At 38.8% G+C, this 72,089-nt stretch overlaps 1 protein-coding gene and 1 long non-coding RNA gene across 2 annotated transcripts; both read right to left on the bottom strand.

The window, feature by feature from the left end:
• Positions 1 to 45,819: 45,819 nt before the first annotated feature.
• On the bottom strand, positions 45,820 to 49,437 carry LOC110939355. The gene is made up of 3 exons (XR_002592197.1): positions 49,283 to 49,437; positions 46,185 to 46,842; positions 45,820 to 46,078 (listed from the first exon to the last, which is right to left on the bottom strand). It is a non-coding gene; the product is annotated as an uncharacterized LOC110939355 (long non-coding RNA).
• Positions 49,438 to 54,219: 4,782 nt separating this feature from the next.
• Positions 54,220 to 65,755, bottom strand: LOC110930243. Its single transcript, XM_035988454.1, has 3 exons — positions 65,578 to 65,755; positions 65,090 to 65,512; positions 54,220 to 54,833 (listed from the first exon to the last, which is right to left on the bottom strand). The coding sequence occupies exons 1-3, from the start codon at positions 65,753 to 65,755 to the stop codon at positions 54,220 to 54,222; spliced, it is 1,215 nt and encodes a 404-aa protein (XP_035844347.1).
• Between the last annotated feature and the right edge of the window lie 6,334 nt (positions 65,756 to 72,089).

Here is a 72,089-nt window from a genome sequence, read left to right as displayed (position 1 = left end):
CTCGTAAAGCTTCCCAGACAGATTTCGATGACCCATCATGGTTAAGTAATGCAAAAATGTCATTTCTAATTGCCGACTGGATCAAAGCAATCATTCTCTGTTCAGCTGCAAATTCAGATTTGTCATCTTTGGATAACTTCTTGAATGGAAGATCTTCTCCCTTATCATCCTTTGGTCTTTCATAACAAAACTCCAGACAGAACCAGCTCTTATGTGCGTATGCTTTTGCCCAGTTGAGAAACCATTCTTTCCACCAAGTATAATCCTCAATGCTTTCTAGAGTTGGTGGCTTTTACTGTGTTCCATAGAAATTATCATGCTTGATGTTCTCATTGATTTCTTTTGTGATGGTTTTTGGTGTAACGATTGTAATCTCGGAAGATTCGGATGTGAACGCGTTGAAAAACGTATTGTAGAATTCTTCAGCCATGGTTTGAAATTCTTGAATAACCTAAAGAAAAACAAACAAACACTATCAGAATCAAACAATATCAAATATCCCAAAACAGACTGACACTCGGTTGACGTGAAATGATCTTGACACAAAAAAAATCCTCTTTCAAGCGAAATATGGATTCAAGCGAAACCACAAGTTGAAGCGGAATCACTTTTGGAGCGAAATCAAGTCTTGAAGTGAAATCAGAATCAATCTTCAAGCGAAATACTGATTTGAAGCGAAATCTGAATGATTGTTCAAGCGAGATAGCTGTTTCGAGTGGAATCACATGCTAATTCCAAGCGAAATATGTTTGAAGCGGAATCAGATGAATCTTTTCAAGCGAGATAGCAGATTCAAGCGGAATCAGTTGAGTTTTTCAAGCGGAATATCAAGTTGTGCGTTCAAGCAGAATCAAGTCTTTGGCCTGTTTTTGTAATTTTTAAGTTGAATTTTAATTTGATTTTTTCAAGGCTTTGTTAAAACACTGTTTTGCATATACTGTGAAAAATTCAATCCATTTTGACCGTGAAATCTTGTCCAATTTGAAAAAGAAGGTGTAGAAGACAGAAAACTTATGCAATCGAGCTGAACTCTTCTTCCTGTGCTCTGATACCACTTGTAGGATCGCTGTACGACCTGACTGAGTCAATCAGAAGAGTTATTTATCCGAATCAAAGGCGGAATTAGTGAAACGGACACTGGATGTAATTATAATGTCTCTATTATTGATATAATAGTGATTTACAACCTGGAGACAATTCGGCAGAGCTTCGCTACTCAGATCCGAAAGTTACAAATGAATAACCAAGTACCCCTATATATACTATGCTGATTTCGCTTGAAATGGATAGGGCAGTTCTAAGCAGAATCACTTGTTTCTGATTTCGCTTGAAATGGTCCTTGTTCATTTCAAGCGGAATCACTACCATTTCCACTAAATTCAGTTTCTCGCAACCCGAGCACTGGTTATCCTATCCTATCCTATTACACGACTCGATACAAGACGAAGTCAATAGACATAGTGCACTAACATTTCTTCAGGCTCGAGTCTGGACCTCGAAGCTCCGGTTCGTGCATAGTGGCCATGGCAGCAGGCATTTCACTTTGTCTGGAAACCTTTGGTCAGTTTATACCCCCCTTGTGTTTGTTTACCCTTGGTCAGTGAATGTTAATTGTGAGCTTTGTGGGTTTTGTTCATATATATTAACTGTTTGGTATACATCGATTGTGTTGGAATGGCTAGGACATGTTTGGCGTTTATGAAAACTGAATATATAAACTGATGATTATAGCCGCTAATCCGTTTTGTGTGGGCTGTCTAGTGTGTAGAATTGGTGTTTGTACTGCACATTTTCATTGAGAACATGATTGAAGATTCGAGAAAGATAATAGTGATAGTTAGGACATTTCACTAGGCATGTGCAAACTGTTTTGGGTGTTGAAGGAAACTTGTCATGAAATGAAATTGATACATGAAGGTTGTTGTTCGATTATTGCTAATTGTCCTAAACTCTCGGTGGTTTTTAAATAAGAAAATAAAAGTGCATTTTGTTTGTTCAAAGGTTTAGAAGTTGACTGTTAATGGAAACCTTGTTGACTGTCATTATGGTTAGAAATGATGATTCATGTTTGCAAATAGGGTATATGCACTTTTGCTAATATATGATGTTATAATGATGACATGATTTGTTTGTATAAACTGTTCATATGGTGACTGCTTTGGCATGAATGAGTTTTATTGAATGAAGTTTGAAGATGAGCCTAGGAATTAATGTTCATGAGATTGATAAAATAGTGATAGGGTCATAACGTTTAGGAAGAGTATGCTAGTTGAATATGAAAACCCTAATGATGAACTATTTGAAGATACCATGAATATTTGAATAATGTTGTTTTGATCCAATTTGGTGGTGTACGGTAGAATAAAACATGTTAATGAAATTTGATTGGATAGTACGTGCTTATGAAACCTAATTGGATAGTACCATTTGGAGAATTCTAGAAGCATCTGCATAACTGCGAGTCGAGACCTTATGGTTGCGACTCGAGACCATTGATTGACAACTCGAAACCAGACAACACACTCCAGGAGTCGAGACCAGCTTGGTTACGACTCGAGATCCCCTGATCTCGACTCGAGGCCTGACTCGAGACCTCTACGGTTGCGAATCAAATGTTCACAACTCGAGACTAGTTGATTGCGACTTAGAATCCAGTGGTTGCAACTCGAGACCTCATAGTCTCGAGTCGATACTATCTGGTTTCGACTGGGCTGCTTGACTCCGTTATTGGGCCGCACTATGTGATAAACCTGTTTCGGACTGTGTGTTATTTTCCACAAACCCTAAAATTTTCATAACAATCAGAATCAGGATTAGGGCCCCTAAAACTCAGAGGGGGCAATCCCCATTCAATATTATCTTCATAAAACGTTGTCAAAATTAAAATTTACGAAGAGGTCGACTCAGCAAGCCTACACCCACATGTGGCTACCCTATAGTGAAAATGTGTCCCTTACGGACCATAAGGGATTAGGTTTACGGTCCGTAAGCCTGTCAAATTTCGTGTTTAAATAGCAGGCATTGGCACTTGATTTCTGGCGTTTATTCGACGAAGAAATTCGTTAAATACTTCGAGTTATAGCGAAAACAACCTCAAAACATTAATTAGTAAGGGGTTGCTGCTACGATACAGGGTATTAACTCGATCGCTGCTACGATTCAATGTCCGATTGATTTAAACTATCCGACATGATGTTTAAGTGCTATCCTTTGTCATTAGTCGTGATTCCGACAGGATGTTTGAGTGCCACCCAAACTCGGGGTAGACTCTGTCATTCGTTGTTAATCCGATGGATGTTTAAGTGATTACACTTTGTCATTCGTTGTGAGGGTTTTAATCTCGTGAGTTATCGTAAATGCTGTAGTAGTTATTTACCTAGTTCGTGTGCACTAGGTTACAAGACTAATCAATAGACTAAGCTCTACCTGTATAAATCTGCAATATATCAAAGGCTTATCTGTAGACTTTGCTCGTATGAGTCTGCATGCTTATAATGTGAGTCATTCTCTTTTTATCAACTGTTTTACAATACTCCAAATTATTTTCCAAAAGTTATAAATACATGGGTTAAGTTTATGTAATGACCAAATTACAAGCCGGTATGTGGGGTATTGTGCACATTACTGTCTTTATCACTTTAGGTGGGCAAGCCTAAAAAGTAGATTAACGTCACTATTGGGTAACGGGACTCAATAGTGGTATGACCACAGTCACAGAAACAGGTCGAGTGACAAATACTATGGGTAATTGGTTGATAAAAACATTGTAATCTCCCTTAATACTGTAAATTATAACAACGTGTCATTTTATTTAAAATGAATGATTCACTCAGTATTTCCCGCTGACAAAACCTTTTTAAAACACGTTTCAAGTAATTACAGTAGATTAGAGTATGAATTGGATCCGGCACTGAAGGACTTCAAGAAGTGGTTTATTTTATTAATTAAATCAAATTAAGAAATATTATTTTTATTAAAAGCTACCTTTGTAAAGATGGAATTTTATTCCATCTATTTAAATAAAATCCGGTGTTTCGAAACTCTGATATTTTTCCTAACTCACGGTCCTGATGAAATTTCCGCTGCAATGTTTTTAAATTTAAACCACCGGTACCACTGGGCTGCTCGCGGCTCCCGATTCCGTCCAGGATGGGGTCGGGGGCCGTGACAGTAAAGGTGGTATCAGAGCTAAGCCACTGCTTTAAGCCTATAAGTGTTGTGATAATAATACTTAACCTTAAATAAAAGAGTTAGGAGATTGCTATTAACTGGTAGCACATCTGATAGCATTTAGACTTGAACATAAGAAAAGATGCCTTAGTATAAGCTAAGCCACTTATTTAAGCAATTAGATGATACCTAAGTTTAAGCGGAGAATTAGGAACTTAATATTATCTGGTAACACTCAGAATAATATTTAGACTTGAACTTAAGAATTTTTACTTAATATAAGCTTCAAGATAAAATCTTATATAAGTATAATGTAATGAATATTGGTACGCCATAAAGAACGACGATTAGCAGGCAATAGCATTTAATTGCTATTTATTCTTGTTTATTACTTGGTCTAGAATAAAGATATATTATGAAAATACAAATTTCCTTAATTCTGGATAAAAACCCTAATAAAAGAGGCACTTTTAAAATCTTGAAAAGATACTATTTATGGGAAATAGAAAAATTTTCTCCGGCAAAACTAGGTATAGAGTAGCAGACTCTCCAGCTTGTCCGGATATACTGAGATTACCTCTCTGGCGCGAACCGGATAAGTCGAGGTACATAATATGTTAAACAAGTGACAAGATTTCTCTAAATAATATCATGACCAGATATCTGATTTATGAATCTGTTAAATACATTGACCTTATAGAGGGTATGTATATTACAGCATGTGAAATATATGATATATATATCTATAAGGAATTCCAAAAGCCAAATAGGAATAAAGCACAAGCATATGTGTCTAGATTTCTTTATTAGGAATCTGTTTTCCGATATCAAACATTATTCCGTTTGATCATTTGTCTCGTAACTCATACGACAAAATGATACTGGAAACCCATTAAGTTGGGACACCACTAAAAATATAAGAATTTCCAAATTGCGTTACCATAAACTATTAACGCAAGTAAGAAGCATGTAAACTCGTGCTAATGCACAAGAAAACACATGAAACTTAAATTATACAGATATCAAAGTATATCACACACGACTTCCAAGGCAAGACCTTTGGAAAATAAAAATTGGGCACAACAACACCAATACTAATTCCGTCAGTAGAAGAACTACTAATTAAAAAGAAACACTTTTGCCACGCAATCCTACAAATGATCTAAATCTCACTGAGGTACGTTGGAACAATATTTCACAAACATCAGTGCATAGTCTAATCAGAGTCATAATTATTAGCACTGCAAAAGAAGTCACATACCTTCGCAAATCCCCTATTTCATTTTATTCGACATTTCCTGGTAATGTCACTTAACAACAGTTATCACACAAAATTCCAGATAAGAAGTTCTTATATTCCTTTCGTTGCAATTCTGACTTCTGCCTATAATGAGTTGACTTTCGTGTTTCTACTTCCCCTAATGGTCATCATACCATGAGGATTTCTTTCATAATATCGAATATTGATCTGTTTCATTTCTTGGTAAATCCACACATGCACTATTCATTGCGCATATGATTCATTTGAGTTATGAAAAACCATAGGAGGGCTTCATTCCAATTTGTATTTTTCTCAAAAGTTCAAATCTCATTTCGCTATACTCGATCTTTGCATTGTAAACCACGTTTTTACAAAGCAATGACTTTTTAATATCGAATCAATGAATTTCTCGAAAAACTCGATTTTCTTTTGAAGGGTATACATGGTTTCTGTTGTAATCATATCCGAACTTTCTTATTAAAACTCATTTTATTCAAACCCAGTTAACTTTAACTTGCTCGCAATACGTATTCAATTCAAAGTCCCATATGAATTTTTTCAGGCCGTCATATTTAATTCCAACAAGCACTTTAATTCTCTTGAACTATAACATGCTTGTTCAGTCTTCGACTTCACTAAATTATTTCCTTGATCACGATCACATTGTAGTGACATTTTCACAAAATCTGAAGCTTACGCTAATCTCAAATTTAGTTATTTAATTATTTATATTAAATCCGCTTTGTTGATTTATTCTATACAAGCAATATTAAAACAATCATGTGCTCAGATAATGATACACAAATTTATTTCATATTTCAGTATATCTCTTAATAATCCTTACAACATCAATCGAGCCTTTCATAATATTTATTTGCTTTATCATCATTAATCGATAAACATTATAAATATAAATTTTATTGATTATATATGAAAACTTATACAAATTACCTTATTTACAAATATAGTATTCCTATTTTCTTGTTAAACCATTAAGGGAAAAGAAATTATATTTTACGTATAAAATTTTGTTTGAGATATACTCCTATTTAAGTTATGTTTAGTTATTTATTATTGGCAATTAATATTAGTTTTATTATTAGTAATAATATATTAATAGTAATAATGTTAGTATTATTTTAAAAGTACTAGGGTTATTATCAGGGACATGTATTGAATATCCTAGCCTTAGTTAGGCATGGACTGGCCACCTATGCTTAAACAAGGCAGCACTAACCAATATCCAACCATGATAATAACTATTTAATGTATATAAATTAAGTCATCATACTTATTTAGTAAATTTTAATTATATACATACATATATATATATATATATATATATAGGGGATGGTTCAAATGAAAACCACTTTTAACGCGAAAACTCGAAAACTAACTAAAAAAAGCCTAAAAAACACACAAAAAATTTTTTTTTTTTTTTTTCAATTTTTTTAATAAAAATCGCTAGTTTTTATATATAAAAAAAAACCTTTTTTCAAAAAAAAAAAAAAAAAAAAAATTTGTGTAGTGCACATGTGTAATAATACACATGTGTAGTACACAGACACATGTGCAGTATTACACATGTGCACTACACAAAAAAAATTTTTTTTTTTTTTTTTTTGAAATTTTTTTTTTTAATAAAAAAACCTGCGAAAATTTGATTGAAAAAAAAAATTTTTAAAAAAAAAATTTTTTTGCATGTTTTTTTGGCTTTTTTTAATTAGTTTTCGAGTTTTCGCGTTAACTAGTGGTTTTCATTTGAACCTTCCCCTATATATATATATATATATATATATATATATATATATATATATATATATATATATATATATATATATATATATATATATATATATACTTTGTACTGCCAAAAGAAAACATATTTTCATAAAACAATATAAGAATTAGAAAGACGAATAAAATTATATAAATAAGTATGTATCACATATTTTGTGGTAACTATGTATCATAACACTCTGGCAAGAAAATAATCATATAAGAATAATATAGTAGTCATTAATTACATCGAGTTAGGAGAACATTGTAATATATAAAGAATAATCCCCGTTTCACTTATTTACAACATTTATAAATACATTCATAACGTTATATGATTTCTAAATGAAAAAAAAAAGTAATCACATAGGATCAACCTATTAAGTGTTATATATTTACAAAATATTTTACAAATATTTTTGTACAATAAATATTTTTACCCCTTTTATTTTACACTTTTATTTAACGTTATAAATAATAGTGGTTCTTTTACAAAATCATAATAATACTAAAATATTTTGTAAATATAAAAACTTCATTATTGTAGTATTTTGTAATCTATATTTCATAGTAAATATAAGTTATTTTACATAAGTATAGTAAAAATACTAAAATAATATTTATTTGAAAGTGGTAACTATTTATATATAATAAAAATGTGAAACAAATAATATATATTACATTTGCCTTAGTAATGTAATATAGTTGGTCATGCCAAAATAACTTGTTCTTATTATATTTCATCTCTATGACATAGTATGAAAAATATAGTCACTAATAATATACTATCACATTATTTCACAATTTAAAAACAACTTGGAACTCTAAACAATGATACACTAACTCTATTGTCCTTTGGTATATCTTTGCAATTCACTCATCTCAGCACATTAATTTCTCATATCATAAATTTAATATTTGACAAATCATTTTTCATACTCTTATTTCATTTGAACCTGTCGATTCTAAATCTTCCTCAGTTGCCAATCAAATTAAGCTTTCTTCTGACAAAGAATTTTATTGATTCTAAAAGTCCTTCACATTCATTTTAAGTATCTATTGATCATATATCTTTTGGCTTGAACCTAGTCACTTTGGAAATTACATCATTTCTTCTCATTCGTTTTGACATTGATTCCTTGAACTAATTCAGTTGAACCATTAAATCCTACTTATTGTACAACTCAAAATCACAAAATTTGATATTTTAATTCTGTGTCATCTCTTTTAAAATTACTTTATTTAACTAAAAGTCTAAAAGAAATATCGTAATCCAAATCTCGAGGACGAGATTTAAAACAAGGTGGGGAGGATGTAACATACCAATTTTTATCATGTAAATTATAAGTTTGGTTAAATTTATTAACCACTAGTAAATAGTAACTAGTTTATTTTTAATATAGATATTCAACCCAAATAGTTTTAAACACTATTTTATATATAGTTGGTTGAAATATTATTCTAATTAATTGGTCTGTATATGGGTGACCTTTCTAGATAAAATAAAAGTATATAAACTTATATTATTAGACGGGTAGATTATGGGTAAGTTGAAAATTAGAAATACGAAGTACCTAGTCGGACCCATGAACCGTTTAAATAATTAAATTATAGAAATACATTATATTTGAAGCTACTCCATTTTTTAATAAAACTTGGTTTAAAATGTAGACAAAAATATTCTCGTTCTAAAGACAAATTTATTACTTTATACAACGTCATATTTTAGAAGTTATACGTGCCAAATAAGTGAAGCAGGTGAATTAATTATAATAATAAAACTTAAATTTCATTTCAACTAGAGTTAATTACATAGTTAGTCCCTGTGGTTTACACAAAGTAACATACTTAGGTACTAATAGTTTAAAATCACATTCTAGGGTATTAACTTTTCGTTTTGTAACGTTTGGAGGTATTAACGCTATTTGTAGGTTTAAAATCACATTCTATTAGTACCTAAGTATGTTATTTTGTGCAAACCACAGAGACTAACTATGTTAATACCCTAGAAGTTAATACCTCCAAATGTTACAAAATAAAAAGTTAATACTCTAAAATGTGATTTTAAACTATTAGTACCTAAGTATGTTAGTTTGTGCAAACCACAGGGACTAACTATGTAATTAACTCTTTCAACTATTAAAATTGTTTATGTATGTCGCTAACATTAGAAGAATCAAAATATAATATAGAATAATAAAAATAAACTAATAATAACTAATTCTAGAAAGTTGGTCATGGCATGCACAAATTCAAAATGTATGCCTGACACCACTACGTGTCTCAGCTTAATTTCACATACGCGTCATTATTTTCACTTTGCCTTCCCTACGAAGTTTCGTTCTCTATATATATATATGAAGTGGTGCTCACAAAATTTATCTACAGCTCTCTCTCTCTCTCTCGCCATCCTCTCTTTCATTTTATTTTATTTTTCACCTAAATAATAATAAGGCCCTGGCCCGTTTTAAGTATTTTAACTCCCGATCACCGCTACCCTTTCCGATTGATCTGAGTCCCATAACGCATGTCAGGGCTCTGCCCGACTAAGTTTGTTGGGATTCTATCTCTGGATTTCGGGACAAGGTTGAATTAGGGGTATTATACTTACCACGAGTGCAGTATATTTTTAATAGTCCAAAAGTTATACCCAAAATTTATACCAGGAGTCCTTCTAGTTGAACCCTAAAGTTACACAGTGGGTCCATTCCTTTTTCTCACCATTTTATTCTCTTTTGTGACTTATCCAAAATTATTGTTTATTATATATTATTCTATTTTGTAAACAACTCTCAATCAAAATTCATATCTATTATTTTATTTTATTTACCCAATAGGAAACCCTGGTTGAGACACCCAAGTAATTTTGCACAAACCCTAAAATTTTCATAACAACCAGAATCAGGATTAGGGCCCCTAAAACTCAGAGGGGGCAATCCCCATTCGATATTATCTTCATAAAACGTTGTCAAAATTAAAATTTACGAAGAGGTCGACTCAGCAAGCCTACACCCACACGTGGCTACCCTATAGTGAAAATGTGTCCCTTACGGACCGTAAGGGATTAGGTTTACGGTCCGTAAGCCTGCCAAATTTCGTGTATAAATAGCAGGCATTGGCACTTGATTTCTGGCGTTTATTCGACGAAGAAATTCGTTAAAAACTTCGAGTTATAGCGAAAACAACCTCAAAACATTAATTAGTAAGGGGTTGCTGCTACGATACAGGGTATTAACTCGATCGCTGCTACGATTCAATGTCCGATCGATTTAAACTATCCGACAGGATGTTTAAGTGCTATCCTTTGTCATTAGTCGTGATTCCGACAGGATGTTTGAGTGCCACCCAAACTCGGGGTAGACTCTGTCATTTGTTGTTAATCCGATGGATGTTTAAGTGATTACACTTTGTCATTCGTTGTGAGGGTTTTAATCTCGTGAGTTGTCGTAAATGCTGTAGTAGTTATTTACCTAGTTCGTGTGCACTAGGTTACAAGATTAATCAATAGACTAAGCTCTGCCTGTATAAATCTGCAATATATCAAAGGCTTATCTGTAGACTTTGCTCGTATGAGTCTGCATGCTTATAATGTGAGTCATTCTCTTTTTATCAACTGTTTTACAATACTCCAAATTATTTTCCAAAAGTTATAAATACAGGGGTTAAGTTTATGTAATCACCAAATTACAAGCCGGTATGTGGGGTATTGTGCACATTACTGTCTTTATCACTTTAGGTGGGCGAGCCTAAAAAGTAGATTAACGTCACTATTGGGTAACGGGACTCAATAGTGGTATGACCACAGTCACAGAAAAAGGTCGAGTGACAAATACTATGGGTAATTGGTTGATAAAAGCATTGTAATCTCCCTTAATACTGTAAATTATAACAACGTGTTATTTTATTTAAAATGAATGATTCACTCAGTATTTCCCGCTGACAAAACCTTTTTAAAACACGTTTCAGGTAATTACTGTAGATTAGAGTATGAATTGGATCCGGCACTGAAGGACTTCAAGAAGTGGTTTATTTTATTAATTAAATCAAATTAAGAAATATTATTTTTATTAAAAGCTACCTTTGTAAAGATGGAATTTTATTCCATCTATTTAAATAAAATCCGGTGTTTCGAAACTCTGATATTTTTCCTAACTCACGGTCCTGATGAAATTTCCGCTGCAATGTTTTTAAATTTAAACCACCGGTACCACTGGGCTGCTCGCGGCTCCCGATTCCGTCCAGGATGGGGTCGGGGGCCGTGACATAAGGTTAGCCTGAATAGTTCGATAGCATAACGATAAGTGACTCGTAAAACGAAAGCAAGTGTCAATGGGTCGAATGGCAGTTTGGTCGGATGGTAATCCGATCGGACGGCCAGTCGTGCGGATGATAATCCGATCGGACGGTAGTCCGGTCGGATGACTATTCGAGTGGATTGTTTCTTCCTATGAGAAGGATGTGTTTGTGTATGATGGTTTGTCTTTTGAAGTTTTTGTTGTAGCGTTCTAAAAACATTGAAGTATCTCTACCCCTCAGGTCGGTCGATCGGACGGTAGTCCGATCAAACGGCAATCCGATAGGTCGGCACTTCAGTGAGAACAAGTTCACAGCGGGTTGTCACTCGATCGGACAGTAGTCCGGTCGGGTGGGCATCCTTAGTGCATTGAACATGTTTGAAAATTGATTAAGTGTTAAAGTCAAGACTCGCATGATCCGAAGAGTAATCCGGTTGGATGGTAGTCCAGTCGGATTGCAATTCGTTCAATACTCAAACTTTAAATAAGGTTGGTTAAGTGTAGGACCCAAAGTGTCAGCCGTTTGAACGGCCAGTCGCTCGGATTTCTGTCCGGTCGGACAATAGTACGGTCGGATAGCACCCCGTACTGGTCATTCCGCTCGTCTTTCACTTGGTCGTTTTGATTGTTTGTAGTTTTATCGAGATGTTTTGATAACGTGCTAACCAACAGAACTTCGTCCTTAGCCTTTGTGACTTGGCCGAACAGGAATCACCCAAGCTTGGTCGGTCCTTTGGTTCTAGACGATTGTTCTTGGTTAACCCGAAATTGGTAGCCTCGTAGATAGAATCCAAATCTTGTACCAACATAGCCACAAGAACGATTAGAGGTTAGAACGAGATCTGATTCTATCGGTTTGAGTGCATTGAGTGTAAAAGAGTTGAAAGAAAGTTGGAAAACCCTCTCTCAATCCCTTTCACCATGAATATGTTTAGATCTATGAAAGATCTTTGTTTATTTATGTGGAAGCCAGTTAGATTCAAGTTGTTCTTGAAAGATTGAAGTCAAAACATGAAGTTCTTCAAGAACATCATGATGACGTCATCCTAGAACACCTCAAATCGGGTCATTTCACGGTTAAAAGTTAAGATTTGAAAGATAGAAAGGCGTAGGAGTGCGTGTAGATCAAGAAAGTACAAGATTTAGGACGAGACCTTACCGGAATTGAGAGAAATTGAGCAAAAGGTGAGGAACACGAGCAGGTCGGACGTCACTTGCCAAAAGTGGAAAGAATGAAAGTGTCATGGGTATTTATAGGATTCCAAAAGTGGAAAGGCTAGGTCGATCGGATGACACCACACCGGGATGACAAGTCTGTCGGATGGCACATCGACTGGATGGCAGCTCAGTCGGATGGCAATCCGGCCGGCTGGCATCTGGTTCAAGTGCGCGGTGCGACGATTTTTGATATTTCGATTGCGATTGCGAGCGTTGCGATGTAGTCAAACTACTTTTAATCCCAACCCCTCATATCTCGCACTATCTCTTCTCCACTAATTATCATACTATATAAACATACAATCGTCCTTATTTCGTATTCGTTTTGCGATTGCGATTCGATTACGTTTCGATTGATTTTAACATAAATAAATATGCACAAGTAACACATAAGGCACACACACACGTATAATAATTACCAAAATGCGTAGTTCGAGTTGCGAGCGCGATGTTGATTAGATTAGATTGATTAGCGTTTAGCTGACTTTATCACATTGTTACTTCCTATTATTCACAGTCGTAAAGTGGTTCGTAGTGATAAACATACCTCGATTACTGTGATTTTAATTAATTACTCCACATAATACAACTAATGTAACCTAAAAATAGACTATCTATAGTCAAAGAAGTCAAAACCGGTATTGAGCAAGGAGAGACAGATTGCAATTAGCAATCTTTTCTCCCTTTGACTTCAATCTTGACTTTGACTTTGACTTTCGAAACACGGGGTGTTACAGCCTCCCCTAGTTGAGGGAATTTCGTCCCAAAATTAGGCCGAAGCCGTAACAAACAACAGCGGATACTTTGTCTTCATGTCGCTTTCGAGTTCCCAAGTGAACTCTGTGCCTCGTTTTCCTTCCCATCGGACTTTCACAATAGGAATGCACGAGCGTCTGAGCTGCTTGGTTTGGCGATACATGATTTCGACAGGCTTCTCCACGAAGTGTAGTGTTTCGTTTATTTGGAGGTCATTGAGAGGCACGATTAAATCATGCTCAGCCAGGCACTTTCGGAGGTTTGACACATGGAAAGTCGGGTGGACGTTACTAAGTTCCTCCGGTAGTTCGAGTCTGTAGGCGACTTTTCCAATCCTTTCCAGAATCTTAAAAGGTCCAACATATCGAGGCACTAGTTTTCCTTTCTTGCCGAATCTGACCACACCCTTCCAAGGTGATACCTTTAGGTGTACGTAGTCGCCAACGTCAAATTCAAGGGGCTTTCAACAAGTTGTCTCGAATTTGGAGGACTTTGTCAGTCGTTTCTTACAATAGCTCAGGACCGGTTAATTGCGAGTGACCGATCTCCTGCCATACAATAGGCGATCGACATCTTCTTCCATATAAAGCCTCGAATGGAGCCATTTGGATGCTGGTATGATAACTGTTGTTATACGAGAATTCGACTAATGGCATGTATTTGTTCCAATTACCACCGAAGTCTATGACACACGAACGTAGCATGTCTTCAAGAGTACGAATCGTTCTCTCCGTCTAGCCGTCGGTTTGAGGATGGAATGCGGTACTCAGATTAAGCGTAGTACCGAGAGCAGCTTAAAATGTTTCCCATGATTACAAATGATCTCGTCGGTGTAGATTCGGGCTAATCGTTCCACCTTGTAGTCTTCCCGTATTGGCAAAAAGTGGGCTGATTTGGTTAAACGATCAACAACAACTCATATGCTGTCGTGGCCTGATGACGTGTGCGGAAGCTTTTTTATGAAGTCCATAGCTATACTCTCCCATTTCCACATAGGGATTGGGGGTTGCTAAAGCAAGCCAGAGGGTCTTTGATGTTCAGTTTTGACCCTTGCACAAGTCAGGCACTTCCCAACGTAGAGAGCGATATCCCTTTTCATACCTGGCCACCAGTACTTGTAGCGAAGATCCTGGTACATTTTATTGGCACCGGGATGAATAGAATACTGGGATTTGTGGGCTTCGTCCATCAAAATCTTTCGCAAATCGGTCCGCTTAGGGATCCAAATTCGGTCCAGAAAGTGGAATATCCCATTCGACTTATTTACCAGTTGAGCTCCATCGTGGTAGATTCGTTCCTTCTTCAAAGTGCGTTCATTAAAGCAGGCATGCTGGGCTTCGCGAATGAGGGTTTCGAGATCGTATTGGGCTTTGGTATCAAGAATGCTGAGCAAATAGCTCCGTCAACTGAGAGCGTCGGCAAAGACATTTGCTTTGCCTGGGTGATAACGAATCTCACAGTCGTAGTCGTTGAGAAGTTCTACCCATCAGCATTAACGCATATTAAGTTCTTTCTCATCAAATCTTATGTTGTAGACTCCTATGATCGGTGAAGATTGTATAATTGGTACCATATAGGTAGTGTCGCCAAATCTTTAACCCAAAAACAACTACGCCTAACTCGAGATCATGGGTTGTATAGTTCTTCTCGTGGATTTTGAGCTGACGAGATGCGTAAGCTATAACCTTGTCTCGTTGCATAAGAACACAACCAAGATCAAGGTTGGAAGCATCACAATAGACAATGAAACCGTCATTTCCGTCGGGCAATGTGAGAACAGGAGCATTGCAGAGCATGTGTTTGAGGGTTTGGAAAGTAGACTCTTGTTCGATTCCCCAAACAAAAGACCTATCTTTATGCGTAAGAGCGGTAAGCGGCACATCGATCTTAGAGAATCCTTCGATGAATCGTCGATAGTAGCCCGCTAGTCCGAGAAAAGAACGGACTTCAGACGGGTTCTTAGGTGTAATCCGGCTCTTAACTGCTTCAATCTTCCAGGGGTCGACGTGAATACCTTGACTATTTACTATGTGACCCAGAAATTGAACCTCCCCCAGCCAAAATTCACACTTGGAGAACTTAGCATAGAGTCGATTCCCCTGGAGTAGTTCGAGAACCAAACGTAGATGTTGCGCGTGTTCAGCTCTTGACTTGGAATAGATCAAGACATCGTCGATGAATACGATGACGAAACGGTCGAGATATGGTTTACACACGCGATTCATCAGATCCATGAAAATTGCGGGTGCATTGGTTAAACCAAAAGGCATAACAACGAACTCGTAGTGGCCGTAACGAGTGCGAAAAGCGGTTTTGGGTATATCCTCCTATTGAATGCGTAGCTGGTGGTAGCATGAGCGGAGTTCGATCTTCGAGAAACACGTAGCACCTTGTAGCTGATCAAACAAATCGTCAATGCGAGGTAGGGGATAGCGATTCTTGATGGTTAGCTTATTCAATTCCCGATAGTCGATGCACATCCTGAACGACCCATCCTTCTTTTTAACGAAGAGGACTGGCGCGCCCCAAGAAGAGGTACTTGGGCGAATGAAGCCTTTCTCAAGTAATTCCTGAAGCTGGTTCGAGAGTTCACGCATTTCGGACGGTGCGAGTCGGTAAGGAGCTTTGGCAATAGGGTTCGCTCCAGGAATGTGATCGATTCGAAAGTCGATATCACGACTTGGCGGGAGTCCAGGAAGATCATCAGGGAACACCTGAGGAAATTCACGGACCACATGAACATCTTTGACTTCTATCTTCCTTTTCTTTTCCTTCTCCGCTACTACAATGTTAGCCAAGAAAGCTCCGTATTCCTTGTGGAGATACTTGCTAGCTTGGACGCATGACATGAGTTTGAGACCTTTCGAAGCAGTTTTGCCATAGACACATAATAAATCACCATTTGCGAGCGAGAATCGAATCATCTTGTCGAAGCATACAACTTCAGCATGGTTCTCGTGAAGAAAGTGCATGCCTACTATGACGTCGAAACTTCCGAGTTGCATCGGAATAAGGTCGATTGGGAAGATGTGATTGTTGAGCTCAAGAGTACAATCATGAAGAACAGAATTTACGGCGACAGTTCTTCCAGTAGCGACTTCAACATCGAATGTCGAGGGGAGATAAGAGCGCTTATGACTAAGGAGCTTCTCGAATTCAAATGATACAAAGCAATTATCGGCTCCAGTATCAAACAAACATGAAGCATAAATACCATTCACAAGGAACGTATCGTTAACCACGTTGTTGTCGGCCTGGGCTTGGCAAAATTGATGTTGAAGGTTCTGGCGCGCGCTGCTTACTGTTGCTGCTGTTGCTGCGGTTGTTGATGAGGCTGCTGCTGTTGGGGCACTTGTTTCACAACCCTGTTCGGGCACATGTTCGCAAAGTGGTTGGGGTTACCACATGCGAAGTAGACTCGGGCGTTGCCCGCGGGTGCCTGAGCCGCGTGTTGGCCTTGCGGGGCTGGGAGTAAAGCTTGATGAGCAGTGGCAGGAGCTGCGATGTTGTGGGGACCAGTACGGAAGTTGACAGTGAAGTGGCCGTACATGTTGCAGTGGGCGCAGAAACGACAGGAAAGACCCACCGGATGATGATAAGAGCATGTTGGGCAAACCCGGTGGGGGCCTGTATATGCACGCTTTGCTGGCGGTGCATAAGTGGTTGGAGCTGGACGGTGATGTTGCTGCTGCTGGGCCGGTACGGCCTGGAGAGGAGCAGCAGTGGTAGTGACAGCACAGTTCTTGTTGCTGGAGCTGCTGCTGTTGTTCTTCTTCTTTCGGCGTGAGGACTTTGACGGTTGAGCGGCGGCGGTTTCGGCAGTTGGAGCAACGGTGGTAGCTTGATGCAGGTGCTTCGAAGTTTTATCCCAGACACCGGCCTTGACCCGCTTATCGTTGATTTCAGCGGCCAGTAAGTAGGTTTCTTCAATCGTCTTAGTCTTAGCCGCTTGCATGAAATCTACAACACAGTCAGGCAGGGCTCAGATATATTTTTTGATCGCCATGTCAGAAGTCTTCACTAGATCCGGGCAGATGATACTGAGCTGCTTGAATCGAACAGTTAAAGCAGTGTTTTCACCATCCTTCTGCTTTATGTGCCAGAATTCATCTTCTAACTTCTGGCGTTCATGAGGAGGGCATAATTCTTCCAGCAAGACCTCCTTGAGTTCGTCCCATGACAGATCGTAGGCTGCATCGTTCCCTCGTTTGTTTCTCTCGGCCGTCCACCAGTCTAGTGCGCGGGACTAGAAAACGCCCATAGCATTGAGAGTGCGAAGATCGTCAGTCCAACCGCTCTGTCGTAGAGTTACCTCAACGGAATCAAACCATTGGAACAACGCTGTAGGGCCTTCCTCGCCAGTGAATTCCTTTGGCCCACAAGCCTTGAACTGCTTGAAACTGAAGGCAGCCTTGGCGGTAGCTTTAGGAGCTTTGGTTCTCGACTCCTCAGATGATTTGCTGACGTTCTCGTAGACAACACTCACAGCTTTTGCTACTTGTTTAGCGATGATAGCAGCAAGACGTCTGTCTCTCTTTTCTTGGCAAGAAAGTGGGTGACGGGATCCTGCTGACGGTCCAGTTGACGTTGTCTGCAATAGACATTGTCATAGGTCTCAGACACGTCATAACCGAATCTCGCCTCACACGTCTAGTACTTACTAAAGCTCTGGAACACGTTCAAACAGATATCATCAAGTAATCACAAATTCACATAGAGTCACGTAGGCACATAAGCACATAATCACATAAGCACATACGCATATAAGCACATAAGCACATACGCATTTAGTTACCAGATGCAGTCAGAATACAGAAACTTATCATTCAAAGCTCGCGATTGTTCGAATATAGCGATCGCGTTTAGCACAGCGATTAGTATTGCATAAACGTATGGTATAGCGAACATCATAGCGTACAACGTTTCCTTATGGTAGTAACGATTTGTCAACGTTTTGAGATAGAAGAGTAATGCGAGCCATATGTGTCGATCGTAGTGAAAGCAAAATCGAATAAGTCTCAAAATTTTAAACATGTAATCAGCTAAACACATATAAACACATAAAATCAACGAGTCATCAGAGTCAGCAGTTGCGGGCTCAGAATCGAAACACATAAAAAATGAGAAGTAGATCGTCTGCGGCTATTAGACATTGACTGCCCAAAGCGATTCGACTATTCTCAAGGACTTGGCGTACACATTATGACTTTCGGGAGTGGGCCTCTGCCTCGATTCTCGGGCATCCAGCGCACATCCCTCTAGTCATACTGTGAGTTCAGGTCGTTGGAGTCCGTCGAGACTTTGGTGAGAGTTTTGTAAAACCATGGACAAGCCGTCAAGGTTAGGGTTTCACCCCTGGCTTGACAACTTCCCTTTGATTCTAATAAAACAGAGAAGATTATTCATCAAAATATGGCTTTCACTCCTGGTTTGGTATAATTCTGCCCGTTGATAAGTAAAATGCGGGTTGACCAAGCAGATTTTAGTCAAGAGTTTGCGGTTTTCACACCTAATCTCGACTTAATTGCTTGTCTTCATGTGAAAATTCGAGTGCAGTGATAGTGTAGTATAGGTGAGAATGGCGAAAAACAGCTGTAGACTCATACATAACCCCTTTTGGGACATGCACGAGTCGGTCTATTGGGTCCTAACTATAGACTAGGTCTCTAAGACATCGACCCGGACTAGGTCGAGTTTTACCTAATTCCCTATAGTTATGGCTCTGATACCAATCTGTCACACCCCAATCGATTGTGGAATCATCGGGGCATGGCACTGAGCGAAACAGATTGTCTAGAAGTTTCCATAACAATTATCATTACCAATCAATTTAAAGTAACATGTCCCATACCATGTCTCAAAAGGTAAACAAATTATTACAGACAAAGTCTAGGCAAATAGTTCTATTCCGACAACTCAGATTTTCAATTAGCCCAATTGTTTATCTGCTTCTAAAGACTCCTGATTACACTAGTACAGACAACTATTTGTTGGCCTCTAGAAACTTATTATAGCCTCTCTTTCCTAGCAGATAAGCATCCTAAATACCTGTCACATACGTTAAAATAAAAGTCAATACACATAGTGTAAAGGTAAGCATACAAGTTTGATAATAGAATATAGAGTTCGAAATAGTTTACACATAGCCAGCACGTACACAGAGGAAAACGACATGAACCTATCGATACCAATGACTGTAAAGGTAAGCATGTTAGTTATCGACATGAACCTATCGAACCAGCACATACAAGTTTGATAATAGAATAAAAGTCAATACTCATAGTGTAAAGGTAAGCATGTTAGTTATCGACATGAACCTATCGATACCAATGACTGTGGGTTGACTGCGCAAGGTAGCTCGTAATACATGATCACCACCGTAATCAATGCAAATAATTGTCCTTAACAACCCCCCGAGTGAACGGGTGCTGAGTCCAAACTAATAGTACTCCCGTCGTTAAGGCAGGTAGACAGCATTCCATGTGTAAACATAACAAACAAGCATTCATTTAGTCACGTAATACATGCGGTAACAGTTAGCGTTTAAAGTATTGCGTAGTGTGTTTGGTTGTGATTTTGTATAAGTAACGTATGTAACACCCAAAAGTGCATAAAGCAAAAAGGGATCGAGTATACTCACAGCAGTTGATGGATTGAAGGGAGCACTTGAGAGTAAGGTTAGCCTGAATAGTTCGATAGCATAACGATAAGAGACTTGTAAAATGAAAGCAAGTGTCAATGGGTCGAATGGCAGTTCGGTCGGATGGTAATCCGATCGAACGGCCAATCGTGCGGATGATAATCCGATAGGACGATAGTCCGGCCGGATGACTATTCGAGTGGATTGTTTCTTCCTATGAGAAGGATGTGTTTGTGTATGATGGTTTGTCTTTTGAAGTTTTTGTTGTAGCATTCTAAAAACATTGAAGTATCTCTACCCTTCAGGTCGGTCGATCAGACAGTTGGCCGATCGGATGGCAATCCGATAGGTTGACACTTCAGTGAGAACAAGTTCACAGCGGGTTGTCACTCGATCAGACAGTAGACCGGTCAGGTGGCATCCTTAGCGCATTGAACATGTTTGAAAATCGATTAAGTGTTAAAGTCAAGTATCTCATGATCCGAAGAGTAATCCCGTCGGATGGTAGTCCGGTCGGATAGCAATTCGTTCAATACTCTAACTTTAAAAAATGTTGGTTAAGTGTGGGACCCAAAGTGTCAGCCGTTCGGACGGCCAGTCGCTCGGATGACTGTCCGGTCGCACAGTAGTCTGGTCGGATAGCACCCCGTGCTGGTCATTCCGTCCGTCTTTCACTTGGTCGTTTTGATTGTTTGTAGTTTTATCGAGACGTTTTGATAACGTGCTAACCAACAGAACTTCGTCCTTAGCCCTAGTGACTTGACCGAACAGGAATCACCCAAGCTCGGTCGGTCCTTTGGTTCTAGACAATTGTTCTTGGTTAACCCGAAATTGGTAGCCTCGTAGATAGAATTCAGATCTTGTACCAACATAGCCACAAGAATGAGTAAAGGATAGAACGAGATCCGATTCTATCGGTTTGAGTGCATTGAGTGTAAAAGAGTTGAAAGAAAGTTGCAAAACCCTCTCTCTCCCTTTCACCATGAATATGTTTAGATCTATGAAAGATCTTTGTTTATTTATGTGGAAATCGGTTAGATTCAAGTTGTTCTTGAAGGATTGAAGTCAAAACATGAAGTTTTTCAAGAACATCATGATGACGTCATCCTAGAATACCTCAAATCGGGTGATTTCATGGTTAAAGTTAAGATTTGAAAGATAGAAAGGTGTTGGAGTGCGTGTAGATCAAGAAAGTACAAGATTTAGGACGAGACCTTACCAGAATTGAGAGAAATAGAACAAAAGGTGAGGAACACGAGCTGGTCGGATGTCACTTGCCAAAAGTGGAAAGAATGAAAGTGACATGGGTATTTATAAGATTCCAAAAGTGGAAAGGGTGGGTCGGTCGGATGACACCACACCCGGATGACAGGTCGGTCGGATGGCACATCGACCGGATGGCAGCCCGGTCAGATGGCAATCCGGCCGGCTGGCATCTTGTTCAAGTGCGCGTTGTGACGATTTTTGATATTTTGATTGCGATTGCGAGCGTTGCGATGCGATGGAGTTTCCTAGTCAAATTACTTTTAATCCCAACCACTCATATCTCGCACTATCTCTTATCCACTAATTATCATACTATATCAACATACAATCGTCCTTATTTCGTATTCGTTTTGCGATTGCGATGAGTTCGATTGCATTTCGATTGATTATTACACATAACATAAATAAACATGCACAAGTAACACATAAGGCGCACACACACACGTATAATAATTACCAAAATGTGTAGTTCGAGTTGCGAGCGTGATGTTGATTAGATTAGATTGATTAGCGTTTAGCTGACTTTATCGCATTGTTACTTCCTATTATTCACAGTCGTAAAGCAGTTCGTAGCGATAAACGTACCTCGATTAGTGCGATTTTAATTAATTATTCCACATAATACAACTAATGTAACATAAAATAGATTATCTATAGTCAAAGAGGTCAAAACAGGAATTGAGCAAGGAGAGACAGAATGCAATTAGCAATCTTCCTATGACTTCAATCTTGACTTTGACTTTGACTTCCGAAACACGGGGTGTTACATGAAGGTTTGAATGTTATTAGCGAGACGACAAAAAGTAGTTTTCACAATTAAAACGAGTTAAACAATTTTGGGGCGAGTTAAACGATTTGAAACGACTTAAACAAGATAAACGATTTGATTAAACGATTGGTTTTGGGTTGTGATTAGATAATGAGACGGGCGTAGCATGATAAAAGCATGGTAGATACGTCGCTGGTACTTCTTATATATAACTGCTCTTATCATATTATTTAGTTCACTAGGGAAACGATTTTGAAACGATGTCACACAACGAGGTTTTCGAAATGATATAAACCACACGAGTTTTATTAACGAGTTTTTACGAGATGTCTTACAATTCGATTTAATTAAATAAATGTTTTGGGGTTAAGAATCATGGTTACGAGATTTTACAAATTATAACCAACTTGATTTGAGTTGTTTAATTTTGTCGCAATACTATACTTTTTCAAAACAAGGTTTTTAACATGGTATTGCAACATATAAACGAGCCATGAATCTGATACTCTTATAAAACCTATGTGCTCGTCAACATTTCTTTGCTGACTTTGTTTTTACATATGTTTCAGGTGATGTTGCTTGATGTTGATTGCTAGGATGCATGAGTCACATAGGATTTGGATGAGGCCTTAGTGACATAATAACAATAATAGTCGATATGTAACTTGTTTGTTTTGTGTTAAGACAATGTAAATTACTAAATGAATCTGTTGGTGCATCCGTCTGTCGACTTCGTCTTGTATCGAGTCTTATATAGAAATAGTTAGAACAGGGCACAAGATTCAAGAAAGTGTAATTAGATGTAATTCCGCTTGAAATGACAATAGGTCATTTCAAGCGAAATCAGATTGTTTAAGATTCCGCTCGAAGTCATCATGTTGATTTCGCTTGAGTTATGTTCAAGAGAAATCAGGCTTCGCTTGAGGCAGTTTCAAGCGGAATCACATGAGCTATATATACATGATGTCTGTTGTCATTTGGAGTGGAATCAGCAGATAGTTTTCCAACGACGAAGCTTTGTTGAGGTGCCTTCTGAATTGTAATCGTTCCAGAATCAATATACAAGACAGTTTTAAAGTGAATATGGCTGAAATAACGCTAATACACTTGTTTCCGCCTTTTGTATTGGTGAATTACTCTTCTGATCGACTCGTTCGGGTCTGAAAACGATCCTACAAGTGGTATCAGAGCTCAGGTGGAAGAGTGCATACCAATTCAGCTGTATTTTCTGATTTCTACACCTTCTTTTTCATATTGAAAACTTTTCACGTTAAAATTGGTTCAAATTCTCTCATATCACGCGCAATCATGTTTTAACAAACCCTAGAAAGTTTTAGAATTAAAATCGATCTAAAACTCGATATTTTCGTTATTCCGCTTGAAATTCTGATCGAAATGATGATGTCATCGTGATTCCGCTTGGAAATTGTCCTGATTTCGCTTGAAAACGATATCCCACTTGAGTAGTTCCGCTTGAAAGCGACATTCCGCTTGAGTGATTCCGCTTGAATCACTGTTTCCGCTTCAAAGTTAATTCCTCTTGAACATACTTAATGATTCCGCTTCAAGTGCTTATTCCGCTTCAAAGTTAATTCCTCTTGAACATACTTAATGATTCCGCTTCAAGTGCTTATTTCGCTTGAAAGTTATTCCGCTTGAAGTGTTGATTTCGCTTGAACTAGATTGTTTGAAAAATTCTTGAAAACTAAAACATGGACAACGAGTTTTACAATGCCTATGCTAGTCCGATGACAATTACTCAGAACACGATGCTTGAAAATGAAACTGGAACAACACAAAAACCGCCTAAGCTTTTGGATATTGATGATTATAATGGTTGGTCCGAACGTTTTGGTAACTGGGTTAAAGCTTATCATTTGGATGCTTGGGAACATACTGAAGTTCAATATGTAAGACCAACAAAGAACAATAATCAGAAAATGCCAATTAGGGAAATGAGTGCTGATGAGAAAAAGAAGTATAGAGATGAGAAATTGATGGTTAGTTTGTTACAACAAGCAATTAAGGAGGACATATTGATTCTTCTACAACATGATGGAAGTGCATATTCGATTTGGAATGAATTAGAAGCAAAATTTCTGGGAAGTGATCATATGCTCAAGAATAAAATGTCACGTATGAAGAAAGAATTTGATCTATTCTGTGGTTTGAAAACAGAAAACACCAAGCAGATTATTGAAAGATATTGTAACTTGGTGAAAAATTTGACAAAATTAGGCATAAAAAAGGATACAGATGAGTTGATTAAGAAACTAGCTGATGCGTTACCACATGATATTTGGGGAACATATCTGATGATGTTGAGGAATAATAGAAAGGAATATAAAAAGTTAACACTGGGTGAGTTTATTAAACATCTTGAAGCTCAAGAGATGGAGCAAAGAAAGATTACTAGGATGAAGAACTATGATGGAGAACAAGACATCGGATTGTATTTCAAAAGTGGTGTTAGTGATAAGACCAATTTTTCTCAAAAGGTTGAAACTGCTTTTAATGCAAAAGGTTCTTCTGAAAGTTCATTTCAGGGATCAAGCAATAAAACATGATTTACTTCATTTCCAACATTTGATCCACATATTTCTACAACAAAGAGTGGTAAAGTTCTTCAATGCAACATTGCTTTAAATCTTGAAAATGGTCAGAATTATACTGAGGAAGTTGCTAAAAGTCACATATCTTTGTTAGTGACTGTGCTTGAATCCTATGGAGGTTTAGTTGTAGGGACGATCGGGAATCCAATGCTCACGAAAGAGGATTACGATCAAATTGATGCTGAGGAGATGGAATTGATGGATATAAAATGTTTTATGGCTAGTGTGTTGAGACGTGCTGAAAAATTTAAACAAATAACAGGCAGAGATGATTTTCGCGACGCAAATGTTTCAACTTTAGGATTTGATAAATCTAAAGTTACTTGTTTTCGTTGCAGAGAAAAGGGGTATTTCAAGAGAGAGTGCACAAATCGCGAAGCAAGTGGAGCTCAAAATCCTTTCGGAAGCAACGACTACTATAAAAAGGCAATTTATAATCAAGTTACACAACAGCCACATCAACAACAACAGGCACAAACTGCACATGGTAGAAAAGAAATTGAAGATTCAAAGAGAGCATGTTTGGTTAATCACGGCAAGGATAGTGGATTAAGTAGGGATAAATACATTCCAAAGGATAGTAAAGTATGTTTGGCAGATCAAGAAGATGAATGTCACACCCCCAAAATCCACCTGCGGAGTATCACCGCTTGGGAGCGTGACTGACCAGGATCAAGCCACCAATCATATTGAACATGAAATAAATAGTAATAATTATCCATCAATATGAAAGGTGTTTATCAAACCAACATAATTAAGTGTAGCGGAAGCATTAAAGGAAAACCCAAACATAAGTGTTAACGTATGAAATATCATAAGTGTTTAGTAAGCATTCACGAATCCTTGTCCACAACGACCCGCTCCTCCTTGTGCAAGCTCCATATGATACCTAAGGTCCTGCAAGGCATGCAGCAGAGAGTCAACAACTAGTTGAGCGAGTTCACAGAAAGTAAGTTCGGTAATAGTAATTGTATGTGTCGTATTATGTTCATTCATTGTTCATGTATGGTATTGATTTCCATCGCAGCCCTCTAGGCATGTATGCGAAGATTAAGGAAAGTTCTCAAGTATTCTAGACTATGTATATTTGTATCGCTGGCCACCCTGGCATGTGTGCGAAGTTTAGTATGTATAGTTCGCAGCCTCCCTAAGGCATGTGTGCGAAGATCAGTCATAATATCGCAGCCAACCCTTGGCGTGTGTGCGAAGATCAGTTCAAGTAGGTATACTAGTCTAGCTGTATCTTATCATTTACCATCCTCACCCTGAGGACCATATCATTAGGTTCCATTAACTATGTACGCACGAAATAATCATCCAATCCCATTCCCACCCTGGGAACCCCATGCCTTGGCTGTGTGAACTCACCTTGGGTTGCTCGGCAGACACACAAAGAGGTTTCTTGAACTAAAGTGGTCAACCACGTCCTAACAGGGTTACCATACAAGTCAGGTTTGGTTCAAGTAATGCACGTATGTATCACATAAGTTAACACGTTGCAAGCATGCAAGGATCATGGTAAACACGTAACAGTCAAACATAACATTCTCAACTTGTGCGACCCGGATGGTTGGGCCATCAAGCTTGTGCGAGCCCAACCATCTTGTGCGATTCAATGTCCAAGCCCAACAAATCCCCGGCCCAACATACAAACAAACAGTTTAATATATACGGCCCAAATATCATAACAAACTAATAATACAATCTCGGCCCAATTAATATTCGTGAGTGACTTGTGCGATCCAATAACATAAATAATCCAATTAGTATATCGGCCCAATAAGGTACACCTTGTGCGAATCAGATGGGCCTGGTCAGTCAGGTTGGGTTGTGCGATTAGGGAACTTGGGCTGCTCGGCCCAACAGCATAACGTTCAACTTGTGCGATCAGTGTGGGCTTGTACGTTTGTGTCTTGGGCTTCTAAGGCCCAACAGCTAAACAACATTACCCCTTGTGCGACTGGGCAAGCCTTGTGTGACTGGAGACCCCTTGTACAATCAGGGCCTCTTGTGCGACCGGATCAGCTTGTGCGTTCGGATCAGATCTTGCATGATCTGATCTTGTGCGATTCCGGTCTTGTGCGATCCGTAACAAACTTCCGGATGTCATGCAATCGGTTACAAGCTTTTAACAGTTTCCATATTTACAATCAATTAACAAAATCAAAGATTCTATCCCAATCCTATATCGATCAAACAAGCATAATTCACATGTTTTTCTCAAGAACCCTAACCGAATCATACATGAACACATCTGATGAACATTTACCCGAATTAAACCTGATCATCTATCTGAGTTCTACTATATTACAGCCGGTTAATTCAAGCATCATGTGATTAACAACTCATAACAGCCGATTACTAGATCATGCATTCCAAAACGTATAAACATTATTGAACATGTAAATCAAGTGTACATGGGATCCGATTATCAAGAACACTATCATTTAACATAAACAATCATGTTAATCAAGAACCCTAGATCATCATGCAAGGCTATTATAAACACACATCAAAACATCAAGAACGATTAATTAATCATACTAACCGAGTAGAGAAGGAACAGGAGTTGATCCGAGCAAGAGGATGATCTTGTGCCGTCGGGTTTGAGCGAGAGAGAAAGAGAGGAAAGCTAGGGTTTGTGTGTGAGGATGATTTGCCAAAGTGTGTGAAAATTACCAACACCCCTTGTGTTATTCGTGTAAAGTAGGTGGGCCGAAATCCACTTAGGCTGCCCATAAGGGGCCGCGTCCAAATGTAAAGCCCAAGTGGGCTTGTGCGGTCGAGCGGTGTTGTGCGTTTGGGCTTGAATACATAGAAACACATAACATATTGTACATTCGTTCAATACACATATGACATAATCACAACATACAATAATCTTAACAATCATTCATTAAATCAACAAGGTTCACACAAGCACGTAACATTTACACAAAGTAGGTCTAAAGTTCGAGTTGTCACATTATCCCCAACTAAAAGAAATTTCGTCCCGAAATTTTGTACGCAGTCACTGAGGAAGCTAGGTAAGTTGTATCGTTCACTGGTTTTCCTGGGGTGTCACATCCTCCCCCCGTTGATCTGGAATTTCGTCCCGAAATTCCGCAGTAGTAGCTTCAGCCTCAGTAGTGGTTGCATTGGTTCTGAATAACTGGGGGTACTTTTCTGTCATCCTGTCTTCGCGTTCCCAGGTGTACTCTGGGCCACGTTTGGAGTTCCAACGTACTCGAACAAGAGGGATTCTCTTGTTTTTGAGGACCTTCACATCCCGGTCCGTGATTTCAACTGGCTCTTCGACGAACTGCAACCGCTCGTCGATGGTGAGTTCCTTGAAAGGAACTATGAGGGTCTCATCTGACAGACATTTCTTCAGATTCGACACGTGAAAGACATTGTGAACTGCACCGAGTTCAGCTGGTAGGTTTAGCTTGTAGGCTACCTTGCCTATTTTCTCTATGATCTCGAACGGTCCGACATACCGCGGATTGAGTTTGCCCCGTTTGCCAAAACGAACTACACCCTTCCAGGGTGAAACTTTTAATAAAACCCGGTCCCCGACCTGAAATTCCAATGGCTTTCTACGCTTATCCGCGTAGGCTTTCTGACGGTCGCGTGCTGCCGCCATGCGTTGTCGTATCTGTGCTATCTTTTCTGTGGCGTCCACTACAATCTCTGGACCCGTGATCTGGCTATCCCCCACCTCTGCCCAACAGAGAGGTGACCGGCATTTACGTCCGTACAATGCCTCGAATGGAGCGGCTTGAATGCTGGTGTGATAACTATTATTGTATGAGAACTCCACCAAAGGGAGGTGCTTTTCCCAGCCGTTGCCAAAATCGATAACGCATGCCCTAAGCATGTCTTCAAGTGTTTGAATCGTTCGCTCAGACTGCCCATCCGTCTGAGGATGATATGCTGTGCTCATGTCTAATCGTGAGCCGAAAGATTTGTGCATTGCTTGCCATAGCTCTGACGTGAATCGTGCATCGCGATCCGAAATGATGGAGATGGGCACCCCGTGCCTCGAAACGACTTCTTTAAGATAGATGTCTGCGAGAGTGGAGAACTTATCCGTTTCCTTTATAGCCAGGAAGTGTGCAGACTTGGTGAGTCGATCCACGATCACCCATATGGTATCATTCCCACGCTGGGATCTAGGTAAGCCTGTAACAAAATCCATGGAAATTTCTTCCCATTTCCATTGAGGTATCGTGGGTTGCTGAAGTAGGCCCGCTGGTTTCTGGTATTCGACCTTGACTCTCGCACAGGTCAAGCATTTGCCGACATAAGTGGCAATGTGGGCCTTCATGCTAGGCCACCAATAAGTAGTTCTGATATCGTGGTACATTTTGTCCGACCCTGGATGTACCGAGTAACGAGACTTGTGAGCTTCATCCATTACTAGCTCGCGTAAACCGCCATAAAGTGGGACCCAAATACGCCCTGTTACATAATAGGCGCCGTCTGCCTTCTGTTCTAACCGCTGTCGTGAGCCGCGCAGGGCTTCTGCCCTTACGTTTTCTGGTTTCAATGCCTCTGCCTGTGCATCTCGTATCTGTGTAGGAAGGCTAGACTGAATTGCAAGCTGTAGCGCTCGCACGCGCCGAGGTAAAGTGTCTTTCCGACTGAGGGCGTCAGCCACAACATTGGCTTTGTCTGGATGGTACTTGATGGCGCATTCGTAATCGTTCAGTAGTTCAACCCATCGTCGTTGACGCATGTTCAAATCCTTCTGCTTAAGAATATGCTCGAGACTCCTGTGATCGGTGTAAATCGTGCACCTGGTACTGTACAGGTAGTGTCGCCATATCTTAAGCGCGAAAACAACAGCTCCCAGCTCTAAATCGTGCGTCGTGTAGTTCCGTTCGTGAATCTTAAGTTGGCGCGAGGCGTAAGCAATAACCTTATCGCGCTGCATTAACACACATCCAAGTCCCCGAATGGATGCATCACAATAAACCACGAAGTCATCTGTGCCCTCTGGCAAAGAGAGGATAGGTGCACTGCAAAGTCTATCCTTTAAGTGCTGAAAAGCAGTTTCCTGCGTATCGCGCCAACGGTAGGTGACACCCTTCTGTGTCAGTAGTGTAAGCGGCTGAGCAATCTTTGAAAAGTCTTTAATAAACCGTCTGTAGTAACCCGCCAAACCTAAGAATTGGCGTATTTCCGTTGGCGTACGTGGTGCAGGCCAATTCCTGATTGAGTCTACCGTGGATGGATCGACATGGATCCCATTCTTGTTCACTACGTGGCCTAAGAAGTGGACTTCACGAAGCCAGAAGTCGCATTTCGAAAACTTAGCGTACAGCTGTTCCTTCCGTAGGAGTTCCAAAATAAGGCGTAGGTGCTGCTCGTGTTCCTCCTGACTCTTGGAGTAGATCAGAATGTCGTCGATGAAGACAATGACGAACTTGTCAAGATAGGGTTTGCACACCCTGTTCATAAGGTCCATAAATACGGCAGGTGCGTTCGTTAACCCGAACGGCATGACAAGAAACTCGTAGTGGCCGTAGCGAGTTCTGAATGCTGTTTTGGAGACGTCCTCCTCCCGGACTCTCAGCTGATGATAACCTGACCTCAGGTCTATCTTCGAATAGTAGCACGACCCTTGCAACTGGTCGAATAAGTCGTCTATGCGTGGAAGGGGATAACGGTTCTTCACCGTTACCTTGTTCAGTTCACGGTAGTCTATGCACATCCTGAAGGTACCATCCTTCTTTTTCACAAATAACACTGGAGCTCCCCATGGCGAAGAGCTTGGACGAATGAAGCCCTTTTCCAAGAGCTCTTGTAGCTGCTTTGACAGTTCTTCCAATTCTGATGGAGCTAGACGATATGGTGCGCGAGCTATGGGTGCTGCTCCCGGAGCGAGCTCGATTTGAAATTCGACTTGGCGATGTGGCGGTAAACCAGGTAAATCCTCAGGAAACACCTGAGGGAAGTCACGAACAATTGGAATATCCTCCAATTTCTTTTCCTTCACTGATGCATCTAAAACGAGTGCCAAGATTGCGGTGTGACCCTTCCGCAGACACTTCTGAGCCTTCAAGAAAGAGATGATGCCTACCACTGCACCACTCTTGTCTCCTTGAACTTCGAGAGGTTCTTGACCAGAACGTGGAATGCGAATAATCTTCTCGCTGCACAAGATCTCTGCCTGATGTTGGGATAACCAATCCATCCCAATAACGATATCAAAACTTCCCAAGACTATGGGAATAAGGTCGATCGAGAATGTTTGACCGGCTAAGACGATACTACAACCCCTGACTATCTGCGTGGCTTCTAAACTCTTACCATTAGCTAGTTCTACGACGTGTTTGGTGTTTAGAGGTGTTGATGTACGTTTTAACAATTTACTAGCTTTCACAGAAATATAACTTGTATCCGCACCCGAATCAAATAAAACAGTAACATAAATATCGTCGAGGAGAAACTTACCCATAACTACGTTGGGATCGTTCACTGCGTCACCTCGACCTAGCACAAAAGCGCGTCCCCTAGCTTCGTTGCCATTGTTGTTGTTTCCCCCGTTGTTGTTGTTCCCATTGCCCAGATTGTTGTTGTTGCGGTTTTGGTTCTGGTTCAACTGAGGACAATCGCGTTTGTAATGACCTTCTGCCCCACACTGGAAACATCCCCGGTTTCCACGCTGTGGTTGCTGCTGCTGTGGGTTTTGAGGAACCGTTGGCGGAAGTTGCTGATTCTGGTTCGCAGGTCGTGAGCTCCTGCAATCTTTGGCTTCATGCCCTAGCTTGAGACATCTCTGACAACGTTCTTTGCGACACCTTCCACTGTGGTGCCTGTTACACTTGTTGCATAGTGGGTGAACTCCCCGGTATCCACCCTGCCCCTGACTGCCAGATGATTGCTGACTCGAATTCTGGTAGTCATTCGTCCTGCGCTGCTGTGCTTGAGACTGAACGGAAACTGATCCCCTGCTGGAATCCCCATCCCATTTCCGTTTGTTGTCGTTGGTGTAGCAGAAGTAGCAGCTGGAGTAGTGGTTGCACTGACGCGTTTGGGCAGCTTGTTCTGTTCTACTGCCTGATCTGTGAGTCGATGGGCAAGACGCTGGATGTCTTGGATGTTGCCGAGGTTTGCCGATGTAACATGGCTCTGGATCTCTGGCGCAAGTCCCTTGAGATACAACTCAATGCGCTTCACCGGAGGGTCCACCATAGTTGGACACAGAATGGCCAGTTCGTTTGACCATTTCGTATAGGCTTCAATCTCTGACCCCGTCATTTTCAAGTGATAGAGCTCGTTCTCCAACTTGTGGATGTCATCACGCGTGCAGTATTCCCTCTTAATGAGTTCCTTGAAGTCGTTCCAGGGTGTGGCGTTAGCAGCTGCCAACCCTAAGATCTGAACTTGGGCGTTCCACCAAGTTAGTGCTATTCCTTCTAGCGTGCCAGTGGCGTATTTCACCCTGCGAGCCTCAGGGCATTCACACATTTCGAAAACTGACTCGAGCTTCTCAAACCAGTGGAGGAGTCCAACTGCCCCCTCTGTGCCGCTGAAAGTACTTGGACGACAATCCATGAAGTTCTTGAAAGTGCAGACAGGTTGCTGCGCGTGTTGACCTATTGTGTACGAATAGGGCAAAGTTTAAATACAAGGGCTAGTTTAGGAGTGTAGGATCTAAAGATCCTACTGTGAGTTATGACTACAGGATATACTACCTGCTTGTGCGGCTGCAAGTGCCGCAGCAACTTGAGCTTGAACGAGAGCCTCTAGCTGGGCTTGAGTCATGTTAATTCATCCAGACATGATCTTCATAGTAAAAGTAACGTAAGTGAGAGTGGTTCGCGAATAGGGCGATGACAGAAAAGCGTAAGCACGTAGGTATTCTCATGTAATAAAGTCATGTGTATCTAAACGTAATGCGAGCAAAGTTCTATATAGTTCTAGCATGCAGGTAATAAACATAAACCTTATTACCTAGGATGTTGAGTCTTGCACGTGGAGCTGAGCGTCGTTGTGGATCGTTGGGAGCACTGTTCTGGTTATAGTCTGGTTTTAATAAAAACGTTTTCCCATATTAAAACCGAGTTCTCTATAACCAATGGCTCTGATACCAATCTGTCACACCCCCAAAATCCACCTGCGGAGTATCACCGCTTGGGAGCGTGACTGACCAGGATCAAGCCACCAATCATATTGAACATGAAATAAATAGTAATAATTATCCATCAATACGAAAGGTGTTTATCAAACCAACATAATTAAGTGTAGCGGAAGCATTAAAGGAAAACCCAAACATAAGTGTTAACATAAGAAATATCATAAGTGTTTAGTAAGCATTCACGAATCCTTGTCCACAACGACCCGCTCCTCCTTGTGCAAGCTCCATATGATACCTAAGGTCCTGCAAGGCATGCAGCAGAGAGTCAACAACTAGTTGAGCGAGTTCACAGAAAGTAAGTTCGGTAATAGTAATTGTATGTGTCGTATTATGTTCGTTCATTGTTCATGTATGGTATTGATTTCCATCGCAGCCCTCTAGGCATGTATGCGAAGATTAAGGAAAGTTCTCAAGTATTCTAGACTATGTATATTTGTATCGCTGGCCACCCTGGCATGTGTGCGAAGTTTAGTATGTATAGTTCGCAGCCTCCCTAAGGCATGTGTGCGAAGATCAGTCATAATATCGCAGCCAACCCTTGGCGTGTGTGCGAAGATCAGTTCAAGTAGGTATACTAGTCTAGCTGTATCTTATCATTTACCATCCTCACCCTGAGGACCATATCATTAGGTTCCATTAACTATGTACGCACGAAATAATCATCCAATCCCATTCCCACCCTGGGAACCCCATGCCTTGGCTGTGTGAACTCACCTTGGGTTGCTCGGCAGATACACAAAGAGGTTTCTTGAACTAAAGTGGTCAACCACGTCCTAACAGGGTTACCATACAAGTCAGGTTTGGTTCAAGTAATGCACGTATGTATCACATAAGTTAACACGTTGCAAGCATGCAAGGATCATGGTAAACACGCAACAGTCAAACATAACATTCTCAACTTGTGCGACCCGGATGGTTGGGCCATCAAGCTTGTGCGAGCCCAACCATCTTGTGCGATTCAATGTCCAAGCCCAACAAATCCTCGGCCCAACATACAAACAAACAGTTTAACATATACGGCCCAAATATCATAACAAACTAATAATACAATCTCGGCCCAATTAATATTCGTGAGTGACTTGTGCGATCCAATAACATAAATAATCCAATTAGTATATCGGCCCAATAAGGTACACCTTGTGCGAATCAGATGGGCCTGGTCGGTCAGGTTGGGTTGTGCGATTAGGGAACTTGGGCTGCTCGGCCCAACAGCATAACGTTCAACTTGTGCGATCAGTGTGGGCTTGTACGTTTGTGTCTTTGGCTTCTAAGGCCCAACAGCTAAACAACATTACCCCTTGTGCGACTGGGCAAGCCTTGTGCGACTGGAGACCCCTTGTACGATCAGGGCCTCTTGTGCGACCGGATCGGCTTGTGCGTTCGGATCAGATCTTGCATGATCTGATCTTGTGCGATTCCGGTCTTGTGCGATCCGTAACAAACTTCCGGATGTCATGCAATCGGTTACAAGCTTTTAACAGTTTCCATATTTACAATCAATTAACAAAATCAAAGATTCTATCCCAATCCTATATCGATCAAACAAGCATAATTCACATGTTTTTCTCAAGAACCCTAACCGAATCATACATGAACACATCTTATGAACATTTACCCGAATTAAACCTGATCATCTATCCGAGTTCTACTATATTACAGCCGGTTAATTCAAGCATCATGTGATTAACAACTCATAACAGCCGATTACTAGATCATGCATTCCAAAACGTATAAACATTATTGAACATGTAAATCAAGTGTACATGGGATCCGATTATCAAGAACACTATCATTTAACATAAACAATCATGTTAATCAAGAACCCTAGATCATCATGCAAGGCTATTATAAACACACATCAAAACATCAAGCACGATTAATTAATCATACTAACCGAGTAGAGAAGGAACAGGAGTTGATCCGAGCAAGAGGATGATCTTGTGCCGTCGGGTTTGAGCGAGAGAGAAAGAGAGGAAAGCTAGGGTTTGTGTGTGAGGATGATTTGCCAAAGTGTGTGAAAATTACCAACACCCCTTGTGTTATTCGTGTAAAGTAGGTGGGCCGAAATCCACTTAGGCTGCCCATAAGGGGCCGCGTCCAAATGTAAAGCCCAAGTGGGCTTGTGCGGTCGAGCGGTGTTGTGCGTTTGGGCTTGAATACATAGAAACGCATAACATATCGTACATTCCTTCAATACACATATGACATAATCACAACATACAATAATCTTAACAATCATTCATTAAATCAACAAGGTTCACACAAGCACGTAACATTTACACAAAGTAGGTCTAAAGTTCGAGTTGTCACAATGAAAAATTGCCAGAAGGTTTCTGTTGGGACAATTATTGCCTAGACAAAAAATTCATGGCAAAAGAGATTTTAAACGCTAATGCTTTTGTTACTAATGCTTCTGATGAATATTGGGCAGAAAAATACAGAAAAATTGCAAAAGCTGAAGAAGAGAAATGGAAGAAATATGAAGAAGAAGAAGAACAGGATCAAGCTGAAGCTGAGAAAAAGAAAAAGGCTAAAGAAGAAGTTCAAGTAAGAATAGTCAAAGAAGTTCCAAAATTTGAAATCAAAACAGATGCTGATACAGTCAAAGTTCCTGAGAAGTGTATGAATTGTGATTCTCTGATCAAGCAAAATAATGAGTTGCTACACAATATAAAAAGGTTGAAAGAATCATATGATGTTTTCAACAGAGAGATGAATAAGTACACTGAGTCGAATAGTGAATAAGTTGTAGCAATGAATACACTCAAAGGAGCATACATGAGACAGCTTGACAATGTTGACTTTTACACTGAAAAGTGTGCTGAGCTTGAATTGAAGTTGGCAACTCAAAGAATTGAAACTTAAAGAGTTAACAATTTATTGAAAAGTTACTCATGTTCTACTTGTGTTGTTGACAGGATTTATCCAAATATGGAAGGAATGAAGACTTTTGAGGAAGAGAAGACTTCGAAAGAGAAGAAGACTGAAACAAAAGAAGATGTTGAAGTGGAAGTTTCTGGTAAGAAACCAAGTGTTGTCTACATTAGATGTCCACCCCCGGTCGAAAATGGACATTCTCCTCGAAATCCAAATTCTGAAAGAGTCAAAAAGGCAACAAATTTACAGTGGGAGTCTGGGTCGTCAGATAATTTGCCAGAAAATATTGATGTAACGTTCACATCGTCTGACACTGATCATGAGTCAAAGCTGATAAAAAAGTATGGTCGATCAGGTGTTGGATAAAGATGACATAGAGGAATCAAAAACGAAGTCCAAATTCGAGTCAAAGTCCGAGTCTGACATGTCAAAGTCAACAGTCAAAAAAGACAAAGGGTTTATGATAAGAAGTTTTTGCTATCAAAATCTAATTTGAATGACGAACTGGTCAAAGTAGCATACACTTTGAAAGATTCTGACAAATTATATTCTGATGAGATTTTTCCAATAAGAGGTGTTAAAACTGAAATGATCAAAAAGGTTCTAAAACTTATAGAAATTGATATTTCTGAAATAAAAGATGAAAATCTTTCTGAAAAACCTAAACCTTACACCTCAAGAGTTCAACAACGTTTAAACAAGAAAATGGGTTACAATTCTGGTCATGGTTATCGAAAGAAACCAAACCATAACGGTAATTTCAAAAAGAATGGATTGGGTTTTACTCCACCGAAAAACTATAAAAACGAGAAAATTTATAAACCAAAAACTGTTTTTGTTTCAGGAACAAGTGCTGAGAAAGAACAAAAGAGTTCATTTTGGAAGCAGACGAACAAAGAATTCCTTGCGAAGAAGCAAGAAGAGATGAAGAAAAGCGGTGCTCAGAAGACTACAGAGATAAGAACCTGTTTTCAATGTAAAACAGTCGGTCATATTGCCAGAAATTGTCCAAAGGCGATACAGATAAAACAGGCACTCTCTGGTATATTGAAAGAAAAAGTTGTTGAGAAAACTGAACTTTCAACTAGAAAATTTACAGGCTTTGAAAATTCAACTTTTTAGGTTGGTGAATGTTCAAAAAATGTGGTGAAAAGAAAAGAAAATCTGAAAAACCAAAAATGGGTGGTTAAGGGTTCAGGAAACAGTTCTGGTGATGAATCTGATTTCACAAAATCAGAGGAGCCACGTGTTGAAGAAAAAGTTGAGAAATCAGTTCCGACTGTGGATGCTGTGAATTTTCCACCACTTCGGGCTGAAAACTATAAGAAGAAAATTGGAAAAGTTGAGATTTCAAATCAATTTTATTCTAAAAAAGAATAAATTTGATGTTGATAAGGCTTTCAATGGAAATGTGAAACACATTTTTGGAACAATGGTCAATGGAGGCCAAAGGTGTCAAAGAATTTTATACTTCCAAAAAGAAAGATCACAATTCTGTTGAAAGTGACAGTGAAAAAGAGGTTGTTTCACCCAAGGATGGTCAGGCTTGGGTGGATATATTTTTCAAAAAGTAAAAACCTGACTTGCCGGAGCTCTCAAGTTGGTAATCACGGAGCATGAATCGGCATCTTTCTAAAAATGTTTTTGAAAAATTTAAAATTGAGAAGTGTGAATTGCCGGAACTCCCAGGTTGGTAAGTGTGGAGTAAGAATCGGCATCTTGAGAATTCAACCATCAAGTGTGAATTGGTTGAAAATGTTTGATAGTTGTTATTACAAGTGTTTAATCAAGGTCATTAATTTGAACTTGATTTAACTATCATTCAAAAATTTGGTAAACAATGTGATGATTTGATCCCCATTTCCTACAAGTGGTAAAATCAACAAAACTTATTTTCCGGAAAAACTATTTTTGATTAAAACAAACTTAAGTGTTTTGAGATCTAAATGGGAAAATAGTTTGTTGCAAGGGGGAGTTCTGATTGTTTATGCCAAGTGAATGGAGATTTGAGGCGATTCGATATTAGTTGTCATGTTTCTTGTACAGTTTGTTTTCATTTTTCTTTAGATGTTTTTGAATTTTAGGGGGAGTAAAAATTTCAAAAAATCCAAAAACATTAGAAAATTTGAAAAAGCCAAAAACATGATAAAATCAAAAATGAGTTTTTGTTCTATAATAGAGGAAATGATAGTACAACAGTGGACTATCACAACATGCTAAAGAATTGAAAAGTCAAACGTGATAAACAATCTCACTGTGAATGTGTCAGTAGGTTTTTACACATTTAGTAGATTGTAACGAGATATAAACATAAATTTCAAACTTGCTTATAACATGGGTAACAATTCTTGGATATATGGTAACCCCCGAAATCTCGTTTGAAAGGTCCCTCTTTCTGAGATACTAGGTCTTTATACTTAGTGATATCCGGGGTATTATCCCGGGACTTCTGCTGAATGGAAAGTCTGACCTAGTCCCCGTATAATACTTTCTACAAATGCTTGAAATATAGCACAGCCCTCAGTATAAAAAAATGATGAAACATTTAAAAATGCTAATCACGTGTTGTTGAATAAAAGATCCTCTAAAGGGGACACACCTAAAGTCGAGCCGTCATCTCTCTGCTGAACGGAAGTTCTGACCTGAGCTCTCACGGTTTCGCATCTAACCCCTTACAGATATCATCTAGGTATATTCACCTGTAAGACTGAATATTGGGATCTGGATACGGGAGTATATTCAAATGGTGGGACACGCGAATAAGTTTAAGTATCTAAAACATTAATCTCGTATCTCGAAACAGTTGAAATTTGTGTGAAAATTTAAAAGGATCAGTATACTGATAATCTAGGTGAATTGTTTAGAACTTAAAATGTTTAAAGCTTAACGGTGTTAGTGACTTCTCTCAAAAACTGATATGATCCTCTTACACAAACTCACAAAAATATTGTCTGTAAATATTTCTTTACTGCATTTATGTTCATTTAAAATTCCAAAAATATTTTCAGTGTGTTTTAGCATAAATTTTGAAAAATCCAAAAAGATTTTCGAAAACTGATGTTGAAAAGCTGATTTTCAAAATTCCCAGTGCTAAACTTGATGAACAGGTTTGGGAGAGAGTGTATGAAGAAGTTATGTTTACAAGTGGCCATTAAAGTTTAAATCATTTTTTTAAAGATATCTGCTAATGATTTCTAAATTTGATAAATCTTTAAATCTGTGAAATTTATTTTGAGGTAGAGATGTGTGCAGGTTAGCTAGGTTCTGACACCTGAGTTGTGAAGATGGTGAATTCTAGACTGCGATCCCAGTTTAGTTTATTGAAAGGGGGAGTCTGAAGACTTTAAGTGGAAGTGGATAGAGCCAGTATCTGATTCTTATAAAAGAAAGAGATAAAGAGAGAGAAAGATAGAGGATGCTTACAATGGAAGATCTTTGAGAAAGAGCAAGCAGATTGATAAAGACTGAAGGTTTGACAACCGAAGACTCGACACTGAAGACTCCATCAACATCCGAGGGGGAGTTTGTTGATGCATCCGTCTGTCGACTTCGTCTTGTATTGAGTCTTGTATAGAAATAGTTAGAACAGGGCACAAGATTCAAGAAAGTGTAATTAGATGTACTTCCGCTTGAAATGACAATAGGTTATTTCAAGCGAAATCAGATTGTTTAAGATTCCGCTCGAAGTCATCATGTTGACTTTGCTTGAGTTATGTTCAAGCGAAATTAGGCTTCGCTTGAGGCAGTTTCAAGCGGAATCACATGAGCTATATATACATGATGTCTGTTGTCATTTGGAGTGGAATCAGCAGATAGTTTTCCGACGGCGAAGCTCTGTCGAGGTGTCTTCTGAATTGTAATCGTTCCGGAATCAATATACAAGACAGTTTTAAAGTGAATACGGCTGAAATAACACTAATACACTTGTTTCCACCTTTTGTATCGGTGAATTACTCTTCTGATCGACTCGTTCTGGTCTGAAAACGATCCTACATAATCAATAAAGCGAAACTTTTTGTATCCATGGTTGTGAAACAATAATTCTGTTACAACACTCCTCGACGTTTCCGCCACGATTTGTTGTTTTACGTGGTCGGGTGTGACACTTGCTGACTCAAACCACTTAGCCGAGGGTAACGTCATCTTCAAAAGAGAGGCCTACCACTTTTCGCATTAATAACTTACTTAACTATCTTTCAATATTCTGACCCTTTGGAATTGTATCCCTGCTGACTCAAACAATTGGGTTGAGGGTAACGTCATCTTCAAAAGAGGGGCCTACTACTATAACTAAGATAATCTCTTAAAAAGTCCGAAAGTGCGAAAATCATCAAAGGATGCATTAAAGACGAGTCAGATCCAAGTGATTCTATCTTGTCTATCTATTTTTATTTTATTTATTTTTGCATTTTTTATTTTTATGTTTTAAAACTTTTTCTCTAAAATTTAGATCAATTAGACGTTGAAGATAAACCGGTACTAAAAGCTCTTGTGTCCTTGTACGACCTCGGTATCTTACCAACACTATACTACGCTCACGAAGGGTGCACTTGCCCAAGTGTGTGTTTAGTGTTAGTAGAATATCGTGTTTTATAAATTTAAAACTTGACTAATGCGTAAAATGGGCTCAAAATATTAATAAAATCATATCACGCTTCGCACACACCAATATTAAAATGCATCTTGGTGCTACAGTAGCCCCAAAAACCCTCAATCTAACATAATAACAAGAGTGACATTTCATAAGTTCAAGATAATTAGTTGTTGACAAAAGGGATAAAAATGTCAAGTAGGTTTTCAAATCTGATTGACAAATGATTTCATCGGACCCTGCTTGAAGTCGTCGTCCCGTAAGCTGCCACCTCTTCATGCGTCACCCTCCACTCCAGCCGCATACAATCACGACACCGGCGCCTCCCATTGCGACCCTAGTGAGGGTCCAATTCCCACCGTTCACCACCATACCATCATTCATCACGACCCAATCCCCCCCGTCCTTGCCATTTCGAAGCCACCGCCGCTTGTAACAAAAGGGAGGGGTAGGGGTCGTGCCGCCGCAACCGCCACCGAAAATGGTAGCCGGACCGCCCCTCCTTCCTTTGTTGATGCAGATTTTGTGTCCGATGCTTGTCGAATAGATTAGTTATTATTTTACGCTGAATTTGTAATAGTTAGTGAAACGGTCTATCGAACGTGTATAGACCCGCTCGTTTGAAGTGGTCAAACGAGAGGGTTATTCGGTTGACCGTGTGTGTTTGCTAGACAAATTATGGTTGTATATGTTGGTGTCGAAGGATAAGGCATCGAAGGATTGTGTATCCTTCGATGAGCTCGAAAGATATCCATCGAAGGTTGAAGATGGACCTCGAAGGATATGGCATCCTTCGAGGTATGTGTGTATCTTTCGAAAGCTGGATGGTCGACAGATGATCTATCGACCAGTCAGTTTAATCCTTCGACCGTGCAACCTGTGTTTGGTATAAATACCAACACCTTGTCATTTGCAACACAAGAGTGAGAGCACAAGTGTGTGCAAGAGAGTGATAGGAGGTTTGAGACCTCACCGGGAGAAATCACCACTTGGTTTCTCCCCGGATGTATACTTCTTTGGTATTAGTTCGGTTATCATGTAATCGGGCCGACTTGTAATGTTTACTACCGGATTAATACAAAGTTTGTTTGTTTATCCTCTCTATCTTCTTCCATCTATGAACATAATCATGAAAATCACGGTTTTGATCCCGAAACCCGGACCTACATCCTTGTCAGCCATCTTCCACTCTTTAATGTCTCTCTATCTTACTATAGAAAAGAGGCTAGCGTTTATGATGTGTAGGTGCAAGACTGAGAAGGGAAAGAGATAAAAAGGTATACTAATAATAAAAAAAATAAAAATCTATGTAAAATGACCATTTTACCCCTGATCTAACTGGGGTTAGTTTCTTAGATTGGAATGACATGTTTCGAGAATGTCAGGGAAGAAAAATGGTACAATATTGAAATTATATCTGAAATGGAAAAAATGGACAAACCAAAGGGACACTTAACTCAAAAAATTAGACTTCTCACGTCAATGTTTGTTTTTTTCAAAATACATATACATATCTTGATGAATGTATATGTTGAGAATCTTAACAAAAGTTATAATTGTCCGTCAATGTTTATTTAAAAAAAACATCTTAACGACTTTTTTATTGATAACAAACTAGTTTTTGCCTGCCCGCATTGCTGGGCACTAAGTCGAGTATTTCTCTCTCATAACATGCACGTCTGTGTTTAGGTTAATTATACATACTACTCATAACACGATCTAAAAAAATTTACATTCAGCCCATCAATTAAAATAAAACACTACATACTTTTGCTACTAAAAAATAAAACACAAGCATACATTTGCTAAAAAAATAAAACCATGGAAAAACTATAATTTTAAGCTGGGGCACGGCCCTGTGTCCTTCACCTTCTTTGTCTTCATTTAATGCTCTTGTCAGCACTTCCGCACCAACGGCCCCGTGGCCCCTGTACTTTTTGTACGAACCCAAATATGCAAATCTTAGAGTTGATCACGACCCGTGCTTAGGTGACACGGCCCCGTGTCCTTTGTCATTTCTGTTTGTCTTTATTCTCTAAGGAATATTGACTGGGGCATGACCCATGCCTAGTAGGCACGGCCGCGTGTCGGGCTTCTGGATTGTTGCTTTTATTCTTGGGGTGAAGCTTTGGAATGTTGGTATAGCGTTGTCAACTTCCTTTCTTCATCTTTATGTTGGTTTTTGTTGTTAACGAGTTAACGTTAACCCGCGCGTTGCGGCGGGACGTTAACTAAGCCGGCAACGGTGCCACTGTTGTAACCTGGTATACTCCTTCCTCTCTGCCTCTCTCTCTCTCTCTCTCTCTCTCTCTCTCTCTCTCTATCTCTCCATCTTCTCCAAAGAGCATTTCTTTCTCTCTCTTTTCACTGAAATTGGGTTGTACGTTTCTCAATCCTTGTACCCAGGTGAGATGCTTGCATTTAACACATCCACCGTGCATAAAAGATTGTACCTAATTAAATAACAGAAACTCACACCAACCCAAGAAATCACGTCTTCCTTTGTTTCTCTTGAAAAAACACACGGTAGCCTCTCTTTATACAAAGGTTGTTGGTTTAGGCATTGGCTTTTAATAAACACACACAACACGCACCTTAACACCAAACTGAATAAAAAAGGGTACAATAAAACAAACCCTACTTCTAATTACTTATAAAAACAAAACAAAAGAATCCCACGTAACATTCTACCCATGTTCTGCACACATCTTTATTCCACATGTTTACCACTCTTTATCCATATCACTCGCACAACAAATTGACCAATTCACACGTAAATTAACCTTTAAATCTCTTAAAAAATGAATAAACTAAGAAGGTAAACTTGTAGCAAAAGACTTCAGGTTTCTCACATCCAACTGAAAGGTAAAAAACCTTTTCACCCCTGGACCACTTGCTCTTTGGACATGCAACCTACTGATCCGAAATGAACTCACGACCTGCAGCCCGTGTGACCTGTGAACAAACTCGATTAACCCAACAAAGGCCCGGTTCCTAGGGTGTTTTTCTATCTCAACAATCTGTGATACAATCACATACTATGTACAACTTTGTATCCATATATTTTTGTACATCATAAACGCTCAAATTCTTCTTCTTCTTCCATTTTGTCGAGCTTGTTCAATTTGTTACTAAAAATAAGAAACACAACAACAATCAAGTTAATGGTTGATGATTGTGCCCAATTTAAGGCCGATTTCAAAGTTGAAACCACAGAGGGCATTATTAAACAAATTGCCGATTCACGAATTTGATGAAAGTCAATTTCAAAGACGAAATGAACATAAAAATAAACAATTTTGGTGATTGTTTTTGTTCAGATTAAACAAAATAGGTTATGATCTAATTCTAATAAAACCATTACATTCCATTCTTTTTCTTTGAACATTTTTCCCCTCACGTAATTAAGAACTGGTTAAAGTGATCCATTTGCACCCGATTTTTTCATCATTAGCAAACAAAATCTGAATGATAAGCAACATATAATAAAAATAAAAACGAACACATAAAACCTTAATAAATTGGGGTGTTGAATGTCTTTCCATCGAATGAACCAAAATCGAAATCGTCATCTACACCAAAATCATCCGATCATCGCCTGCAGCGAAAGCGAATGAAGCAAAATCGAACGAACCAAAATCTGAAGTCGTCATCTTAATCTTCATTTGAAATCAGGGTTTCAGTGTAGACAATGGTTTTGTTATGAAACAAACTGCATATTCACGAATGAGATGAAATTGTAGAAAAGTACCGATTTAAATTATTTCAAATCTTCATGAATTCAACAGTTACAATTGTTCATACGGTAATTATACTTGTTGGAATTTATCGAAGGGTTGTGACTTTTGGCATTTGATGAAGCGGTGCATCAGTAAAAAACATTGTTCCTTTCACTTTTGTTATGTGGCGGAGTTGTTGCGACGCTTATGAATCACCCACACATTTATGTGAACGGTTACGATTTCTCTTAAATGCAACTTTTAGTTTCTTTTTGTATAATAAGATGATATAGTGAACGGTTGACTTTTTGTAAGGGTGTAATATATTTATAAGTAGTTAAAAGGGATGTGATATTTAAATGTAGTTTGAAGGGTTGTGACTTTTTGAAGATGTGTGATGTATTTAAAAGTTGTGAATTTTTTTAAGAGGTATCATACATTTAAAAGTAGTTTAAAGGGTTGTGACTTCTTAAAGAGGTGTGATACAAATCATTGTAATATAAAATGAAAGGGAGTGAGTAAAATGATTAAGGAGTGTGACTTTTAAACAAATGAGACATAACCCAAGTTACTAATTGTATAAGGGTATAATTTGTTCCTTTTGTTCGTTTGAGCTTATTTTATCTTGAAAATCAAAAGTAAACAAAGAAACGCACTTTTCCTAACATTAATACTGAAAATTGTTGTTTTTATACCGTATTTGACACAATTTATATGTTACATTTTGTGCATATAAAAAACATAGAGTAAATATATATGTTAAAAGTTACAAAGAGTCAACCATTTAAAAAACACTTCCATAGTTTTGTAAAAATAAAAAACTAAAACGATGGCATAGTTGTAGTTTTACACTGTGGGCAAAATCGTAATTTGAAACGAAAAAAAAACAAAAATTATAGAAAAACCGTAAATTTGAACTGAGGGTAACATTGTAATTTGGCTGGGATGGAAAAAAACAAAACTAATGGCAAAACTATAATTTTAAAAGGGGCAAAATCGTAATTTGGGTAAAAAACACACTACCACAGTTTTGTAAAAAAAAACTAAAACGTTGGCATAACTATAGTTTTACGCTGGGGGCAAAATCGTAATTTAACCTGGCAAAAAAACGATGGCAAAACTATAACTTTGAAATGAGGGCAAAATTGTAATTTGGCTGGGATGGGAAAAATACAAAAACAATGGCAAAATTGTAAATTTAAACGTGGTAAAATCGTAGTTTGGTAAAAAAAAAACAATACCATAGTTTTGTGAAAAAAAACTAAAACGATGGCATAACTGTAGTTTTACACTGGGGTAAAATCGTAACTTGACCGTGAAAAAAACAAAAATGATGGTAAAACTCTAAATTTGAACCGAAGGCAAAATTGTAATATGACTGGGATGGGAAAAAACAAAACTAGTGGCAAAACTGTAAATTTAAACGGGGCAAAATCGTAATTTGGGTAAAAAAACAGTACCATAGTTTTGTAAAAAAAAAAAAAAAACTAAAACAACGGCATAACTGTAGTTTTACACTGGGGGCAAAATCGTAATTTGACCCGAAAAAAAAGTGTGGCAAATCTGTAAATTTGAACTGAGAGCAGAATTGTAATTTGGTTGGGATGGAAAAAAACAACCAAAAGCCAGTGGAAAAACTATAAATTTAAACGGGGTAAAATCATAATTTGGCTAGTATATAAATTCATGTAAATTGTATAGTATATAAATTATATTATTTTATATAGTTAGTGTGTTTACTAAAATTTTTACAATTCGAAGAGAAAAAATACGGCCCGAATCCTCCTTTTTAACGGTTACATCACCCCCTCCTCTTCCATTAAACTCAGTCAATTTGGGATTCACCTAGGTTCCTCTACACCAACGCCGTTGCGCCTCCGACCTCGCAATGTCGTTCCTCCTCTACTGACATTGTAAGTTCTCTGCTCAATTTAGTGGTAGAATTCTTTGTTGATTGGACTGCAACTTGTATTTATGAACTTTTGATCTTATAAGGGCTGCAAACAGTAGTGAACAGATGCACAACCAAAGAATTAATCAAATAATAGATTTCCATTTGAGTTTGATTCTTTGTTGAACAGGGATAATGATTGGAGAACTTACGCTAGCGACAGGAATCATTTATGTTAGCGGTCTCTCTCAAAACATGGCTTTGGTGGTACATAACCAGGGACCCACCCAATTTGGGCTCCATTTGGGCTGTTCCAATGGCATTTCAGAGCGGTGACGTGAAGATGCAACCGAAGGCACATGAGGAGGGCTCCATTTGTGTTGTTCTAGTTGTTGGTTCCCTCGGATGGGTTGGTTATGGTACGGAGGTGAGCGACAATGTCAGTTTTCATTAAGTAACTATCAACTAGATGTTTTATCGTGTATTTAATATAATTTTATTTATCCCTGTAGTTAGCTGTATGTTATACATCTTATATGCTGAAGAAATGAGGCATTGATCCATCTCAAATTATTGTCTTTATGGATAACTCAATTGCCTGGCATGAAAATAATCGTGAGCCTGGGACAATCTGGTTCCCTAGCAAAAAGGGCAATGGCCTTTATCTTTACAAAGGGGTTCGACAAGTATATTTCTGTAACACAAATTTGTCACACCCTGCATAAATCAGAGTTGGAGTGATCTGACTGGTATCTTCATTGCACAGCGGAAGTATATAATGCTAAGACTACTAGAAAGTAAACGCCTACTAAGTACTCGAATCCCCATGGGTTCTCCTATTCCAACCGTTCCATAGTCTAAAAATGCAACCTGAGAAAGAACATGAGAAAAATCAACATAAAGTTAGCGAGTTCATAGTTTGTTTGAAAAAGATTTAAAATATATCTTTTTAATAACCGGTTTAAATAATGTTGAGAAAATGTAATAAAATCATTTTCCTCGGCATGTCATATGAAAACTCTTGTATTTGTAAAACTTGTTTAACCATCAATGTCCGCAATGTCCGTGTATCACAAACACAACACAACCTGCCCGCATGAGCCTATAACCCACCTGGTGCTAGAAATTTCCCGGCCAAACTGTTTACTCAAGACGATCGACTAGCAGGATCCCCCCAAAAATAAACAGGTATGGAATATAGTTCCAATATGTAGCGAGGACTTCACTGTATAGTTTAAGAACCCTATGGCTCCTCCAGTTGAGTAGTGGACAATCCAGTCCTTAAGTTTTCGTGCCTCGCACGAGCAAGTGTGAGCCTAGCCCACGAGAGTCCTAGTGCCTGGCACATGTGAGAATGGGTCTAGCCTGTTTGTGTCTGTAAACAGGATCAACCAGTCCCCTTATTTGTATGCAGGACAACCCAGTCCTTGTGTCTGTAAGCAGGACAAACCAGTCCCCTTACTTGTATGCAGGACAAACCAGTCTCGTAGTAACTAGGACCCTTCTGTCACTAGTAATGAAACTCATGCGCGTTTCGAAAATACGCGTGTGTTTTGTAAAACCGGTATGTTTAGCATAAACCTTTCATAAAGCATTTGAGTTTGTTGAAAGTCATTTGCAAAATGGTTTAGAAATATGTGTTTTTGTTCATCGAAATATTGTGTATTTTACAAAACTTGCATGTCTTTCTGCCCTCGAAAACATTTATAAAAATGTAAAAACATAAAGAGTGTGGGTTATAAAGTCACCTATGATGTTATGTCTGTAGCAAAGTCCGTGTAAGTGAAACCCAACCTACTCGTGTCCTAAAATATATTTAAGACATTGCGAAGTCTATGTAATGTTCCTAGCATACAAGTCACCCAACTAGCTTGATGATACCAATCCTAGCATATATTTAAGACATTGTAAAGTCTGTGTTTAAGATTCTTGAAAATATGTTTAACTAAATTTAAGCATGATATAGGAAATCGAACTCGTCCTTGTATTGATCGTTGAAATCCAGCCATGGGTTTGTGAAAAAAAAAAAAAATAACTTATGTATACTCGAGAACCGATACAAAAAGGTTGCTAAGGACTTATGTTTATTTATATATTTTTAGGAAAATAATCCCGTTAAATACATTGTGTCTTTAATATGAACACATATAGTTGTTTAACACATATAATACATTGTGTCTTTAATATGAACACATATAGTGGTTTAACACATATAGTCAACACTATACCCCTTACTTTTCGGGCTTGTGGATTGTTATTTTTATTCTTAGGGTGAAGCTTTGGATGGTTGGTATAATGTTGTCAAATTCCTTTCTTCGTCTTTATGTTGGTTTTAGTTGTTAATTTGTTTCTTTTATTCGTTTGAGCTTATTTTATCTTGAAAATCAAAAGTAAACGAAGAAACGCACTTTTCCCAAAATTAATACTGAAAATGGTTGTTTTTATACCGTATTTGACAGAATTTGTATGTTACATTTTGTGCATATAAAAATATAGAGTAAATTTTCAAAATTGTACCTGAGGTATGGGTATATTTGACAGTTTCATCAAAAACAACTTTTTGTACTATATTCCACTTCACTTTTCGATCTTTTTTTGTTATTTTCATCTAGATGTCTAATTTGCTTTATTTTTTCTATCAGACATTTAGATGAAAAAGGTAAAAAATCTCAAATCTCTGGGGTGATTTTGGCAAAAAAAAAAAGTTTGACATTTGGATGAAATGACAAAAATCCCAAAGGTGAAGGGAAATACGGTATAAAAAAGTTGTTTTGGATGAAACTGTCAAACTTCCCCAAACCGTAGGGACGATTTTGACAATTTACTCTAAAAAATGTGTATATTATTATTATATTAAAATTACTATTTTTTTTTTATCAAATGAAAATATCACCAAATAAAACTCACAGAACATGAAAATATGACCATGTAACAATTTTTTTTATCAAATGAAAATATCATCAAATGCAACAAAGTAAAGTGTAGTATGTGAAAATATGACATGAAAATATCATCAAATGCAACTCATCAAATATCATCATTTGAAAAAAAAAATTAGGTACGTAACCTTCCGACCCCCGAACTTTTTTTTCAAGCTTCGCCACTAATCATGTTGTCCTATGTTTCTCAATAAAAAAATTATTAAAATTGTCTGATAAGAATATAAAAGTTTTTTTTTTTTCCAAAATTTCTAAACATTTTTAAGGTTGTTTCGTAAAATTGATGTTTAAGCCATAAAACACCTATTTTTGGGCGACCTTATACATAACAGTTTAGTGAAATCAAAAGTGTTTTAAAGAGTTTTACTTACAAAAAGCAGCAAGGAATCAGAGGATTTGAATCTTGATCTTAGACTTGAACTTGAACTTGTAAGGAAACTTCAAGATGGATGAAGTTTACTAGGAGGGAGAGAGAGAGAGAGAGAGAGAGAGAGAGAGAGAGAGAGAGAGAGAGAGAGAGAGAGAGAGAGAGAGAGAGAGAGAGAGAGAGAGAGAGAGAGAGAGAGAGAGAGAGAGCCGAGTGAGCCAAAACTGAACCGAGTGAGCCGAAATTGAACCGAGTGTAACCATATCACTACAGCCGCCGCCGCCTGAAAAGTCACCGGAAAGTAGAATTATCTTGAAAATGTGAAGGAACGCTCCTAGCAGCCCGATCTAAGCATCCCCGAATTGAAAAGTTCTAAATAGGATCGCTGGAGTTTGGCCGGAACTTCGCCGGTGAGAATCTTTGAAAACGGAGGTCACCATTGTGTCAGGAAGGTTCATTTTAGTGGGGGTAGGGTGTCGGGTCGTCGAAAAAGTTTGCCGGAAAGCCGCCGTCACTGATGTCGCAGGCGGCGGCGCTGCCGTCACCACCACCGGTAGTTGCCGGCTGCCGGATTTCTTCGCCGGACGTCGCCGGATTCTCGCCGGAAATTCGCTGGCTCCGGCGGCCGGTTCTCCTTAAGAGAGAAAGTTGAGAGAGGATGTGGGAATTAGAGAGAAAGTATATGTGAAAATGAGGGGAAAAATGAAAGAAAAAGTATTTATAATGAGTTTAAGTGGGTTGGGCCCTAGGCCCAATTAGCTTGTTTTTAGTGTTTTGAGAGGCCCAATCATGTTTCCGAAGCCTGTTTTGCTCCCAGTCTTCATGGAATATCGTAAAACATTATTTTAGAGTCAAAAGTATGTAAAATAGTATCGGTAGTCGACGTTGACGCGTTCGTTCTTCGGTTGTGTTAAAAATCGCGTAAAATGCTTCTTTTGTCGTTTTTAATCCGTTATCCGATTTTGACTGTGGATATTAAAATTTGATTACGAAGCTAATTATGTCATAATATTTAAGTTTTGAAGGTGATACATGTATCTGATGCTTCCGTTTTGTTGTCGGTGTGTTCCTACAGTCGCGTTTTTCGTTCATGTATGCGTTTTGTGACATTCGAAAGCGTGATAATTTTGCAAAACCAGATTTATATGTTTAAACTATACGTATGAAAATCATATTTGTTGGCGTTGTCCGTATTTTGTTCGGGGTCAGTTCGTTAGCGCTTATCGTTCAGCAATCTTCCTGCAAATCCACATTCGCGTACCGTTAAGTCGGATAGACGTTACTAGGCATACCAAAAGGCCTAATTAAGTTAATTCGTGTCTTAAACACTATTTATTATCATCTTAATGTCTGTTATTCACGTAATTATAACTCGGAAATTACCGGTTGTCACAAAATTTTTAACTATTTTTTATGTGTTAAGTGTGTTTTTAATCATGTTTTTGTGTTTATTATTGATTAAAACACTATTTATTATCATCTTAATGTCTGTTATTCACGTAATTATAACTCGGAAATTACCGGTTGTCACAAAATTTTTAACTATTTTTTATGTGTTAAGTGTGTTTTTAATCATGTTTTTGTGTTTATTATTGATTAACAAGTAGAATATGTCATATTGATGTGTTAAGTGGGATTTTACAAAGTGGTCTCTATCACAACATGTTTTTGAGTTTATTATTGGTTCCGTCCTTGAGGACAAGGACGATTGAATGAGCGAGGAGTTGATACGACCCGAACCTTTACCTGTCCCTTTTGAAGACCCTTTTCTGGAACAAACTCACTCTCGCCACTACCATTCCAACTGACCCAAGACCAATTCGCTCCCTTTAGAAAAACCATTCCTAAAACATCACTTCATGTACCATCCCAGCCGCCCACGACAACACTCGCCACAAACGACCCGAAACACTCACATGCACCACCACCGACACCAAACCAGCCACCAGTACAAAACCCACCACCAATACCGTCACTGTCATTTAACCTGTCTATTGAACCAGTCGCTCAAGTAAAGTCATGCCCTCCTAATGACACCTCATAGGTTGTTATAATGGTTATCATGGATACCCTTGGTTCAGCTAATGTTCATGAGACGACACCTCTGAAGCATTTTGTCAATTTCTATGCTTCACCTAGAAGAGATGCACATAATTTTTATACATCTTCAACCTACTGCCGAGATGTGGTTCATTCTACACTGGCCCGAATCAAGAAACCATTGCTAGAGTAACTAAGCGAAGGTAGAGTCGAACCTTGAGAGTGGCGACCACATTGGTTATATCCGTGGCGTTGCATCGAGACTGTACCGAATGCTATTGGGAAATTCGAACGGCGACCCCCATGGTGCTCTCATGGAGAAGAAATGGATCCATCTTTGAGGACAAGGACGATTTGAAGGAGCGAGGAGTTTATACGACCCGACCCGTGAAGACCCACTCCAACTCCACATTTAATTTAGTGCATCTTTTAGGATTTTATTTAGTCTCATTTGCATGATAGTGCATTAAGATAGGCCACATTTCCACGTTTCCTTTTAGGATAAAGAGTGTGGGGGTCATGGATGGGACATGATTCGCCACGTAGGAACATGAATGGAAGGCTACACCACCCCCTTGCATGATCCACCATGGTTTGCATGGATTAAACCATGGCAACACCCTTAGGGTATTGGTTTTAGACGGTGGATTAGAGGTGGGTGGTATGGCGCTGACGTGGAGGGTCATGGTGGTCATAAGGGTCATGACCACACCCTATAGCCTTAGTGTTTGCATTATCTCCATGTTTTTAGGAACATTTCAGTTTTGCTTCTTTATTTAATGTACCTTGCATTCATTCCTAAAGAATTTAAGCAGAAAATTAAAGTGAATTTGTTCTTCTTCTTTATCTTGTTTCTTGGAGTTTAACCCGCTCAAAGGGTTCGCCAAACCTGCTTAACGAGTTACTATCACAGTTCTAGATATTTATATATATATATATATATATATATATATATATATATGTATATATTTTATAGGTTCTAGTGTATAGGGTAGGGATAGTGTAAGAAGGGGTTGTTTTGTGAGAAGTGTTTTAATCCATTAGATCTTTGATCTAATAGTTGAGATCAAGAGGGACCAAATAGTAAATTGTGTTTTAATTATTTGGACTAATTTGAAAATTTTAGGGGTAATAGTGTCTTTTTATATGTTTCAAATAAGGTAACCGTATCCTACACAAACTACAGCCGCTATCAAGTTCTTAATTTTTAGCGATTACTCCCTCTACGAATCCGAAAATATGGAAGAAGATCAGAATCCAAAAACCGTGTGGTGTCATAAAAGTAATCCACATTTCTTGCTCATCGTCTATCGTCCTATAATTTCTAGGGTTCCATAACATAATCGGCGTTTTTTAGGGAAACGATCCAAATTGAGCACTACAAAATGTTTAATGGAGTCAAAAGAAGCTTCAAACATCACAATGGGTGTAAAACGGAAGAGGAAAACAACTATATCCAAACCAAGTTTGTATTTTACTAGGGTTTTGATTTTAAGTCAATTTAATGGTGATCTATAGTGTCTGTTAATGCTTGTACTGTTCTAGAAATGGCATCATTAGCTATAGGGTTTTGATTGTGGCCTATGGTTAGTGGTCTGATGAGTATGCAGAGTTATATGATGGATATATAGTGTTATATAGTGATAAATGCTGAATGAAGTGTTTTTCATTGTGGTAGAGGCTTTAAATAATAAGTGTAGTGTTACACAGTGTTATAAAAGGATTTTGTAGTGTTATATACGTATTAGAGTGTTATGAAGTGTTGAATGGTGGATGTAGTGTTATAAAAGGATTATATGGTATTATATAATAATTGTAGTGTTATAAGATGAATTTAATGTCATAAGGTGTTTAAACTGTTTAACCTGGTAACTGTATAGTAAGACACCATAAAATATCTTGCTGCAGTGTTTTAATATGCTTTCTAGTGTTTGACATTGCTTTGTAGTGTTATGAGATGAATTTAATGTCATAAATTGTTTGATATCTTGATGTAGTGTTTTATAGTGTTTTGCAGTGTTATATCTATAGTGTTCGCTGCTGGTTTTTTTGATTAATTGTGAAAACACATAATTTTAGTTATGAGAAGTGGCCGAATACCAAATTACAAAATGGGAAAGGCCTTCCATGATACAATTCAACAAAGCATCCCGTTGAGTAATTCAGATAATGAAAACATAGGGGAAGAAGGTATAGCTAAAGTAAAAACAAAAAAGTAAAACCAAATGCATAAAATATTGTTTTGTTATGCAAGATCCTTTCGTCAGAATGCGTATGTAATGAAACCTAACCGTGTATAAAAATAAAAAATATGATGTTTTTATATTTTATATTAACAAAATATGTTGTATGTCCAGACGGAGAAGAGCGAAATGAAGGAAGAAATCCATCGGGAAACAACACACCAAGCTCTATGGATATTAGCGGCTACTCTGCGGAAAAAGGGAAAGCAGTTATCGGTGAAAAGAAAGTACCAACACCTAGTAAGACTGGAAGGTATGGTTTGGCTCATCCCCACGGGGATGAGCCTCCACGTAGGCGCCACGTAGGCGGCTAGCATGTGATGAGCCAATTTGAAGATGGAGGGGGATGGAGGATGAGGCCCCACCACATATTTTTTTATTGTTTAATTCATTTTATTTGTTTAACTTTTATTTGTTTAAGTTTTATTGTTTATTTTTTATTTGTTTAACTTTTATTTGTTTAAGTTTTATTGTTTATTTTTTATTTGTTTAACTTTATAAAAAGTATTCAACATTTAAATAAAAATACTACATAAAGAAAGATAATAAAATCCATTACATAACATAAATAAAAATTACATAACCTAAAAAATAAAAAAATTACGCCACCTAAAATTTGAAAAAAAAAGACTAGATTTAAAAATTTAAAACAAATACACTACTCGTCTTCGTCTTCGGCTCCATCACCGTCCACCATGTTAACGTTGTTCCAAATATGTTCTACCAAATCTTGTTGAAGGTTTGCATGCGTGAAGTCGTTTGTTAGCGAGAACGAGTTTAAATCCTGTTGTGGGGGATCAACCGGGACAGTGTTCCTCCAAGATGCATTCTCATCATACTCACAAATCGCCCGACCTTCGTCTTCAATAATCATGTTATGGAGCAAAATGCAAGCGTACATACAAAGACGCAACCTTTTTGGTGTGAACGCACGTGCCGGTTGTGCAACGATGGCCCATTTTTTTTGTAAGACACCAAAAGCACGTTCGATGTCTTTTCTTGCAGCTTCTTGACGCTCGGCGAATTTTTTCCTTTTTTCGTCCTCGGGATATGGAATAGTCTTTACAATTGTAGACCAAGATGGATATATCCCGTTAGCAAGATAATACCCACGTCTATACTCAACCCCAGAAACTGTAAAACGTGTGTCCGGACCGGTTCCATTAACGACATCGGTAAAGATCGCCGATTGGTATAACACGTTGAGGTCGTTGAGTGAACCAGGGAGACTAAAGAAAGAATGCCATATCCACAAATCTTGTGATGCCACGGCTTCAAGTATCACGGTTGGATAGCCGTGATCACCTCGCGTATATTTGTCACACCCCCAAAATCCACCTGCGGAGTATCACCGCTTGGGAGCGTGACTGACCAGGATCAAGCCACCAATCATATAGAACAACATATATATATAATAAAAGTAATTGCTATTAGACCAAACCAAATCCATATGAAAGGTGTTCCAAAGCATAAGTAGGTTATCATTGTTTAGCGGAAGCGTATAATCAAAACCCAACATAATTAAGTACGAAATGTCATAAGTGTTTAATAAGGTAATCACGATCCAAGCCCACAACGACCAGCTCCTCCATGTGCAAGCTCCATGTATCTAACGACCTGCAAGGCATGTAACAGAGGATCAACAACTAGTTGAGCGAGTTCACAGAAAGTAAATGCATAATAGTATGTTTGTATGTAACATGTGGCTCTACTGGGCCGATAGTACGTTCTATTGGTGGGGGCTTCCCATGTTGTATAACCACTAGACTATTCGTAACCATAAGTATCCTTCACAACCGAGGATAGTAGTAAGTATAAATACACGTAGGTTTTACGTGAGTATCCTTCACAACCGAGGATAGTAATAAGTATAAGTACACGTTGGTTTTACGTGAGTATCCTTCACAACCGAGGATAGTAGTAAGTATAAGTACACGTAGGTTTTACGTGAGTATCCTTCACAACCGAGGATAGTAGTAAGTATAAGTACACGTAGGTTTTACGTGAGTATCCTTCACAACCGAGGATAGTAGTAAGTATAAGTACACGTAGATTTTTCGTAGGGGTCCTGCACAACCGAGGACAGTAAGTAGTATAAGCATACGTAGGTTTACGTATGTGTCCTGCACAACCGAGGACAGTAAGTAGTATAAGCATACGTAGGTTTACGTATGTGTCCTGCACAACCGAGGACGCTGGTATGGTAGTCTAGTGGTAGTGTCAGTATGAATCTATTCAACCTTATTCCTTCAATCCCATTCCCAACCCTGGGAATCCCATGCCTTAGTAAGGGTGTGAACTCACCTTGGTTTGCTCGGTATGCTTAATTAGGTGCTAGCAATTATTCAATCAAATCCTATAGTAAGCACGTATACTTGATCAGTTCATGTTCGTAATGTTTCATATGCAATTAATACCACAGAGTATGTTCGACAATCGATATCATGCACCATACGTCAGTTAATCACATTAGTACGATCCCTGTTTCTCATCAAGGCTTCTCAAATTAATCTAACAATAACATCCGCGCATAGCTGGATTAATACACTTTGCATAGTTCACATGCGCATCAGAGTTAATCAGGACCGTATTACAGTTAATTCACGCAACGTGGTTATCATACGGAGTCAATCACATTTAACATATCATATCTAACAGTGTTCGTGGCTTAGCAAAGTGACCTTCATATCTTAACAGATTCAACATGTTATAGCATACATTCATAGTTTCAATTTATCATCACACAAAGCCTTGCCCTATCTAAAACTCAGACAAGAAGTGAGGGGGGGGGGGTTTCCCCTGTTCAAAAGTCGGACAAAAGTCCATTGGCAATATCTCGGACAAACAAAAAGGAGGTTTCTCCACTTAAAATTCGGACATGAGGATGTGGGGATTAAAAGTCGGACCAAAAGGGGGTTTGGGGTTGAAATTCGGACCAGGGATGTGGGGGTTTAAAAGTCAGACAACCCACAACAAAAAACTCGGACCATTGTTCTCTAATAAAACTCGGACAGGTGAGTTAACAAAAAGTCGGACCATTGGGTTGGGACTTAAAACTCGGACCATCCACTCTCTTGCCAAAGCTCGGACAATAACACCCCTTTGTGCAAAACTCGGACCCTTGCACTATCATGAAACTCGGACAGCATACATGTGATAAAGAACTCGGACCTTCTTGAATCAATAAAAAGTCGGACCCTTGATCCTTTATATCTAAAGTTCGGACAAAGGCACTTAAAGTTCGGACCTTGTTTCATTTACATATAATTCGGACACAACACACATAAAGTTCTGACTTTAATTTCCTTATCAAAGTTCGGATATTCATTAAAACTCAGACAATTACCTTAGGGTTACGAAACTCAGACAAGTATATTCATTAAAACTCTGACTAACATTACAATCATTCGTTCTTTGAAATTGAAGCAGTTACGTTTCTTCGTTCAACAGTTTCATTCATTGTTCTAAAAACCCTACTTCGTACATTATATGGCAGAATTCAATTCAACAATTAACATCTTCATACAAACAAACGATTGCACGACTAGTCAATCATCATAACACAATAATCGAGAATCAATCAAAGCACAGAACCATCATATGAAAGCTAGGGTTTACAAGTCTCACAATAATCAAGAATTGATACAATCAAACTATCAATTAGGGTTTACAAGTATTACAATAATCAATAAACAATTACCTTGAATGATTCTAGAGAAAGAGAGGAATCAAAAGTGATGAATGTCTTGTGCCAATGATGGTGGTGATGATGATTGCTAGGGGATTAGAGAATACAGTACGTGCTTTGGTTTCTTGTGTGAGGTTTAGTGAAGGATTAGGGTTAAGTATTATTTATGTTTCACTAATGACTCTTTACACCCTCTATTATTATATTTCATAATGATGCACCATCTCAAACAATTCCACAGTTTCACCACCAAGTTCATATATTTACCAAGTCTAACTAAATAATAACAAACTATCATGCACAATCACACAATACGATTCATTGCATCAAAACGTATATAATTCCATAGCAATTAATTGTGCAAATAATCAACTAAACAATACAAGAACGTGCAATAAATTCGAGTTGTCACATTATCCCCAACTTAACAGAAATTTCGTCCAGAAATTTGGTACGCACTCGCTGAGGAAGCTAGGTAAGCTGTATTGTTCACTGGTCTTCCTGGGGTGTCACATCATCCCCCCGTTGATTTGGAATTTCGTCCCGAAATTCAGTAGTAGTAGCTTTAGCCTCAGCAGTGGTTGCATTGGTTTCGATTAATTAGGGGTACTTTTCTGTCATCTGGTCTTCGCGTTCCCAGGTGTACTCTGGGCCACGTTTGGAGTTCCAACGAACTCGAACAAGAGGGATTCTCTTGTTTTTGAGGACCTTAACATCCCGGTCCGTGATTTCAACTGGCTCCTTGACGAACTGCAACCGCTCGTCGATAGTGAGTTCCTTAAAAGGAACTATGAGGGTCTCATCTGACAGGCACTTCTTCAGATTCGACACGTGAAATACATTGTGAACTGCACCGAGTTCAGCTGGTAGGTTTAGCTTGTAGGCCACTTTGCCTATTTTCTCAATGATCTCGAACGGTCCGACATACCACGGATTTAGTTTGCCCCGTTTGCCAAAACGAACCACACGCTTCCAGGGTGCGACTTTAAGTAAAACCCGGTCCCCGACCTGAAATTCCAAAGGCTTTCTGACGGTCGCGTGCTGCCGCCATGCGTTGTCGTGTCTGTGCAATCTTTTCCGTGGCGTCCACTACAAACTCTGGACCCGTGATCTGACTATCCCCCACCTCTGCCCAACAGCGAGGTGACCGGCATTTACGTCCGTACAATGCCTCGAATGGAGCGGCTTGTATGTTGGTGTGCTAACTGTTATTATACGAAAACTCCACCAAAGGGAGATGTTTTTCCCAGCCGTTGCCGAAATCAATAACACATGCCAGAAGCATGTCTTCAAGAGTCTGGATCGTTCGCTCAGACTGCCCATCCGTCTGAGGATGATATGCTGTGCTCATGTCTAATCGTGAGCCAAAAGATTTGTGCATCGCTTGCCATAGCTCTGACGTGAATCGTGCATCCGATCCGAAATGATGGAGGTGGGCACCCCGTGCCTCGAAACAACTTCTTTAAGATAAACGTCTGCGAGAGTAGAGAACTTATCCGTTTCCTTAATAGCCAGGAAGTGTGCAGACTTGGTGAGTCGATCCACGATCACCCATATGGTGTCATTCCCACGTTGGGATCTGGGGAGGCCGGTAACAAAATCCATGGAAATTTCTTCCCATTTCCATTGCGGTATTTTGGGCTACTGAAGTAGGCCCGCTGGTTTCTGATACTCCACTTTGACTTTTGCACATGCCAAACACTTGCCGACGTAAGTAGCGATGTGGGTTTTCATGCTAGGCCACCAGCATGTAGTTCTGATGTCGTGATACATTTTATCCGAACCTGGATGTATCGAGTAGCGAGACTTATGAGCTTCATCCATCACAAGCTCTCGTAAACCGCCATAAAGTGGGACCCAAATACGCCCCGTTACATAGTAGGCGCCGTCTTCCTTTTGTTCCATTCGTTGCCTTGAGCCGCGTAAGGCTTCAGCTTTGACGTTTTCTGGCTTTAATGCTTCCATCTGAGCAGTTCGTATCTGTGCAGGAAGACTGGACTGAATAGTGAGCTGCAAGGCTCGTACGCATCTAGGTAGAGTGTCTTTCCGACTGAGAGCGTCAGCCACAACATTGGCTTTGCCTGAATGGTACTTGATGGCGCATTCATAATCATTAAGTAACTCGACCCATCGTCGTTGACGCATGTTCAATTCCTTCTGCTTGAAGATATGCTCGAGACTCCTGTGATCGGTGTAAATTGTGCACTTGGTACTGTACAGGTAGTGTCGCCATATCTTAAGTGCAAAAACAACAGCTCCCAGCTCTAAATCGTGCGTCGTGTAGTTCTGTTCGTGAACCTTGAGTTGACGAGAAGCGTAAGCAATAACCTTATCCCGCTGCATCAATACACAACCAAGCCCCTGTGTCGATGCGTCACAATATACTACAAAATCGTCCGTGCCCTCTGGCAATGAGAGAATAGGTGCGCTGCAAAGCCTATCCTTTAAGTACTAAAAAGCGGTTTCCTGAGTGTTGCCCCAACGGTAGGTGACACCCTTCTGTGTCAGCAGTGTAAGCGGCTGTGCGATCTTCGAAAAGTCTTTAATGAATCGTCTGTAGTATCCTGCCAAACCCAAGAATTGGCGTATCTCTGTTGGTGTACGCGGTGCAGGCCAGTTCCTGATCGAATCTACCTTGGATGGATCGACATGAATCCCATCCCTGTTCACCACATGGCCTAGAAAGTGGACTTCACGAAGCCAGAAGTCGCATTTAGAAAACTTGGCGTACAGTTGCTCCTTTCGAAGAAGTTCCAAGATAAGGCGTAAGTGCTGCTCATGTTCCTCCTGACTCTTGGAGTAGATCAGAATGTCGTCGATGAAGACAATGACGAACTTGTCAAGATAGGTTTTGCACACCCTGTTCATAAGATCCATGAAGACTGCAGGCGCGTTCGTAAGCCCGAAAGGCATGACTAGAAACTCATAATGGCCGTAGCGAGTTCTGAATGCTGTCTTGGAGACGTCCTCATCCCGGACTCTCAGCTGATGATAACCAGACCTTAGATCAATCTTGGAGTAGTAGCTCGACCCTTGCAACTGGTCGAATAAGTCGTCAATACGAGGAAAAGGATAGCGGTTCTTCATTGTGACCTTGTTCAATTCACGGTAATCAATGCACATCTTGAAAGTGCCATCCTTCTTTTTCACGAATAGTACTGGAGCTCCCCAAGGCGAAGAGCTTGGACGAATGAAGCCCTTTTCCAAGAGCTCTTGTAGTTGCTTAGATAGTTCTTCCAGTTCAGTTGGAGCTAAACGATACGGTGCTTGAGCTATGGGTGCTGCTCCTGAAGCGAGCTCGATCTGAAGTTTGACCTCACGATGAGGCGGTAGACCAGGTAAATCTTCAGGAAACACCTGAGGAAAGTCGCGTACAACTGGATGGTCTTCCAACTTCTTTTCTTTCGTTGATACGTCAGTAACGAGAGCCAAAATTGCGGTGTGACTCTTCCGTAAACATTTCTGAGCCTTCAAGAAAGAGGTGATGCCAACCACAACACCACTTTTGTCGCTTTGAACTTCGAGAGGTTCTTGACCAGAACGAGGAATGCGAACAATCTTTTCTTTGCATAGGATTTCTGCTTGCTGTTGCTGCTGACGATTCCGATTTGCAGGTCGTGGGCTCCTGAATCCTTAGCTTCATGGCCCATCTTGATACACCTCTGGCAACGTCCCTCGTTGCACTAACCACCATGGTGTCTGTTGCATTAGTTACACATTGGGTGAATTCCCCGATATCCACCCTGCCCCTGACCACCAGAAGTTGGCTGACTCGGCTCTGGTGATCACTATTCTTGCGCTGCTGCTGTGCTTGAGACCGAACGGTAGCGGAACCCTTGCTGGAATACCCATCCCATTTCCGCTTGTTGTTACTAGGAGTAGCGGGAGTAGCAGAAGTGATAGCGGTAGTAATAGTGCTGATACAACTAGGCAGCCTGTTCTGTTCCACTACCTGATCCGTGAGGCGATGAGCAAGACGCTGAATGTCTTGGATATTGTCGAGGTTAGCCGATGTAGCATGGCTCTGAATCTCCGAGGCTAGACCCTTGAGGTACAATTCGATACGCTTGCTTGGAGGGTCCACCATGGTTGGACACAAGATGGCCAGTTCGTTCGCCGTTTCGTATAAGCTTCAATTTCTGACCCCGTCATTTTCAAATGGTAAAGCTCCACTTCCAACTTGTGGATGTCATCACGCGTGCAGTATTCCTTTTTAATACATTCTTTGAATTCATTCCAAGGGGTGGCGTTAGCAGCTGCCAACCCTAGGATTTGTACTTGCGCGTTCCACCAAGTTAACGCGATTCCTTCCAACGTGCCAGTGGCGTACTTGACCCTGCGAGCCTCAGGGCATTCACACATCTCGAACACTGACTCGAGCTTCTCAAACCAATGGAGTAGTCCCACTGCTCCTTCCGTGCCACTGAATGTGCTTGGACGACAGTCCATGAAGTTCTTGAATGTGCAGACAGGTTGCTGTGCGTTCTGACCCGTTGCGCGAGAAAGTTAGGTCAAGGTTAAGCGCGAGAGTTGGGTCACGAGAGTAGGATCTAACATCCTAGGATAGGTCTGGAATAGCAGGTTATACCTCCTGCTTGTGCGGCTGCAAACGCCGCAGCAACTTGTTCGTTAATGAGAGCCGTCAACTGGGCTTGAGTCATGTTAACACGTCCAGACATGATCGAACAGTAAAGGTAGCATAAGTATGAATGGTTTGCGAGTAGTGCGATGACAGAAAAGTGTAGGCACATAGGTGTTCTCAAGCAATAGCATATAGTGAGCAATGTAATCTAAGCATACCACGAGCAAAGTTCTATGTAATTCTAGCATGTAGGCAATAAACATAAACCTTATTACCTAGGATGTTGAGTCTTGCACGTGGAGCGAAGCGTCGTTGTGGATCGTTGAGAGCATTGTTCTGGTTATAGTCTGGTTTTAATAAAAACGTTTTCCCATATTAAAACCAAGTTCTCTATAACCAATGGCTCTGATACTAATCTGTCACACCCCCAAAATCCACCTGCGGAGTATCACCGCTTGGGAGCGTGACTGACCAGGATCAAGCCACCAATCATATAGAACAACATATATATATAATAAAAGTAATTGCTATTAGACCAAACCAAATCCATATGAAAGGTGTTCCAAAGCATAAGTAGGTTATCATTGTTTAGCGGAAGCGTATAATCAAAACCCAACATAATTAAGTACGAAATGTCATAAGTGTTTAATAAGGTAATCACGATCCAAGCCCACAACGACCAGCTCCTCCATGTGCAAGCTCCATGTATCTAACGACCTGCAAGGCATGTAACAGAGGATCAACAACTAGTTGAGCGAGTTTACAGAAAGTAAATGCATAATAGTAAGTTTGTATGTAACATGTGGCTCTACTGGGCCGATAGTACGTTCTATTGGTGGGGGCTTCCCATGTTGTATAACCACTAGACTATTCGTAACCATAAGTATCCTTCACAACCGAGGATAGTAGTAAGTATAAATACACGTAGGTTTTACGTGAGTATCCTTCACAACCGAGGATAGTAATAAGTATAAGTACACGTAGGTTTTACGTGAGTATCCTTCACAACCGAGGATAGTAGTAAGTATAAGTACACGTAGGTTTTACATGAGTATCCTTCACAACCGAGGATAGTAGTAAGTATAAGTACATGTAGATTTTTCGTAGGGGTCCTGCACAACCGAGGACAGTAAGAAGCATATGCATATGTGAGCTTTACGCATGTGTCCTGCACAACCGAGGACAGTGAGTAGTATAAGCATACGTAGGTTTACGTATGTGTCCTGCACAACCGAGGACAGTAAGTAGTATAAGCATACGTAGGTTTACGTATGTGTCCTGCACAACCGAGGACGCTGGTATGGTAGTCTAGTGATAGTGTCAGTATGAATCTATTCAACCTTATTCCTTCAATCCCATTCCCAACCCTGGGAATCCCATGCCTTAGTAAGGGTGTGAACTCACCTTGGTTTGCTCGGTATGCTTAATTATGTGCTAGCAATTATTCAATCAAATCCTATAGTAAGCACATATACTTGATCAGTTCATGTTCGTAATGTTTCATATGCAATTAATACCACAGAGTATGTTCGACAATCGATATCATGCATCATACGTCAGTTAATCACATTAGTACGATCCCTGTTTCTCATCAAGGCTTCTCAAATTAATCTAACAATAACATCCGCGCATAGCTGGATTAATACACTTTGCATAGTTCACATGCGCATCAGAGTTAATCAGGACCGTATTACAGTTAATTCACGCAACGTGGTTATCATACGGAGTCAATCACATTTAACATATCATATCTAACAGTGTTCGTGGCTTAGCAAAGTGACCTTCATATCTTAACAGATTCAACATGTTATAGCATACATTCATAGTTTCAATTTATCATCACACAAAGCCTTGCCCTATCTAAAACTCAGACAAGAAGTGAGGGGGGGGGTTTCCCCTGTTCAAAAGTCGGACAAAAGTCCATTGGCAATATCTCGGACAAACAAAAATGAGGTTTCTCCACTTAAAATTCGGACATGAGGATGTGGGGATTAAAAGTCGGACCAAAAGGGGGTTTGGGGTTGAAATTCGGACCAGGGATGTGGGGGTTTAAAAGTCAGACAACCCACAACAAAAAACTCGGACCATTGTTCTCTAATAAAACTCGGACAGGTGAGTTAACAAAAAGTCGGACCATTGGGTTGGGACTTAAAACTCGGACCATCCACTCTCTTGCCAAAGCTCGGACAATAACACCCCTTTGTGCAAAACTCGGACCCTTGCACTATCATGAAACTCGGACAGCACACATGTGATAAAGAACTCGGACCTTCTTGAATCAATAAAAAGTCGGACCCTTGATCCTTTATATCTAAAGTTCGGACAAAGGCACTTAAAGTTCGGAACTTGTTTCATTTACATATAATCCGGACACAACACACATAAAGTTCTGACTTTAATTTCCTTATCAAAGTTCGGATATAACATACAATCTTTAAAACTCTGACAATTACCTTAGGGTTACGAAACTCAGACAAGTATATTCATTAAAACTCTGACTAACATTACAATCATTCGTTCTTTGAAATTGAAGCAGTTACGTTTCTTCGTTCAACAGTTTCATTCATTGTTCTAAAAACCCTACTTCGTACATTACATGGCAGAATTCAATTCAACAATTAACATCTTCATACAAACAAACGATTGCATGACTAGTCAATCATCATAACACAATAATCGAGAATCAATCAAAGCACAGAACCATCATATGAAAGCTAGGGTTTACAAGTCTCACAATAATCAAGAATTGATACAATCAAACTATCAATTAGGGTTTCCAAGTATTACAATAATCAATAAACAATTACCTTGAATGATTCTAGAGAAAGAGAGGAATCAAAAGTGATGAATGTCTTGTGCCAATGATGGTGGTGATGATGATTGCTAGGGGATTAGAGAATACAGTACGTGCTTTGGTTTCTTCTGTGAGGTTTAGTGAAGGATTAGGGTTAAGTATTATTTATGTTTCACTAATGACTCTTTACACCCTCTATTATTATACTTCATAATGATGCACCATCTCAAACAATTTCACAGTTTCACCACCAAGTTCATATATTTACCAAGTCTAACTAAATAATAACAAACTATCATGCACAATCACACAATACGATTCATTGCATCAAAATGTATATAATACCATAGCAATTAATTGTGCAAATAATCAACTAAACAATACAAGAACGTGCAACAAATTCGAGTTGTCACAATATTGGCCGCGCCACGCAGTCGGGCAATTATGCCACCCCCAATGCATACAATCAATGCTACCAAGCATTCCCGGAAACCCGTGCCTTGCTTCATGAGCTTGGTACAACTGTTGAACATCATACGCGTTTGGTTTCCGCAAATATTTTTTGCTATACAGTTTCACCACATTATGGCAAAACCGATACAAACATTCCCGCGTAGTTCTTGCCGACATCTGTAAGTACTCGTCCAAAGCGTCGGCCACTGTCCCGTACGCCAGTTGGCGAATGGCCGCAGTACACTTTTGTAACGTTGTAAACCCTTCATAATTTCGAGCATCAGGACGTTGCGTGAAAAACGGGTCTAGCCCCACCAAATCATTAGCAATCCGTGTGAATAAGCGGCGACTCATTCGGAACCTGCGTCTGAAAATGTCGGCGTTGTAAAGTGGTTCATCCGAAAAATAATCGTTCACCAATTTCTCGTGCGCTCCTGTCGTATAAAATATATAAGTACGAGTTAAAAAAATAAGGACAATGAAATTTTGTAATGAAAACCTTGGCGGTCTCTGTTAATCCGTATTCGTGTGGTAATAACATTTTCAGACGAGAAGTCTTCCTCTTCCTCTTCCTCTTCCTCTTGGATTAGAATCTGTCCCGCCCGTAGTACAGCGTTTGCGAAAAACATCTCCTCTTCGTCATCTGAAGACGAGGGCCACCAAGGATTAGAAGCCATTGTGGGTGAAAAGATATTTTTTTTATAAAAGTAGGGAGAAAATGGTATAAAAGTGAGAGGGTTTTGGGTTGAAAGTGGGGAAATAATGGTGAAAATGGGTGATTTTATAGAAAAAAGGAATTTTTTTTATTAAATAATGCCGTTGCCAACGGCTACTTTTCAAAACAAATGGATCGGCTGACCCGGCTGTGGGTCGCCGGGTGTGATGGGCCGAGCCCCAGGGGGGCGGTGTGGGGGTCCGGCGCCGGGCCTAGCCGGGCATCAGCCGGCCCCCATACCTTCCAGTCTAAGTGTTTTCATACAATTAACGTATATTAGATTTTAAAAAATGTGGTATAACAAACAGTGTATTTTGGTTTTTAGCTGCCTGGTCACACCCTACTGACAAATGATGACTTCGTGTCTCCGTTGCTTCCGACAAAAACAACATGTAGGTGTTTTACATCGAAGAATGTATAACAGTTTTTAATTGTGATTATAGTATAACAAACCTGTATATTTTGGTGTTCAGCTGCACCATCACACCCTGCTGACGTGGATGATGACTTCATGTCCCCACCACCAACGGCAAAACCAACTAGAAAGAATTTCAAAATAGGAATGAATATCAGTTATTTCTTCTATTGTGATTGTAGTATAACAAACGTGCATATCTGGGATTTCAGCTACCATAACACACCCTGCTGACATGGATGAAGACTTCGTGTCCCCACCAGCAACGACAAAACTAACTAGTAAGTATTTTAAAACCAAAATGATGTTATTTTGTGATTTTTTTAATTGTGATTGTGGTAAAACAAAACCGTACATCTTAGTTTCAGTTGCCTAATCACACCATGTTGGCGGGGATGTTGACAATGTGCCCCAACAACTACAGGCTAAAAGACGTAAATCCACTAGGAGGAAAATGACAAGGGCGCCGAGCTCGTTGGTTTCAAAACCATATGAGCCGTTCACTGGCCCAAAATTAAACCAAAGACGTCTCCGAATAACCTGGTGCTATTGGTTAAAAACCTAAATGTAGCGCAAAAAAGAAGGTTGTAAAAATGGGATTTGGTTCCATACTTAAATTCAATGTACGAGGTGTACCGACTCGGCTTTCATATTGGTTGGCGAGCAACTATGATGAGGAAAATGGGGTGTTGAACGTTGGCGCACACCATGTACGGATCACACCGGAGTTGGTTCATTAAATATTCGGAATTCCAAACGGGAAAATAGAGATTGTAGAAAAAATCAGAGCCAGTAAAACGCCATGAACGCCAAAAAATTGTCCTGGGAAACGCCATAACGCCAAAAAAAACATCTATGTGACACAAAAGCAATTAATTCAACGAGACAAAATCCAAAAAACAGTAAAATTTTCACGACTAGAACGATTTTAATGGTGACCTCACTATGGTATATCCGTTATCACATCCATTTATATGCAATATATCTACGATTGGCACTTCGTAATATATTTACATAACTGTGGATATATCCGACGCATATCGTATAACAAGTACTTCGTTAACTTATATATTTTATCATTCTTAAAGCATTTATATAAAAAATAACTCATCGAGTTAACCTATATACTATTTTCATGGCCGATAAAAAAGTTATACACATAACGTGACTTTTAACGTAGTTTACCGTTTTAGTCATACAAACGCATATGCATAATCTAAACTCTTATTATCATGCCAGGACTTAATATATCACATTGCACAAACTCATCATGCCAACACTTAATTTATCACATTGCATATACTCAAATTAACATATCACATTGTAAAATATTAAGTTCACCCTTAAACAACCCGTTTTTACGTACGTTGAAATGTGCGTATTTTAACGTTTTCTGGTGTCAGAATTCACGTATGACTAGCCAAACACCAAAGATACTTAATATAAGATATAATACTTATATTTATTATAAAAATATTAGTTTATATTCTAATTTAAAACAGTCTTGCAAAAATCACTTTAAAAGCCGATTTTTTACCGTTTTTAACGCATAGTTTTGTACCGAAACGTACTATAACCATCCCAATTCGTCACGACTTCGTATTTTAGCACACTACATGTTATTTACTAAATATATAGGTGCTAATAATCATATTAGTGCAGATTTCACATAAGTCACATAAATCATGCAATTTCACCCATTTTACTACTTTTTAAGCTACATGTACAACATGCAGAGCTAATAAACTTATGACATAACTTTTATACTATCAAAACACATTATTTAACATAATTTTACCAACTTTATAATCTGATTTTAATCCATCTTTCTCATATCATTTCATTTCATTTCATGTTTATCCTCAAATCATCACTAACATCCATGTACAAGCACTTAATGCATAATCGTCATATCTTCATCATTTATCAACTTAAATGCATCCAACATACATTTATCACATCTTCAAATGATCCAAAACATCAAATTTACTTAAATGATCCATCTAATCATTTTGATCCCATTGCATACAACATTCTTACACGTTTATGAGCAATCAAACAAAAACCCACATGTTCATACATATATATATATATATATATATATATATATATATATATATACACACGACACATACATATACTTCCAAGAATTCACTTTTATGTGTTCAGCATTCATCATATCTTCTTTACTCATACACAGTGGCGGACCTGTGATTTTTTTCAATGGGGTCCATTTTTTCGGTGTTTAAAATTTTCATAACAAAAAGTTAAAATTTCCGGGTCAGTCCTTGTTCGGTCGGGTCATAGCAAGGTTTGAACTAGATTTAAAAAAAAAACATGAAAAACGAGCTATACAAGGATTGAACCCATAACCTCTTGTTAGTAAATAAATGGATTTACCACTACACCAGGTTTCCTTTTCTTTCAATGGTGTCCACCTAATTATATTTATGGGGTCCTTATACAATTTAATATACCGAATGTACTAATTTTTTTTTTAAAAACATTGGGGTCCGGGAACCCCGACCCACTCTAAGTGGGTCCGCCCCTACTCATACATAAATCATCTTTCAAGAATCATATCAATCAAAACTCAACTTAGAATCCAAACACATTCACTAACCCTCACAAACACACACTCACGGCTATGTACGCACACACATATACTTCCATTTTGATTTTATTTAAAACCATTTGTTTTTTTTTTTAAATTTAAGTGTTATGAAGAATCCATCTGTTTAAGAAACTTTCTTTCATCATCATCATCATCAAGAAATAAGAACATGAACTTGAAAAAATAAGTTTATACCTGATGTGTGCTAAACAGACTATGAAAATTAACTAAATTAGACTCTCTAAGCTAGACATTAAAAGCTTTAATTCTAGACTCGACCTAAACCACACAATTGGCAAGTGTACCGATCACTATAGTATGACCTAAGGAAGTCCGGATATCGAACCACGAGACTCTATTTATCACGTAAACTAGACTCTAACAGACACTGATAGACACGACTTAAACTGTTTAATTGTTTTTTTTTTGGGGGGGGGGGGGTTACGGAAAATCTAAGGAAATCTATTTAAACTAATTATTAAACAAAAACTAGACTAATACAAAGTAAGGCAAAGGGTTGTCTTATATGATGAACGAGACCACCTAGACTAGAATCCTTGATTGATTTTAAGAGATTACCGATTAAGTTAACTGCATGATTTATGGAACCGGGATCTTATAGTACTAAACCTATTAAGACACCAACTAAGCCCCTCAACCCTTCTCGAGGTGAAACTTATGGCGCTACCTAGGCCGTTAATCCTACCGGTTATTAGACGTCTTTCCAGTTGTCTAATTATTGTGTAAGTACCCTAATATTGACCTACTCTTCTCGAATTATAGATCTAGGGTAGTTTCGATTACTTAATTTGACTTGATAGACTAATAAACCGACGAGGCAACTAAGGCACGACTTTTTCCAAAGACTGTCTTAAGCAATTCGCCGGGTAAGACCTATCAATAGCCCCGCACCTTCCGGCTATAAGTACTAGTAGAACACTAAAGTCTAGCAAATCACTAACAAATACTTCTAGGGGTTATTGGCCAATTCTCCCTAAAGGTCAAAAACACACAGTTGAAGACCTAACATAAACCTATTCCGTAGCAGACAACCACCAAGATTCACATGAAGTAATTGATAATAATAAACCGGATTAAAGTACGCATATACATCAAATCAAATCAATAAAATCAAACTCTCTACTAAAAAAAAATTAACCCATAACATTCATGCAATTAACGAAAAGGTTAAAACTTCATATCAATCCATTCATCAAAGTCTAGGTGGCTTAAATGTTTAGCCGAGCATGCCAAATAACGAAAACAAATCAAAGATGTCTAAACAAGAATTCATGATAACAAGTTTCGAAAGATAGAAATCAACAAACAAGGAATTGGAAAACCCGAGCAAGACTTGAATCCTTCGTCCCGAACTCGACCACTGAGTTTAATGCTTCAAAACCTTCAAATCAGCTCTATGAATCCTCACCAAACAGGTATCCGTACAAATTAATTAATATTTAATTAATGCTTAATTACTGTGTTTGCTTACAATTGTGGTTAAACTAATTCTTGATTTCTGATACATACATATTCATGCATCATACTTGTTACTGTCACTCCATTTATTACACACAAAACTATAGTGACAAACTTGATGCACAAAAGCACAGTTAGCACAATAAACGGATAACCCAGTAAATATGCTGACATAGCCAGCACTAGACAGACACTGTCTCTGAGGCCAGTATGAGCCGGGAATAGATTACTACACTAGTAGGGAGTGTAGGGAGGTGAGGATTGTAAAACTGCGTCACTAGGTGATAGTGACAGTGATTGGATGTGCCTAAAACATGCTCTAAGTACAAAATTCTGCACTTTATTACAAAATTCAGCATTTAACTTAACTAGTAAAGTGCAAAAACTTGGGAAAATAATACTAGATGCTTTCCAAAGTGTCGGGAATTAATTGTGTCACTAAAAACACTATAAAAAGCACTGTAAGGCTTTACTTGACACTTTAACGGATCAATATCCAACCGAACAACCGGACTTTACCCGGAACATAAAAATATTGTCAATGACATTGTTTACACTTTTCTTATCTAGTTAGGGTCCCCAAACACCCTAACACCCGTCATATTACATAACACACTAATAACCAATTTAAATCCCTAACTAAACTAACTAGTTCCTAACTATACATTTGAAATCTAACCAATAACCCCCCCCCCTAATCCGATCGGTCCCCCATGTGGTGATACACCACCCATTTGTTGATTATTATATTAATCTTGTCCAATATCTAGATTACACTTTGCACAATGGACTTTAGTATGTGATGGGTTATAAGAAAGCATGAGGGGTAAGCACTTTCATTCACTAAACACCACATCAAAATTTGCTCTCTCCTCCTTCTTGCCTTGTAATCGGCCGAACACCACCACCCATCATACACTCACCATCAAATCTTCTTCAAGCCATTTTCTTACATACAAGTGTGCAAGAGATCATACAAGGAGGCTCGGTGCTTTCGGAAACTCAAGAACCTCTCTACATTGCTTTTATCCACCTTGTTTACGTCATGATTCTTCCCTAGCCTCGAGCTAGTAGTAAGTGCTTCTAAAAACTCTCTTGTTCATGTTTAAAGTCGTTAATAAGAGATTTAACGGTTAAAACTCAAGAACATACAAGATCAAAACTAAAAGTCTTGAAAGAATGATGAACTAGTTGGTTAAAGAGAAACTAGTGGTGTAAATCTTGTGAATCTTTGTCTAGATGTAATTATTTTATGTTGTTAGTTGCAAGTAGAGGAGTGAATCGTCATCTAACCATGCTAGATCATGCCATGGAACATGAACTAGTGATATGTTAAGAGTAAAAGTTGTAGATGACGAATCTTTCCACACATGAACATGAACTTGTGTAAAAGTGATTTTTCTTGTAAAATAGAGTTATAAACTAGTAGATCTAAAGATCTACAAGTGGTTTTTCGGAAGAACCAAGTAAAATATACAAGACTTCTTTTAAACCCGGATCTTACATAAACTACAAGCATTTAGTGAAAAAGCAAGTGTGTAAACACTTGTGTAACAAAATATTTAACAAAGAAACATTTTCGTAACTTTTGACTAGAAGTTGTGAGATTACATATTCTTTAAAAATAATGTTTTAAAGAAACAAATTTTATTTTTAAAGAAAACAAGATCTACTAAATATGTTAGGAAGTTACTACTTATTTTTACAAAACTTACAAGTTCATGAGTTTGCGATTTAGACTTATTATTGACAAGTTGGATGTTTGAATATTGTATATTGATGATTGAA

The sequence above is a fragment of the Helianthus annuus genome, chromosome 1, assembly GCF_002127325.2.
Source record: "Helianthus annuus cultivar XRQ/B chromosome 1, HanXRQr2.0-SUNRISE, whole genome shotgun sequence".
In the NCBI taxonomy this organism is placed as follows: Eukaryota; Viridiplantae; Streptophyta; class Magnoliopsida; order Asterales; family Asteraceae; genus Helianthus; species Helianthus annuus.
Note: the sequence above shows the minus strand (reverse complement) of the source record. Positions and strands in the feature narration are given on the sequence as shown.

Excerpts from the sequence above, each read along its gene's own strand:
- LOC110930243 (XM_035988454.1), bottom strand. The coding sequence starts at position 65,755 with ATGGCTTCTAATCCTTGGTGGCCCTCGTCTTCAGATGACGAAGAGGAG. Across the intron at positions 65,513-65,577 it reads GATTAACAGAGACCGCCAAG|GAGCGCACGAGAAATTGGTG; the intron begins GTTTTCATTACA and ends TTTATACGACAG. Across the intron at positions 54,834-65,089 it reads AATGCTTGGTAGCATTGATT|CCGTGGCATCACAAGATTTG; the intron begins GTATGCATTGGG and ends TGATACTTGAAG.